Consider the following 69,607-nt stretch of genomic DNA (forward strand, 5'->3'; position numbering starts at 1 on the left):
CCAGCACTTGCCACCCTGGGGAAGGGCAGTGGCCTTCCAACCTCTCCAGGGCTCCCCCTGAGCTGGTGGCAAAGCCTGGGACACCTCGATGTCAGCCAAGGGAACACTTCCAGCTGTTCCATTTCCCTCCCTGTTACCGCCCCACATGGAACTGGGGGAGGCAGGGATGCTGGAGGAGACAAAATGTTATTCAGCAGGCTGAGAGAGGGGAGACAAAGAACTACAAGGCATCCAAAAGCTGCTTAAATGCCATGTGAAAATACATCTCCGCAGGCAGCACTTCCACCCAGCAAGCATGGGGACTGGCTTTCAGCACCCAGACCAAAATATCAAGGCAGGAAGATGGGAATGTTTTTCCTCTCTCACCACCCGGCGCTACTTTCGATACCCGATAACGCGTTCCCTTTCAACTTCCTTGCTGCCGGGATGAAGAAATGCTGGCTGAAAGCAGCAGGCAGACAAAACTAAAAGCACCTCGGTGAGGACAAGCCCTTCGAGGAATCGACTTTCTCTAGGAGCCTTCCCATCAGCAGCCCACGCCGCTCCCCAGCACTGAAAGGCCTTTTCAACACGAGATAAGGAGGGGCCCCCATCAGTTAAGCTGGCAAAACATCCACAAGGCAAAACACAAAGATATTTCACAGCCCGGGGGGGAAAAAAAATCACAACGTGAACGTCATTAGGAACGTCATTAAGAGCACGCAGATAATGTAAACCACCAGGAGCGGGCTAAATCCATCAGCCTGACCTCTCCAGGCAGCTCCTCATCCCCAATGTGTTCAACAAGGGCAGCGTACGGCCCTGCCAGCCCCTCAAAGCACAGGCACCTTTGATGAAGACAGAGCTTGGCTGTGCTCAGGAAGCTAACACCACAGCATCCACCTCCTATTATTAAAAATAAATAAATCCACATCAAAACGCCACCTCTGTAATCCTACCAGGTAGCAGCCCCTCCAGCTGCTCCACCAGTAAGAACAGCGTGCTTGTTCCACAGGCAGCTGCTTTTCCCAAAGCTGTCCTCGGCTTTGGGGACTTCAGAGAGTTCCTGCAGCCACTGCATCAATGAAGCAGCCGCGTGCTACTGACCTTCAGCCAGACCTGCCTGCGAGTCATTAATCACTTGTGAAATCCCCATCCATTACCAAGTTCCACAACACAACGGTGACAACGTGAAGTGTGCTGGCCGGTTTCTCCAACTTAGAAGCAAACTTTAAGCCACGCAGAGGCTTGTCAGAAGGAAAAAATAAAAAAGAAAAGCCACAAATGTATATTTTATAGGCAGCCTTTAATTTTTTGTCTGTGATTACTGCAATAAAGTGCATCTAATTGTCCGTGAAATGAGATAACATGGTTTTTAGTACAACCAACGTAATATCAAGATAAACCTCAGTGCAAAAACGCTTATCTGAAGACAACCAAAGCAGTTAAGACATTTACTGTGCAAACAGCCTTTTTCAATGCGTGTAGCTTCTGGCTGGGGGCCAGTAAATGAGTCAGCAAAACACAAAACAGCAGCAGGTTTGCTATTTCACTGCCGGTCCTGAAGCAGTACTCAGCTCGGCAGTCCCTTTTAAGACTCCGCAGCGATGCTTTGGGATCATCTCTGTAGGGACACCGGTGAGCTCCAACTCAGCCAACGTCTAGACTTCAGCAACTGGGGGATTATTACTCAGCTACAAAACAGATGGAAGCAAGTCCAGACAAAAGGGGGATGGGGGGAGAGAGGAGAAATGCCAGATTGTATACACAGACATTAAGCATGAAAACACAGAACTGGCTGAGCTGAGAACTACTTCAGGACTTTCTCCATTTATAGTAAGCTCATCAGCTGCGAACCTCTGAACTACAGTGTCTGCAGCAAGACCAAAATAGGACCTGCAGCCATTTTTTTGTGAAACAGTTGATGCATACACATTTTGCGCAGAGACGTTTAATTAGAAAACCACGTCTGGTTTTATTTTCCACGGGTCTATTAAATAGAAGTATGTATCAAAGTGGTTACTTTGTATGGGAAAAAAAAAAAAAAAAAAGCACAGCAGTTTCAATGTGTTCTGAACTGCAATACAAAAGAGGTGTCAATCTAGACCCCAACCCTTTCCTTCTTCAAAATATACAGGACTGCAAAGTCAACTTTACATGGTAAGAAAATATATACACGTTACATACAGGAAACATATTCTGTACTTTTTAAAACTTTATACAACATTAGAGAGAAAAAAATATAAACGTTAATAAAATCACATACAATATATTCAGCCTAGTAAGCAAATGCTACCAGAGGGAAGGCTGACACCACGAAAGACGAGCAGAGCAAAGGGTGGCACTGCCATACCACCACACCATTTTTTTTAGCCTGTAACAGTTCCATTGTCAAGGATACCCTTTGAGGTAGACTCATCCAATTCTTTAACAACACGGTGAGATTAAAAAAGGAATTTTTCTTCTCCCCTGAACAATGTCATACACGTAACTCTTGCTGTTAAGGTAAGTTGATTATTCTGTAAAGGGTACAGCTGCACAGACTCAGGCTAACTCGCTAACATTTGAAAGACAAAACACTGAATATGATTTGCAAATAAAATACCTTCCCTCTGAGTTGAGTCCAATCTAGAGCAGTTCTTTAACATGTAACATACATAAGTTTCATTTTTTTTTTGTTTGAATTTGATCCTTTTTTTTACATTTTTGTGAAGTCGTAGCAAGTCTATCATACAAGACAGGGTAATCTATAAAAATTGAAAAGGAAACAGTATTATAAAATGTACACATAGTTATTAAAAATTACAGTTAAGAGATTCCCACTCAGTGCTTTTACCCAATACATTAAATTTCTGTTCATATACACATACCCCCCCCCCCCCAAACACAACAGCGTAAGATTTAAATGATGGCATTTACACAAAGTACAAAAGGAGATTACCTCTTGGGCTGATTATTTCACAAAGTTTGGGGAGCTCTGAACACACGCTGTGTACGCTGCAAGACTTTGCACAAAGGAATTCAGACCTCATACAGCTCTCACAGTTATTTCTACTTGCATGGGCCAAAAGCTCATCTCCTCAAATTTCCACTGACTTGACATTTCAGAAATAGTTATTCTCTCTGTTTAGATAAAGCGCTGAAGCCAGATAACAAATATAAGTTTGTTTCTTAAAGAGGAATACAACAATACTACTTGAGTATTAAAGATCTCATTTACAATGTGGTCTTAGAGAATCACTTTCTGTGCAGTCACATACACTGCATACATAAATCGATGCCTGAGGACGTTAAAATGAACGCATCACTGTAATAACAAATTTGATTCTCTTATTTGATAAAAGACAACCACCGAGCAAAGAAGTGTCCACAAGTTGTTCGGGTACAGCCCCTCTTCAGCTGTCTCCACCCTCAAGCAAAGGAGATGGTCACTTGTTCACACGTGACTGCTGTATTTGTGTTATTTAGAGAAACCAGCTGGTCTTACCAAATCTTGCTTTGCAGATTAACACGTGCAGGTGACTCTGTTATTTGGCTCGTAGTGAAACTGAGCTTCCTCACCTGCCCACAACAGGGGAGGTATAATACTGTTTCTCAACTCACATTCCACATCACGGGACAGTTCTTTCCTAGACACCCTAAAGCAACGCTTACAGGTGTGTGCTGGCAAGAAAACTGATGCATACTGTTTTCGAAAACATCTTGTGATTAGCAATGGAAATGAGAAACTTCCCTCAGTTTTCAGTATGATAAAATACGCCTGGAAAATCAGACAGGGCTATAGAAATAGCTACTTTTGCAGTTTACCCACTTCATTTTTTTCTGAAGTACCGTATTTGTAAAAACAACGATCATCATATTGAATCATTGTGTTTTTAATGTTGGCCTGAATCAAGCCCAAGTTCTAATTCAGAGGATTGATTCCTTGTGTTCCAACCAAGTTGAAGCTCCGTTCATTCTGCATCTTCCTTGGTTTCAGTTTTTTCTGTTTTTTCCCTGAACTAGACAAGCTCTCACGAATCTGGCTCCCAGAAGTCATGCAGTTTTCCCTAAAAAGTAAGAACAAAATAGAAAACATCTCAAATTTGTAAGGACTCACAATCCAACGTGGTGACCTTAAGCTAAGCAGTTGCCTACTCTCTTCTTTATTTGTTTATTTTAATTTGGAAACACTTTCCAGTTTCCCCACATGTGAATCAAACCCAACTGCCTCTGAAAGAAACAACTCTGGAAGAGCAGCATCTTTAATAACTTTCATCATCTGCTAAGTACCTCTGTGACCATGTCTACCCTCTAATTCCCTTCCCTCCCTGTAACAGGAAACCTGAGACACTACAAATGATGTCTTTTTCATGAATTGCTTTGAGTCATTATTATTCTTTACAGACAAATGTTTGATTACACATTTTTAAACTGAAATCAATACTAAGCTTATGTGTAATTTAAACTTCCTGTAAGAAATGCAGTAGATTACTGGAAAGCTGAACAATTTTTGTATTTATTTTTGAACGTAACTTTATATTCCAAGAGAGGACCTCAGCACATTAAGAAACACAGGAACAGAGCTGAGCTCTGGATATTAGAAGTCATCCACCTATTTAGAAGTCATCCACCTATTCCACCAATGTCAGCCAAGGCAAGTATTAATGAAGGGCTGATCGTAAAATTTCTTGCTACTGCACACGTTCACAGAGCATGAGAGGGTTTTCCTCATCATTGCATGAAATTAGACACTTTCGAGGCAGAGGGCGGTGGGGGGCTGTTAATCAAGAGCTGTTAAACACATGTGCATAGAGCCTTGGATTCAAGTAGCCTCCAAGTGACAGAGTGCCAGACAATAGCAGGAAGTGCATCACGGCATTCCTGCCCCACTCAGTCCTTTCCAAAGCATCCACTAATGACTGTAATCAGAGACAAGCCCTGCGACCTGACTCAGTATTAGCATTTCAGGTTATTGCGTAAGCCATTTATGAGAACAGCACTTTTAAGGGTAAAGATGGAATCTTGGTTTTACCAAGGCCAGCAAAACAAGGGTTTTAACTAAAGACTATCCTAAGACACCTAAGCATAATCAACAGCCAAGCAATTTAAGGAAAAAAAAAATCTTTTAGAAATCAATATGCTATTTTCAAATGGTAAAGAATGAGTTTAATGCACCCTGCAATATGAAAAGAAATTAAAAAAAAGTTTTCATTACAATACCTGAGAAAGCCGAGTGGTTTGTATCATATCTTGCCATTTGCTGTATATCCTAGCAACCAAGTCTTTTACCTGCAAATTCAGGTTAGATTAGCCACTTGTATTAAAAAAAAAAAAAAGCCAAAAATCAAAACTACCACCACACCACAAAACAAAAACCCAACACCCAAGGGTTATTTGGAGGAAACAGTTTCACAACAGGCATACAGAACATCACCACCTCAACTCCAACAAGATCCCTGTAATCTGGGATTTTGAAACCAAAATTATCTACTCCACAAAAGCTCATTACAGGAAGACGATTTAAAATGTTAAGTGTTTGGCATCAACATGCAAGCCTCTGGCCTCCAAATACCCATCTCAGCCTTTGGGTAACTTAGCTTTGTTACACAAGTCTGATTGCTTGTGAGGAGAAAAAAGTGCCTGCCATGGCAATCATGAAAGCCAACTATGCAGCACTGTCTGAATTTGTATTCCTTGTATTTTTTTTCATAACCAATCACAAGCAGGTGTTAAATACAAGGTATTCAGAGTTGAAATTTGCTTCATATACTGTGTAAAATCATCACAGTGGTGCCTTCTGCAGTTACTGCAGTATCACAACAGAAGTAGTAGTGAAAGGGAAAAAGCAAGTAAGATTTTCATCTCCCAGTGCAAGTGCAATAGAAACAAAACAGACAGGGGTCTGATATTCAAAAATTCAAGTCAAGATTCTGTAACTTGTTAAAAGGATCCATGTTGTACTGATCCTGCTGAATAAAAAAAAGTCTTCGAGAGTTAAGAATGTACACAGGCAAAAGTGTTTGATTTAAGGCTGGCAAAGCCAAGGCTTTTCAAAGTTGAGGTGATCCCAGTTGGCTTGCTATGACCATGAAAGTCCCAGAATTAGGACTAACTATAGCAAGCTACGTACCACAAAGCAAATGAAAGGCAATTATCCAGGCTTGGTGCTACATCACATATAGTGTTGGCTTAAACCCACAACGTTTTTAAACAACTAATTTTAACTAAGTCATTATTTTGAAAATAAGAGACGTGCAAGATGGTCAGGCTAGTTTTTCCGTACTGTGTCCCACACTGCACATAGCCTCCGCTTTTAAAAGCAGAAGACTGCTTAAAAGCAGACGATTTCTTTTTCACGGCAGTCCTCGTTAATTGACAGGAAGCAAAGGAGCAACTCCATGGGTCTGAAAGTTGAGATAACTAGCTAAAAGATGACAAGCTCACATCTTAAGAGTTCTTAGTCCTGTAGTTAGCAAAAAGAGTGTTTCCAGTGCATTAAAACAAATGTGTATTTATGTATGAGTACAGATGTGATTCAGACAGAGAAACCAGGAAAAACAGATCCACGAGGAAAACTTAGAAATTCCAGGGTTGGTGTGAGGGAACAGCACACACAAAAAAAAAACAAACACAGAACTCAAACCAACCAACCAAAAAAAAAAAACCAAGACCACTTTGTCTTACCTTAGTTCGATAGAACAGCCTTGCATCTTCTCTAATATCACATTTTATGTGCTTATCTAAGGCACCACAGAGCTTCAGTAAGTGTTGCTAAATAAAGACAAAAATGAACAGCTATTTTAATAATCCACGTTGAAACTAAAAAAATGCTTCAAGTACTATTTCAGTGTAACAATTGTATTTTGGAGAAAACTTCAGATTGAAGCATATAAAGTAAGGAATGGGAAAAAAAAACAAAACCAAACAAGATCAGGAGATCCTTTATCAGCTGTTGTTGATATGCACCTCATGAGACAAGAGAAAAAAAAGTTCCAAAATTTTAATTAGAGCACGGCTATATATCAAAAATTTCAAAGTTCCTACTAGCTAATTTATAAGTCCTTTCTGTTCCCAAAGTAGTAAGAACAGTGCCACTCAGGTCTTTCACCAACAAAAAAAGTTCTGCAGCTTAAACAGCTAAAAATAACCTTTTCAGTAATAACTCAGGTAATTTCCTTTTGCAGTCTGCAGGAATTGGCTGAACAGGTAAAACACATGCAATGTACACGCACTGATCTCTAACCTTCTGATCGTCTTTTTTGCAGCTTCATAACCTCCTAATAACAGCTCCCAAGATCTTTGATATTCTGTGAATCTCATGATAAAATTCTCGTACTTAATCCCCCACTAACCTGCTGCAAAACAGCTCCACTCTGTAGGTGAAACATGCTGAAATTCTGCTTATAAGCATTTGCTGGTGTCTCAAGACCATGGCAATTCACCCCCATCCAACTGGAAGATGACTAGAACTGAAATAATAATACTGATTTTCTACCCAATCGAGCCTGCACAAGATTTATATACAGTGCCACCTCTTTTCCTACCAGGTCAGTGAATATTAGGCTCTTCTTCATCAAGAAATTCAGAGACCGTGTTGTGTGTGGGTTTGTTTTTTTAATCAAATTCCCCATACGTCTTCGGAAAGCAGTTGTAAAAGACATCTCAAAGAGATCATTGCAATATAACTATTTTCTTTTTTTTTTTTTTAACCAAAGATGTTTTTGCTTCACTTTTCAGTCTGTGATAATCTTTTTGCAATTGAGTAGGCAACTGAGACTCTTAAGCCCCAGGCTTTTTAGGAAGGATAGGCTGGGAAGATGACGAGGGTGTGTTGCCCTGTATGTGAGAAAGCTGCCTGAGTGCACGGAGCTCTGCCTGGGGATGGATGAGGAGCCCACTGACAGCTTATGGGGTTAGAATTAAATAGAAGACCCCTAAAGGCAACATTGTAGTGGGGGTCTGTTACAGACTTTGGCCTCTTCAAGGGTCTGCTTGGAAAAGTCCCACAGGATAAGGCCTTGGAAGGAAGTGGGGCCCAAGAACACTGATTAGTATTCTAGATCTAGAGGTTTCATCTGAACAGCAGGAAAACACTTCCTTACTGCAAAGGTGACTGAGTGCTCAAACATGTTGATCAGAGAGGCTGTGGAGTTCCCCTCATTGATACCCAAAAAGCTGTCTGGCCACGGTGCTGGGAAACCTGCTCTAAGTGGCCCTGTTTGAACCTCCAGAGGTCCCTTCCAACCTAAGCCATTCTATAATTCTGTGAAACAGAAGCAAATATTACTGCTTTACCTCCCTCTTCAAGGCTTCACATAACACATTTCTTAAAAGCCAGGAGTGGTTTTATAGAACAGATTTACACAAACATCTTGCAGCAAGCAACTCACAGCAAATGTTCACAGGAATCTCAATAAGATTACCAGGAGGCTAAACAGAAGGTATTACTTAACAGATGTTCACATCTCGCAGCACGAGGGAACTATGGCTATGGAGAACAGGAGAGATACAGTCCTAGCCTTCACTTGCTGATGGCTGCGCTCCAGCACAGAAAAACACAATGTGTTGAGCATATTTTACTGGATATTTTCAAAATGGTTTTCTTCTAGATTAAAGTTTCAGCTTTACTTAAGAAGTTCATAGCATCACCAGAGTTCTGAGGATCTGTGCTGAGTTAATTTCCAGTTACTCTGTGAAAGATAACGTCTGATGATCAACAAAATTGTGTTTTGACACAATTCCACCTGCAAAAATGCAGGAGAGGTTTCTTTCTCTGCAGTAACTGCAGGGAAGAGCTCTTCTGCATTTACTTTGCCTCAGACCAAGTTTCTTCCAGTGCTGTTATCCTCTGGTGATCTTCTATCACCTTACCACAATAGACCAGAAGTGCATAATAGTTAGCCATTTAAAATCTAAAGATCTAGCCACTGTAGTTACTTACCCTCTGATTGGAATTTACAGTGTCAAAGCAGCTAGCTTCACTGACTAGATGAAGGAGGATGTAGACTAGGTAGTACACCTGGAGAGAAACCAAGAGAGCTTCAGCAGTCAAAGCACAATCTTTAGCTACAGCATTATCTTTGCTTTAATGATTCAGTATTATGACTTCACTGGCATCCTCCGACAGCCTAATAAATGAATAGGTACGTCTACACATTTGCCTAAGTAAATAATATGAAACAATACATTCATATATTAGAATCATTTTAAAACAGTACTACGCTGTTTTAAGTTACCCAAGTGACCCACAAAGCTTTCTGTGGTTTCAATTACTGAAAATTAAACTCAGCAGTTGACTTTGTTTTCCCATTATCTACACCCAGATCAAAATACTTGCTAAGAGATTTCATGGTAGACTCATATAACCAAACCAATATTGAATTCTCAGATGAGTGCAAGTTTTTCTAGAACTTGTTTACAATAGAAGATTAGTTTTCAAAAGTGCAGAAGATACATAAAAAGACAAACAAAAAAAAATCCTATCAGCTATATACCTCCTGTTCTAGTTCTATATGAAGGTGGTCTTCACTGACATTCTGCTGCTCATCAGTTCTCATCTTCTCTAGTAGATTAGACGGTTTCATGTACACCAGATACTGATGCAGAAGAGACATCTACAGACAGATGCATTAACAGATTGGACTGGTTCACTGGCAACGGACAATTTGAAACAGTGCCACTACCGTATCACATGACCATTAACACAAGAACTTCTATAAATGTGGCTCTTAATTAAAATTGATTATTTCGTGCTTTGGGTAATTCTTGACTATTTGCAAACTAAAGCATTTGTATGTTGCCTCATTAACCCCTTGTTTTCATAGTGATTCTACATAAATATAAAAAGAAGGCAGAGAGGCATAAACTTCTTTTCAATGACCAAAATTAATGTTTAGGCACTTAAGCAATATTATTGCGCTTACAAGCTACAGGTTACACATGTGTACAAATATACTTCTAACACTAAAATAAAAAAAAGCGATTATTTTTAATACCGTAAGCCTATTTTCATGTTAAAGAATGACCAAAGTACAAAAAGAAACACCTAAGTTTTCTAGACTTTTTAAAATTATACACACACAAAACATGCAGTACCTGCTTGTCGCTGTCATCAGGTATTCTTATATGCTTCTGATTAAGAAGCTTTGCTATTATCACCAGGCTAAGGCGTCGTCTTACTTCCCTGAAAAAAAGAAGTTTTTTTATTTCTTTCCCAGAGAAAGTCTCAAATCCACAGTTTCAACAATGTTGACTGAGGCTGTGCATGGCTTCCCGAGACATAGAGTTGCCCACAGCTATTAAATTGGATTTACTGAAGATAGGTGCTGTTAAACCAGAGGCTAGTAAGGTGCAAATATCCTTGTCTCATTACAGCTTTTCTTGTGGACAAGCAAACATTGCTAGAAGCTTGCCTCCAAGCCTGAAATCAAAGGCCAAAATCGTTCTCCTCTCTCTCAGATACATTTTTAAATTTATTTCAAAGATGCAGAACTCTTGACAGATTGACATAAAATCAGACATTAATCACCCAAAGGACATTTAATTTTTGATCATTCAGCCAAAGATTAGAGTAGGTGATGGATGTTGGAAGTTATGCCTTTATTTACTATAGGGTACCAGAAAGTGTATAGCCCAGAAAACTACAAATAAAATGTAAAATGACCCTTTCCAACCACAGAGGTGATTAAGAAACTATGTATGCACAATGACATGCACATACATCTGTAACATATGATAAAACCTAACTATTTGTGGTGGTTTGTTAAAGTATCTCCCTCCTCCCCCCCAGAAAAAAACAAAACACAAAAGAAAATACAAAAGCAATGTTACACCTATTGCATTTGTCAGGCTCTGGGCTTATACTAATAAATTAGCTGTTACAGTGTCATTACCGTCCGCGTATTATCCAGCTAGGGACCAGCTGAACCAGCCACAGAAGATTATGGTGCTGACTGGAGAGTTCACTCACTGCCAGACAGAGCTCAGGCATCTTTAAAAGAATAAAAACATGTTTTTGTTTTTTTTTTGTTTTGTTTTTTTTTAATCACCCAATTTACTAAGCAATGGGGACATTGGACATTTGTTTTATTTGCAAAGGAATACACATCTGCTACCAAGAAACATATCCACAGCATAGATATTAAAAGGAATTGGGCTAGTAAAAGATGATGTGCATGAAGATATTTCTGCACTGCAGCTGTGGCTATGTCTCCTAAATACTATTTTACAGTAGGGTAGCTGAGATCAGGTTGCCTTTCCTGACATTTCATCAGCTTAGTGCAATCATTTCATTTATTCTTTCAAATAGCCCTTTTAAACAATCTATAATTAACAAAATCGCTGCAAGTTCAATACAACAGTCCCCTTGCAGAAGGGGACAGGCAAGCATGTTTTTAGGCAGACAGTCTCTCAGTACACCCAGCCCCCTCCTAAATCTCAAAGACACAAAGTTCCCAATCTGTTCAATATTACATTTACAAGCAGTATTTTTCTGCTATGTAAAGGAAAAAATAAAACTTCAAAATAAATTTCTTGAAAATTAACCTGCAGTTTCATAAATCTAGCACTAGAAAATGAATTATGAAGTTACCTTTGTATCCCAGTCTTTTATACTTATCAGAAGCTTTATGAAAAGGCACTGAAAATCTGTCAAGGGAACTTGCTTTAGCTGTTTCTCCAAGCTTATTTTAAATAGTAATAGAAGCAGCAGCAATATTTCTTGGTCTGTATATCCACCTTTGACTACCGTTGTACAGAAATCTAGAAACTTTAAAAGAAATAAAAAGCATTAAAATCTGAAATTGGTTTAGCTTCTATTAAAGCGTGATGAGAACTTAAGTTTTCCACCCTCACTTTAAAATGCACTTTGAGTAACAAAGTTTTCCTGTTCTTATTGCAAGAACAATACTAGCTCCCCTAGTAAGTGTCTGCATTTTTTATTGTTATAAAAAAAAAAAACATCTGCTGGAGGCTCATCTTATAAACATTTAAAGAAATACTTTTGAACAATGACAATAATCCCTGGACATTAAAGTACAAAAGATCTTTCTACACTGCACCGTTAATCCTATTCTAACTAAACAGAAGACTGACAGACTTTCTAGCTATACAAGCAACACTGAAAACAATCAAGAGATTTTTCCCCACCCAATTATCATCAGATGGATTACTTACAGTATGGGATGTGTATTTAAAGGAAAGAAATGAATTGAGATATGTAAGTCTGTCTCTAAAGGAGGTGATCATTTACATGATCACTGCAAATCTCTAAAGAAGCATTGTCAGGAGGGTTCAAATACTTCCACAAGGAACTTGTAAACCAGTTATAGAGGCAGGATTTTCATGGAATGTTTAATCACAGAACAAGCCTGGGAAGTGTGACCAGCCCACGGTTTCACAGGACACAGCACGGATTCACAGCTCACTTCCATAAAAGAGGCAGTCTCAGCTCCACCTGCCCTCCGTGAGCTCCCACCTCATTCACCTTCTGCTGCACAGGGACTGACCATGTGCCTCTGTGAGCTGCGCTAACACAGAGGCAGCATAAAATACAACAGCCAATACCAGCTGCCGGTCCCACTGGAACACCCTGACACTTTTCTTTTATATGACGGAGCAAAGAAGCCTGACAGAGAGCCACACTGGAAAAGGGAGGCACCAGGAATTGAGAGAAGCCAATGGAAGTCAGGGAGAAAGGAAACTGAAGCTTGCAACAAGCCTGCAGCAATCTCTGCTGAATGTGGAGCTGAAACGCCAGCACAACACCTACTCAAAAAACAAGCCCAGAGCTAGATTAAGGTTCCTTTTTTTCCCTCAAAAAAAATAAACAAAAAAACTCTTGCATAGTAACTGGAGTTTTCTCACCTTGATTACATTCATTAGATTGTTTTCTGGTAGACTGGCGAAGGCTGGACTGGCAGAGGAAAGAGATTCTCTTGGTTGTTGTTTGTTCACTGTTCCTTGCATCTGACTCCTAATGAAAGAGATGCTAATCTGAGCAATCAACAATTTAAAAGCCCACAAAGGCTTATTTGCATCAAACCGAAGGAGAAACCAGCATGGTTTAAACACCTTCAAATCAGAACTATCCCCAGCTACAGAGCACGTCTTAAACTTATAACCAATTAGTTACAATGCTGCCCAGCTGTTTAGGCAACAATTCAAGTTAATACCCGTTAGACAGTTGTAGGACAAAGAACAATACTCTGATTTGCTGAATCCTTACCTGGCAGGAACTGTTTTAAACTCTGGCTTATTTATTCTATGAATACCTAAGTTTAGAATGTAAGGAGACAGAATAGGGGAAAATAAAGAAAAACCTTCTGATTCTACATTCTGAACACAAGACCTGCTTTCACAGGATCTAAGCAATAGGTGTCAAAATGAAAACACTTACAAAATATCACACTCATTAAAGTTGGGCTGCAGATGCTCCAATGGAAAGAGAGACGCAAATGTAACACCCATATTGACAAAAACAGTTGACACATCAGCTAGTGAAGGTATCCAGGGTTTAGACTGTTCATCGCTGATGGAAGCTACAAGTAAAAGATATGGAATGGATTAGTTGAAATTTAGTTCTTAACATTAGTTCCTTTTCAGGGAAGCAAATACATTCAGCTGTTTGCATCAATTCTACCAGCTCTAATCTCAGAAAAATTGCTGTTATTTTCAGAACTATAGTGTGAGGGGTAGTCTTGCGCAGTATTTTACACTTAAGAAACATCTTTCCTATGTAACAGGTAAATTACTTTAAGATTCCACCCATTTTCTCTCACAGCTGTCTCTCACCACATACAGTAGAACAAGCAAGAAGGCAAGATTTTACTTTTAAGAGAACAGATAAATTACTGTTCTGTGTAGGTAGAGGTAAGAGGGTGTTATAATGGGACTAAAATCTTATCTCCACTTTCAAGACAGGGAAGGTTTTCAGAACAGAAGTGCAAAATACAAGGAATTCACTGATTGAGGTAAGCAAAAATGCTCATTGCAAAAAGCTGATCTGTATCACGACTCACATCTGAACAGCTGCAAACTGTACACAGGATTCTGTATAGGATACAAACTAGCAAGGTGACAAACTCGATGCAGTGTTTTCCAAACAATGACAGAAGTCACTAGAATTTTGAATTGGGTCAATCCTCTCTCAGGGTTAATTCTTTAAGAACAAAAAAGGCAAATATAATAAAACAGTATCACTCAAGACACTGCAAGTTCAGATCTCAACGTTCAATTCAAGTGTTCCTCATTTTCTTTTGGTGTTTTGTTTGTTTTATTGATGTTTCTTTTTTTCCCTTTTTTTTTTTTTTTAATAAAGCATCCTTAGTTAAGCACCAGAACAGAACATCTCAGAACAGTTGGGAGACTCCACAGTTTGCAATTTTGTAGTTAGACAAACTTTTCAGGAGCAACTGTAGCCTATTTGATCCTGCTTAAGGTAGATACATAAGTCAGAGATGGGCTAAGATCTCTCCTAGTCTTAATTCTTTGAATGCTCACTGATCAGCTTGAATTGTTCATTCTGAAACGAGCTTAAAGTCAACAAAGCAAAAAATAAAGGAGGCTACATTTCCTCTTATATCAGCTCACAGTCCTGTTTCAAACAAGATTCAGAATAAGTAGACCAATTTCAATAGAACTGCCCAAGAATGTCAAATGATCTTGATTACTTTAATGATGTTAACTGTTAATTTAAAGAGTGACTGATGGATCTGAACAAAGACACTGAGAACACATAAAGCAACTGGTACTGAAGCAGCTCAGAGTACAGATGAAGGAAGGCAAAACGCACAGGAAACAAGCAACAGCGTAGGCTGAACCAGACCCTTGTAAATATTTACATGGAAGTGTATAGCTCCTCTCACTTTTGCCATTTATTTGGAAAGTAAACCACGCACTGCTACATACTGAGTATGACTATGTGAAAACCACCTTGTAGTTCTTAATTTATGAAATGAATGTCTGCATCTTCTGAAGAGAAAGATGGGAAGGAGAGTGAACTTGAGCAGACCGGGCTCCTCCTTAGATCAGTTCCATTTGTGAAAGAACAGAAGCGTGTTTAAAAGGTTCTGTACTGGATGTACACATTTGCAAATATATGCCAGGACCACTCCCTGTGAGCAGCTTGCACAAACTCAGTGAAGACCAATTCCTGTTACTTACATAATGCACAAAGGCTAGAAGAACTTAAATTCACGCCAGAATTACAAGACAGAGCCTGTGCTTTTTCCTTCCTTCCCAACACCTTCCTATACTTCATGGAAGGGAAATACCTTTGTTTAGATGGTCAGTCTTCCATCCCTCAAATACTCACCATTTTTTACTGTTATTTCCATCAAACTGTTTAAAATCTGCAAGGAAACACAATAGCCAGGATGAACAGACATCATCTGTGGAGGGAAAAAAAAAAAAGCTATGAGTCAAACATCAAGTTGCCAGATAACATTTTTCTTTAAAAAAAAAAAAAAAAAACAACTCTTCGTTAAAATTAAAAGAAAAAAACAGAAAATAAATACCAAATTCTCTAATGCATAGTACATCAGAGAGAACGGACTATTATGATTTCCAGCAGTATTTCAAGCAGTATACACATTCTGTGAATGCTTTTAAAGTAATTATTCACAGTATCAGAAAAACTGCAACCCTGTGTTGAAAGTCTGTTCTTAAGAATGTACTGAGGATTAGAGGAATGAATTATTAGCTGTCCTTTTGGAACCTGTTGTATCCGTGATCAAACTGAACTCCATCATCAGAAGTGAGGGCAACTGAGCATTGAACTCAACTTTTTTCAGTTGCAGGTAAGTAGAACACGGGCAAGACTACACCAAAACGATTAATTATTAACTACAAGAATATGATGAAATACACGTCACACTCCCTGACATTTCACCAGGCCAGCAAAACCTCCTCTTCTTCTCCCCCAAGTGCTGGACAGTTTTGTGCTCTGTGGGCAAACCGAACTGGCTCACCCTTCCACCTTATCAGAAGAACGCCAGAGCTCACGTAAGAAAGGAAGGCAGTACTTTCCTAGCGGGAGAGAAAGAGATGGAAAACAAAAACGTTTTCCTTTTGGCAAAAGCAGAAAGGGAGTCATCAGACCCAGGCTGCAATTTTGCAGGCAGTCCATCTTTACTATTCATTTCAGGCACAGTCAGAAAGCGGTAAGTAATAAGGGAGTGAAGATAGGAAATGGGCATTTTGTGAGTAACAGAACAATGCACATTCCCTGGGGACTTGGGTACCAGCACAGGCATCTAGAAAGAAGACAGCCACAATATTTCCTTTGACAGCATCTCTACTTTTTTTTTCCTGAGCCATAATGCACATTGACTGTTTCAGAATAAAAATTCTGATAATGCTCGTATTTAGATATATAAGGTACATACTACAGCATGTACTTTTTTTTGTGTGTGGGGAAGGAAACAGATACATATTTGCTTCTGATGTGGCCCACATTATGAGCATCCCAAAATATCCTCTCACCTAGCACGTGCTGAGCTTTTTTCAGATGAAATACCACACAAAGATGGACAGGAAGCTTTACAGCCACTCTAAGTGTGGAGAAAAGCATGGAAAAAGCCTTTTATCACTAGTGACAGTCAAGGTAGTCTGCAGAACAAACCAGAACCCAAAAAAGAAGGCATTTTGATCAAAAAATTGCTCAAAAAATGCAACAGATTCACAAACTTCTGTTGATTACTTCCACAACAGCTGGCTTCTAGGAAGAATATTCTACCTGACAGAGTGTAACTGCAGAACAGTGTGGTCTTACCTGGAAAAGCCACTTCAGAATTGGTGCAGGACACAAGCTACAGCTGTAAGCAGAACTTAGAAAACCATGAAGAGCTAGAAAAAGCTGCTGTGTTACATCAGAACTGTAAGACAAAGATGGGGTGGGAGAAAAAGGAGAAAAATCCATTATTGGTTGAATCAACAGTTTCACAATTAAAATGGCTTCAAACAAACATGGATTTACGCTATTGTATTATGAATCATTATTCCTGTCTACACAGATGGGCTCTGTCAGATTAGCGAATAAGATACCAAATTTTTATTTTATTTGCTTTTTTACTGACAATGACCTTTACAAACTCTTACAGGAAAAGAGAAAAAACATTTCAAATTTCTTGAATTCTCTTTTTTTTTGAAGAATCTTTCAAATAATCTAGAGGCAAAATGAAGCAAATAAAACCAAATGGTCTCATCTTGCTAGGCAAATTTGCGAGGTGCAGAACTCTGTATGATTTAGTAGTAAGTTCTTTTAGTTGAAATCTTCCTTAGCAAGTAGTGTGTGCCATAAGCAGCTGAATTAGATACCCAATTTACCATGTACCCCTGTTTAGGCTCCTCTGTTCTCAGTATCTACTAGAACAGGTAGCTCTGTTGTGAGACCTGCCTCCTCGCTTCTCCATATCCCATCCATCTACCCGCCTGACCAACGAAGCAGCTAGGAAGACATCCATGTGTCAGCTGGGCAGCCAGTATGTGCCAGCTGGATGGTTTCAGAACACCAAAGCAATTAAATCATAACTGCATTTTGCAAGGGACAATTCATTTAATTCTCATTCCTCCAGTCACTGATTTACAAGATATTTCTTAGAGCTTGCATCCCTGTGACCTTCACATATTAATAAAGAGGCCTGAAGCCAGAGGAGTTTATCACAAGCCCGACTTCCTCAGGAGACAAGGAGAAACCACCCCCCTCCTTACAGCCACAACAAAATATACAAATGTTTACAGCTCCCTCAGTTTCACTGATGCAAGTTCAGAGTAAAATACCAACTGAAATCAGTGGAATTACTTTTAGGATTTGCACTTGTGGATTAGAAAAATCGTCCATCTATCTGTAGTCTGACAGCCTCATAAAATGGACCACAAATCTCCACCAGTTATATAACAGTTGTGTCTGTGCATATATAAACACTTAGCTCGCTGACTGAATCTAACAGATGCCGTAAACTGTAACTTCCTGCAATCCCGATTATGTGGAATCTTAAGTCCCAGGGTCATTCAACACAGAAGGTTTTCAGCAGACATAACATTAGAAAGAGGACCATTGTGACCATCCATCTGAGATATTTAAGCTTTTGTTCATCCTAATATTTCAGTTCTGCACTCATCTTCCACAAATCTGTCAGATTACCAGCGATAGCCCAACGCAACAAAAATATGGAAGAGGTCAGGACACTTTTTTCCTCCCCCCTTCCCCTGATGCCTCAATTAATATGTTTTTTCAAAAATTTGAGGAGTAAAGAAAGAAGGTTCAAGTAACTATTCACTGTTCTATGAAGCTAATCTGGAAAGCAGAATTACAGGAAAAAAGAGTCAGTCTTGCCTACTTTGTAAGAATGAGTTCATTTGTATGCAAAGATACTATTTGATCTTAAAAACTTTTAGCATTTATGAAAATCTTACAAGTAAACACAACAGAATGAAGAGGATGTTCTTACCTAAGGAGGAGTTTTTCTATAGGATTTTGAGGGATGAAATAAAAATTCCTCAAGTCAAGGTCATGTTGATTGAAGATTTTCCCAGAGACTGTTAAATCAAATATGTCTTCTCCGGGGTGGTAGTCAGGTATGGCACGAGCTGTTAATGAAAATCTCTTTATAAACGCCCTACAAAATTAAAAAAATACTTTTATGAATTTCAAGGAGAGGCCATGTGCTGTTTGAGAGTCATTTTAAGATGACGAACACATCAACTGCATATGAAGGTAGAGTTAGATTATAATACAGTAACATCTAAGAAAATCCACACAACCCTAAAAGATAAATCGGTTCAAACTAGACACATTAGCAACAACTGATGGAATGAGAGAGAGATTAGGAAAAAAAGGCAAGGAAAACAAAGTGAAGAACTAGGTTTAATTGGTTTATGAATAGGAAGGACCTGTGTTCTTCTGAGAGGTCTTCATCTGTGACATTCTCATCTTCTCTATCTGAAGAATCAGTTTCCTTTTCTTGTATGTTTTCTTGTAACAATTTTTCTAGTTCATCTAATCTGAAATAACAATAACAGCAAAACATATCATCACCATGTAGTATCTACAACAGAAGGAAACAAGAATCAAGCTCCCAAACCCAGGGGCCAGTAGCTCACTAAGCAGGGCAAAAGCATACAAGACATTGTATCTGTGTAACAGAACAAGCATATTGCTAGTCCAAGATACAAAGTTCATGTTTCCCAATGCCTAATGAATTTCCAACCACACTCAGTCAGTAGTTTGTGAGAGACAAAGGCACTCAGACCAGCTGCTGACATTTTTTTTTTTCTGCAACTGCAAAAAACTTTGTATCTCCTAGATTTTTATTTTGTAAAGCTTAATGCTAGCATATTATTCGTTAAATAGTGTCAGTTATAGAAGCAGCCGCTATGTTGCTAGTCGGTTCACTGTTAACTAGGGACAGATTCTTTACAAAAAAAAAGAATATACTCACTGCTGATTGCCATTAGTACACATACCACATTCCTTTTTACCTGAAAGATCTCTTCCAAGAGCATGTATTAGTTCTGAATTCTGTAACTACTTGGATACTGTCAGTCTACACAACTCTGGAAACCAAAACTAAGCTACGAATGATTTTGAAGGAACTAGCATAATCAGTCTACAGAAATACTCTGATTTCATGCCTGACTAGCAGCTGTTAGCTGGCTCAGTGACCTGCAACAACAGCATTAGTAAATTTAGTCCACCTCTTGTGGGGTAGACAGATTAATCACAAACCACTCATTACTGCTTGCAAGGAGCCTGTCACTCAGCTTTCAGAGCTAAGCCACACTGGTAGGTTCCATCAGACATATGTTAGTGGTACCAGCAGGCAAAGCTTAGCGTGCTGCTACCCAAACCCCACCGCTTTGGGGAGACGAGGTAAATCTAAGCATCCACAACTTCGTACCAAATTTTTAAGGCAGCTTTAAGAAACAAACCTTTTAGATTCTTCTTTCTCCTTCAAGAGATGTTCCAAGCTGTTCACATATGACACCTGGCTAACAACAGGAGTCTTAGAAAGCTGTAAATGAAGTAATAAGATATTTATGAAATGCCACAAACTACCAATTGATTCACTATTAGGCAACAAATATGGTCAAAATATGAATCTCTTCATATTTTAAGATATTTTAGCTGAAGGTAAAAAATAATAATTAAAAAATGAAAATCAAAGGAGACCCAGTAAAGCTGGACAACTAACGGGGTTTCTCAATTCCTCGATAGTTTTCCATTAATTACTAAATCTCTCTCTGTGATTAATTTAGAAATAATTATGCTTCACAATGGATCTGAACGGCAAAGCAAGTCTTCTTCTCTCCCTGGGGCCAACCTCCAGCTAACCTTCATGAACAGCATTAGCACCAGAAGCCTGGTGCTTCATAGCTTTATCACTATCCACCGAGACGCTGGGAATCCCCTTTCTTGTGCATGAGACAAACTCCTAAAATGATTCAGCACATCTTTGTCACTTTCACCCTTGCCTAGAGATATCTTTCAAACGTAACAATCAGAATATCTTTGTGGGGAAATTTTGTGGGTAGGTTGAAGCCCTCTTACCTTACTTTATATCTGTTTATTCCTTAGTTGTTTGGTTGGGGCGTGTTAAAGATTGCATCCAGTTTTACATATGCCCCCTCTTACAAAAAAGGATAAGAACGCTAGTACATGCAAAAACCATGCTCGTGGAATTTTTGGGACAGTTCAATTGTTTTGTGCCTGTTGGTCATGAATTAGTACAAACAGGATAAGCCAAACACTGTGGTCATACATGTTCCACAAAAAGTTGATCTAGACTGCATCTGTTTATCATTCTTAACCATTAATTACACAGACCTGTTGGTTAAGGCTGGGTATGTATGTAACCACAAAAACCTGATCTATAATGTGCATAATTAATGGTAAGGGCAGATAAAATAATTGTGACTGTTCAACACTTGCCTATGGAAATACTTTTTAAAAGAAATTCAATCAGCAAAATAAACCATTTCAGAGATTTATAAATGGGAGAAGGGGACAAGGAGCTGTATTTATACGGGCATTCTGCTAACAACAGGTTTGTTTGCTGAAACTAGTGGGCTGATCCCAGCCAGCAGCTCAGCACCACAAAGCCTGCTCACTCCTCCCTCCCAGTGGTACCAGGGAGAAAACAGAAAGAACAAAAGCAAGAAAATCATGGAGCTGGATAATGACAGTTTAGTAAGTGAAAAGAGAGGGAAGAAAACAAAACTGACACAAATGGCACTCGCTCACCACCTCCCCCAAGCAGACTGATAGCCGGCTCGTCTCCAAGCAGTGGCTTCGTGGCTACCTGCCAGAAGCTCCCCGCCACCTTTTGGTTTATTGCTGAACATGACACGATGCAGCACTGGAAATATCCCTTTGGTCAGCTGTGCAAGCACTATTTAGCAGTAGCCAAAACCTAGTGTCTTATCAACACTGTTTTAGCCACAAATACAAAGCACCAAAACACAGGCTGCTCTGCAAAAAATTTAACTCCATCCCCACCAGATCCACTTAAGTACAGCCATTTCCAACCCGTATCTGCTTTGTAAGGAACGCTACGCTAAGTCCTAGTATAGGACTTTCCTAACTAAACTATTCTTTTACAATAAACCTGCAAAACCAACAACTTTTGACATGCTGTAATTGACCGAATAGGTTAACTTTTAAAAATAAATCAATTCATCACCATAATATCCTGTAAACTGGTAGTTAAATACTCCTTCATCCATCCCCTATGAGCAGATTCAGCTTTCTGAAATCCTTTCTAAAAGTACTTCCAATTTCCATGAAATTCAACCTCAAGGAAAATACCTCACACAGACCAAGAACTTACACACAGCTTCCTGACAGATCACAAACTGTGACAAGGATATATTGTTGCAGTCTAGCACAGATCTCTCAATGGACAGATCAATTTCCTCTCCTTAACTTCAACTCATAAGTACCTTGCCCCATCAGAAAGTTGAAAACATTAGACCCCACACATCTTCTAAGTGTAACCTCTCCCCTTTTTCTTTAGGGGAAAAATGCAAAGCCAGAACTCCTGAAAAAACGCTGATGGCAATCCAGCTCACGCAATCCAGCTGCACAAACCATCTTTCAGCCATGCCAACGGCAAAAACAATAAAAAGCACCCTCTAACTGACAAAATTCCACCGTTGCAGCATAGGACCCTCAAGTAAGCTCAGCCACCAGTTTCACAGGCAAATATTCTTAATGCATGAAAACTCAGTTAAAGGAAAAGAGTCGTACCAAAACGGGCAACGTAACCTGATACAATGGTTCTTTGTTTGCTTGTTTCAGCCACTTACATGAAGTTTCAGCAATGGAGCCACAGTGTCCTGAGAAAAACTGTCTGAACAGTCTCCTTCCGAAGCTTCTGTCTGTGGCTTGGGAGTTGCAGACAAGATTTCTTGCAGTGTCACGAATGGTTCTTCATCATCATCATCATCTAGAGCACATCCCAAACTCTCATCTTCACTATCAAAGCTGATTTTTGATTTTCCGTTCACCTTGAACATCTCTGAACAGGTGCTTTCAACTTTTAACTCTTGTGAGAGTTGTGAAGAGGCATGGTTGCTGTCCTCGGACTCTTCTTCAAAAGGCAACAAACAGGGAAGTCCTTCGTCAGTCTCTTCTGAGCCTGAAAGTTTCCCTGAACCTTTCACCAAACAAAAATCGGAAGCATTTTCTGAACTATTTTCTTCTGGTTTTGAAAAAACGTTGCTGGGTTCTACATCATCAGCTCTATTGAGTCTTTCTGGTCTTTTCCCATCTTGCTCCATCTTAGCGTCTAACACCCAAGGTAAGCCAGCCATGTGGCATTGAGGCTTCACGGCTTTTGTGAATACAGCTTCTCTTTGTGCTATGTGGTGTAGGGAAGGCAACACAGTACTTTTCTCCTGAGAAGGAAGGGACTTTTCCAAGAAAGAGTGAGAGTTGGCCACCTGCAATTGATTCTCTTTGGTATCCACAAGAGAAACTTGGTTATTTTCATTAGGACTCTGTGCAGAAAATGATGACAAATCTACCGAGGAGTAATTATTTTTCTCATTTTCATTCCTTGAGACATCCTCTGGGTATTCCTCTGAATAAGCAGAATGAGGTCCAGGTAGAGCAGTAACCTCCGTTAGCTGCAGAACACCACTAGAAAGAGACTTTAAGCCAACGTTTTTAACAAAAGCAGACTTCCTACTTTTGCTTTTTTGAGGTGACCAGTTGAAAGCAGGGTCGCTCAAACCTGTTACTTCAGAACCGTTTGCATCCACGCTCATCACAGAATGTTTTCTTTTCCCAGGACAGCCGATTTGTTTGGATGGCCCAGAAGACGAATTAGATTGAAGATAGGCTGATGGAACAGACTGGCTTTCCCACGTACTGGCAGCTTTCTTGGATGAGGTATCATCTCCAAATTCACTGAGAGTATCATGTGTTTGAAACTGCTTCAGTTGGGTTGGGTCATCTACGAAAAACGTTTAAGAAAAAGTAAACCACCGTTCTAAAAAACAGTCAAAATTGTAACAGTCTACCCTTTAAAAACAAGTAACTTACATTTTTAAACTGTGCTATGTCTGAAATTACTGACCAGGAAAAACATTTCAATTCTGCTTGAACACTGAAGACTGCAGTTAAGATTCACTCTACACTGTACTCTTAGATTGTCACCTTTATGAACTTGAAAATGAAATTAAGTCCTTTTATTTTAAAAGCAGCTCAGCACCTACAGTAGAACACTACAGTAGTTCTACTTATCATAGAGAAAATTATATGGTTAAAAAGGGCAAAGAAAACAACAATACTGCCTGAATTTTACCATTCTGTTCAATAAGAATAATGTTGTGGTTGGATTTTTTTGTTACTGTTATTTAATCTGAATTTCAAATTTTGTTAGTCACCACAGTGAAGATAGATGTTCCAAAATGCAAGATATACTATAAAAAAAAAAATATCAGGGATTAAGACAAAAAGAGATCACTTTTAATTAAGTGATTAACAATCTGTTTTTCACTAAATGGTCCCAATTTACTCATCAAGCTTGCCATGTATTAGAAATAACCTTGACTATATAGCAGTAATAATTTTTGACAGGGAAATTTAAGTAGATTTACTCCTTATAGCAAACTCACAACACTTCTGAAAAGTATCTTAAATCTGCTTCCTTTATCTAGTTACAAACCACTTCTAACCACTGTCACTACTGTTCAAACCTATGAAATTGTACAAGAACTGTCCCAGTCACCTGAATCACACTACCAAAATAACCCTCTTTATCAAGTAACCTTCACCTTCATATTTCTTGCACTGAACTGTCAGAATACCTATCAAAAGCTGAAGAATATGTTTTAACTACATACATGTAAAATAAACATAACTTTAAAAAGCACTTTAAAAAGACATTAAGTGATGGACTTGATTGCTCAATTATAATTAAATATTATCAGCACTACCTGAGGCAGCCTCCCCTGAACCAGAATGTGTTATGTTTCTTAACTGATATCCATTTTCCTAAAAACAAAATCAGAGAAGATAAAAAGTTAATTGCATACTTTTAAAAATAGGATGTTGATGTCCTGAGCCAAGCATCAAGTCCAGCACAGGCTCAGTTCCACACACCCTCAGAAATATGAGAATATACTTCATTTCCAGACAAACTTAAAACACTGCTGCAAAGATCTTGACAAGAGGACTCCTCCCCCAAACCCTAATTTTAGGGCTTTTTATTCAGACTGGCTTCTCTTTCTGTATCTCCCCACTTTCAGTAATAATGAGTGCCATTAGCCACTTGCCTCCCTGGGCTATTTGGTAACAGGCTAGCTAGCCTTTCCCAAAACAATCCATTAGGAACTTTAATAACAAAGCAATAGTAAGTACTGACAAGCAAATACAGGAGGAGTGCTAATGAGAAAAAGGAAACAAGCTTAATAATTTCTTTTATTAATTCATAACATATTATGGAGGCACACAATGATCATCCTTTCAAGTAATTACCTACCCTCTAAAGGGCTATCCTGATTGGTAAAAGAAAAAAATAATTAAATGTGTAATGAAATATCACATACTTAACAGGATCACTCCCACCTCTACCCAAGTACTGTGGCTTAAGTGCATAAATCTGAACGGCTACTCACTGCAACTCCTAACTAGTAGATAATTGCCCATCTGTTCCCTACACTACACTGTAGTGAAAAAGGAAAGATCATTTTTAGTAAGACATTTTTTCTACAAAATAATTACCGTTTAAATTGCATTGCATCTTCATGCTCGCATCTAAACCAGCCCATCTCCCTTGCTCTTCAGCCAGCGAATTTCTCATTTATTGAAAAATAGTTATGAAACAGCTTACCCAAGCATGAGCACACTTTTAAAGAACAGCAAAAGAGCATGGATTTTGTTACAACTCAAAGAGGCAGTGCCCAGAATTTCACTCGACGTTAAAAAAAAGAAAGACAGACAAAGAAGGCATGCACAATGGTCACTGCTGTCAAGCCTTAACAATGTTTTTAAACACACCTGATGTGACACACTTGTTCCTGAGATCAGCATTACAGGCTGCGCCTTAGATCGTTTGACTCTACGTTTCTTACACTTTCTTTCTCTGTGCAGAGTTCCCAGTGCTAACCTCAATGTGGAGTCAGGTGAAGTGCATGGCAAGTTCGTGGGAAGCCCCAAGTTCTGACACAATAACGTGTTGTCATTATTTTGAGCACAGGCTTTCTGAGCATCAGCTTGTGGCAATGAAATCCATTTGTTAGAGTCTGAACTGGTCTCTTCTAGATCCATAAAATCAGTTTCCTGTTCCCAACAATTTCCGCAAGACAATGGTGTTCTTGTTACACCCAGATACTTCTCATTTTTTCCCTGGTCTGTCTTGATAGCTTTATCATTTTTGGTCAAGAGACATTTGGGAGAACCTGAGTTAACAAGGAGTTTTCGAACCACAACTCTTGGGTATACAGAACCCAGTGACTTGCACGCTCCGTTGTTCTCCAGCATGTCCATGTTGCCTCTTTTCTCCTTAATTCCTCTCCGAAAGGCATCTAACACAGGACTCGTGTTTGGCGTTTGGTCTGGCATCTTTTTTCGTTTAACCTTCTTTGCAGAAGATATTTTCTTCTCAAAACGTTCAGCACTTAAAACCGGCAGTCCATTTCCTGCATCTTTTAGATATGTCACGTCTGAGGAGCACAACACACTTCTGTCCTTATGGCTAAGGTCTAAAAGAGCAAAGAAAACATCATTGTATCACAGAATCATTTAGGTTGGAAAATGCCATGGCTGCAGTTGCTATTAACAATTTAGCTGAAGCATGAGAGAATAACTAACCAATAATTACACCACTATTTAGATGTATTCATTTAAATATTTAGTTTTTCAATTATGTTAGAAAAAATTAAACATGCTCATTTTGACATGCATGGTAAGCTATAGCCATTACATCACTTCACCAGTTTGGAATAAGAGTAGACTATACTTTTGCACACTTTTTTTAAAAAAATAGGAGATATTATAATTACCTTGTTTTAAAACTGGTTTGAAGAATTCTTTAATAGACTGGTTTCTGAAAAGAAAACAAATATTACTTTTTAAGAAGAACAATATCTAAATGCCCACACAGTAAACAGCAATAAAATTAGAACGCTGTGATTTATTTTTAGGTCTTTTACTTTTTTTAAAAGCCAGTAGCTGTTAGTTCAATCTGGAGTTCAGCTTTCTGACAGATCACAGCAAGCACCACAATCATTGCCTTCAAGCCTTTATTCTGCTCGGCTACCAAAGCCAAGTTGCCAGCGCCCTCTCAGACACCACTTCTTTCACCAACCCTGTAAGTCTCACCTACCCACCAGCTTAAACTAAGAGCTATTCAACTCGGTATCCCCTAGAAACGTCACCTTCTGTCAGATCAAGGCATTGAATTTGTTCAGGAAGAGGCCAGAGCCAACACAATGAAAGGTGAGCAGGAAGGTGGACAGAACAGGATTCTCCTCTTTCAGCACCCGCAACCTAGCGGATCAGCTCTCCATAGCTTCTGAATCCAGTCTCAGACCCCTTAACACAGCCACCTCTTATGTACCAGACTACACACATGTGTAGTGTAAACTGTCTATAACCACCTACGCTACTGATTTCTAGTAAGCCTACAGAAAGCAGAATTATCAACTGAGAGACTTTTTCCTCTACAGCCTTATGAGGATCAAGCAGAAGTAGTTTCCATGAAATAACATGGCACAGGTTACATGGCAAAATCACCCATTTAAGATCAAGCTCTCACTCCATTGCACACAAAAATTCTAAAAAGCAGCACAAAGCTACACGATTTTCATAAAAATTGTACTCAAATTTCAGCCTGAGACAGCCTCTGGCATGAAAAGCAACTTTACAAGCAGCATAAAGCTACAGATGACTGAGGAGAGGATGTTAGAGCATTAGACGGATGGCCTGCTCAACAGCAAACCCCATCAATGCATTATTAATTGCAATCAAGAACTGCACAGTCCTATCTGCAAGTTGTTAAATTCAATGAGCTCCATAACTTTCTTTCTTGTCCAAAACGCACCATGCTTGGTGCTTTTCTCACCCACTGGTGCCAGGCTGGGCTGCAAATTCCTTGCATCCAGCACGCATTAAGGGCATCCTCTGGCTTCCAACAGAAACAGCCACCTACAGCCATCTTATTTGCACATATGCACAACAAGGTAAGTAACAGCTTTGTATCAGAGATATTTTTTCCTTGCAAAAACATGTGGGACTTGAAAGCAAGCAGGCATTTCCCGTGAGAGAATGTTCACTTCTAGATGTGACCAGCTTGTCTGAGTAACGTGCAGTTTGAGTATTAAAATACTGGCCTGCACGCAAAAACTACAAACTTGCTGTCTCTTCCTTCTTCCACATAGCATGGAAACTTACGATTTAAGGCTACACGTACCTCTGCTTTGGACCTTGCTCTGAGTTCCAAACAAGAGGCACTGGTGTGAGAAAACATGCAAAATACCTGTTTAGGATGTTCTTCTATATTTTATAAGCTTGCTGTGCCTTCCAAAACACTCAAAGCCATCCTGCTGTCTAACAGTGACGACAGAGGATGAAAACATTTGTTCCAGACTCACGTTTCCAGGCATCCCTACGCTTCTGTGCTTCCACAGACTCGGTAACTGTTTCTGAAGTTGGAGCCAGAAGAACCTGCTGCTCACTTGTTCAAAGGAAACCTTCAGATACAGCCCAGATTCCTTCCCTCCATGAGAAAACAACCCAAAACCAAGCCCAAGCCCTCCTGTATCCTCTCCATCCTTTACCCTGCCGCAGTCCCTATCTCAGCTGTGTCCTTTCAGCTGTCCTTCACTGAAAACAAAAGAACCTTGTAACAACGACTGTATTTGTACCAGTTACACAGAGCTTTGCATAACATCGCTGAAAACAGAGGCAACATTGAATAAACAAAAGGAGGGAGGTGTTAAAAGTTTGAGTAGAGTAGAGTGATTTGCCTTAGACCACCCTTTTTTAAGCGTTCACCTCTCAACATTTTCTACTTTCCATTTGTCATTCTGCATTTTCAAAGCACAAGGGATGGGGACTGCCCAGCTAAACCACAACAATAATTTCCTCAAGTGCCCCTCTGCGGCACCGCAGTCAAGGAAGCGCACTGGGAACTTAAACACCACAGGGCTGGGAGGGCAAGCGAGCACGTGCTGCAGCACAGGGAGGATCATGAGAAAGCATCGGGCCTTCCAACCTGCTTTTCATATCTGTAAAACATGAAAAGAGCACGTGACTTCCTACACGAGCAGGACCATAACGGGAGGATTTCCGCTATCGTTTTAATAGGTCTAGTAATTTTTTTTAATGAAGCATCTTGAGAAGTACTAGAGGTGACAGAATTAAAACGAACAGGAGAGTTACACACAAAACCTCCCAATTTTTCTTTCAGTTTCTTTCTTTCTTAGGACAACTGAAATATAACAGACTGCATTTTTTTTTTCCTCAGAGAAAAACCATTTTAAAATATTCATGAGCAGCAAAACCACAACTCATGCAGTAGTTTCACTTTCACAGGCAAATACCAGCACAGACAAGAAGAGAACTTTTACTTCCTCCAGAGGTCACGGCTACCAAAAAAAGAGGCTCAGCAGAAACACAATAAAGTGCTGCTAATGGCATAAGAAAATTATGACTTGCCTTATAGGAAAGGAGCAAAACATATTTAATTCGGCAGCCTGTGAAAAACCTTTCCAGGTCTATGGCAGAATGAGGATTTCTAGTAGATGGACAGGTTCATCACGTCTCAAAACTCTCCCTGCTCACCACTGCATTCTCTGGAATTCTGCAGCATTCCAAGCTACAATGCCGCTAACGGTACCTCTCCAAAGGGACATCTCACAAGCAGAAGGGGCAGGGGAATTGTATCAGTGACAACCAAAGTCCTTTCTTTACAGCCAAACCTCTGAAGCCTACAGCCAGGCTTGTCAACGCACAGTGAGAAGCAGGATGGGTACAGAAACAGGTACGTGTGGGAGCACGCGTGTGTTTGAACAATGAGCTGAAGATGCCGGTCAGAACACAACCAGAAGCCTTCGGTGTCTTTGCTCACAGCGCCAGGCCACCTGCCTGCAGCACGGCTGAGGCTGGGAGGGAGCAAAGGAGGTCACCTATAGCCCAAAACCCCACTCACACCTGATGTTCCCAAAGGAGGGAGACCCCAGGGAGCAACCTGCTCAAGCCCTCGCTCCCCCTCACAGCAAAGCCGCCTCACACAACACCCCAAAATTTGGAAAGAGCCCAAATTAAGACCCACCGAACCCACCTCCTCCACACAGACCCACCCAAAACCCACACCCTGAGCATCCCCCAAACACTCCCTGAGCACAACACCACACCCACTGCCCTAGGGGGGCTGTCCCATCGCCTTGACACCCACAGCCTGCCCCCAGCACCCCCTGCCTCAGCCCCCAGCGCCTCAGCAGCCCCCCCCCTCCCCCTGCGGCCCCACCAGGCCTCGCTGCTCCCCCCCCCCTCACCCCCGGCCCTACCTGCAGTCCCGGGCCGCCTCCCTGCCCGCCGCCGCCAGCCTAAAATGGCGCCGGGCCCTGTTGGCGGCGGGCGGGCTCGGTGATGGCGGCGCCAGGCCCAGCGGCCGGGTCATGGCGGGGGGGGCCCGGCCCGGCCCAGCGCAGCCCTGGGGCCGCCGCCGCCCTCACAGGCCCCGCGCCTCAGGCGGCCCTCACGGAGAGGGTGTAAACTCGGTCGCTGATTGGCTGAGTGTGTGAAGGGATCGCGGCTCTCATTGGTTCTCAGCCTCCGGGGGCGGGACTATGTGCGGCTCCACGCTCGCTCATTGGAGGGCGCGCAGCACCCGGCGCGAGGCGTTCCCGCCTCAGGGCCAGGAGGGAGGAGGGGGGGCGGCTGTGAGGGGCCGCCCGCGCTCAGGTCCGCGCGCGGCCATTAAATTAACCTCGTAATTAGCCGTGAAAATTAGCTGTAGTTCCAAAACGTGCCCACAGCAGTAGCTGTAACGGTTAAAGCAAGCACCACACAGATACCACCTAGCTCCCGCCCTTTGCTTTGCAGAAATAATGGGTTGTGCCTGTCCCAGTACCCTGAAGGCTGGTTTGGGGCAGTTTTAGGTGAAAGTGGTCGGGAATTGTGGTGTTTTGTCCCAGAGTGCAGGTGACCACAGCCTCTGGCTAGCTCCACTTGAAGGGAAATGTCTCTGCACCCTTCAGGCAGGTCTGCAAAACACGAGGCACAGCAGCAAAACAAGTCAAAACAAGTGGAAATAGGAAACAGCTGCGGGAGCATCTCAAGTGCCTCAGTGTCTGCTGAGTGCTCCAGCTCCTCTCATCCCACCCCATCACTCATTGCCCCTCCGTTTTCCGAGAGCTTTCAGTCATCTCATCCATCACGTCTTCAACCTAACCTCAGAAGAGTACAACAAAAGCTTCCTGCCATTGCATAATGAGCGCTGCTGTCTCCGTGCTTTGCCTGCCCTGCACACGCTCTAACAACAAATGGAGAACGATTGGGTTTGCAGTCACATCGTTTCTTGAAAATACTGCTGTACATATTTGAATTACTGTCTAATAAAGTGCCAAAGCAAAATTTCATGCCCAGTGCTACCGACAAAGAATTCCAGAAATATTTTTCATGTCACAGTGAGGAAGCACAAATTAACCGTTTTCTTTAGCTTTCAGTTTAATACTTTAACCTTGCAATTTGTTACTGACCTGGAGACAGTCCCAAAAGACACCCAAAAAGTCAGACGTGGAATGTATTTATGAGTTTACAGGAACCAGAGACGCTGAGCAGCTTCTACAGAAAGACCGCTTCCAGCACTACTGATATCAAGGTGAAGCTGGTTCTCATCAGCCACCCACAACAAAGACACAAGGAACAGCATTAAATAATAACATCGCTTCTATTAACTTGTTTAGGGCAACTACCTGAAATGCAGTAACTGCGGAAGGCAGGATATGATGGCACTGAGGACAGTAGGGGAAATAAGAATAAAGGTGCAACAGCTGTAGTGGTTTCAGTTCGACATCCCCCCAGTGGGAAACTTGCACACACATACGCACTTTTTAGGATAATACATGCCCTTCAGCAGGCCTTAACTTCAAATAAATAGGCAACAGCACTTCTTATGCACAGAAGCATAGGTACAAGAAAGTAATCATAATAAACTACTTTTTAAATTTACCTCCCTGACAGTTTGTGAGCACCTCACCGCTAACAATTCCCTCTGCCAAATTAAGCGAAAGTTAGAAACTTACCTCATAGCCTTGCTTCAAATGAATTGGAAATGAATTTGCCTCATGTCCATTCCTTCTACTGATGCTCATTTCTATTAGTTCTTCCCATAACACAGTCTGAATACCCACAAACGTAGATCAGCAGAAACTTTGAAAAGCTACAAATCCGAAAAAGTTGGCCAACTTTTACAAGCAGATTTGGAACCAGAGCGGGGGCATTGCGTAAGTCAGCCTTTGCTATCAGTTTCGTTTCATCTCTTTTTTAATTGCCTTCCAGCATGACTCATGCCTTTTCTTAAGCAAAACCAGGAAGCATCGCAGAACGCTGCGTTCCCAGCAGGGAAATGGCTTGCCCATGGAGTGGCTACACAACCACCATCAACACTGAGCTGGCCCCGGGCCATCAACATCTGAAACATATCACTCACCCATGTGATCTTTATTATAATATTTTGAGGCAGACTCTCTAAATAGAGTTAAAAGCCCTGAACCCAAAAGGGCACATCTGCTTTTGTCTAAGAGATAAAAAAGAGGAAATAATCAAAGCAGCATTTCTAGTCCGTGAACAATAATTACGTTTAGACTCCAGAAAGCATAGCTGAACTTCATAATTGGTTAATGTTCATTTAAATATATCAGTATATTTCTCCTGTGTCAAATCTTCTAGAAAGTCATCAATCACTGCAAACTTATAGCACTTTAACACAAGGAACACCAAATATTTCTGAAGTCTTGCAATGGTAGCTGAAACCATCCTGTAAAAATTCTCCATTTCCTGAAGAGTTTCAGCCTGCATTTTGATTTCAGAAGCCACAGAGATAGTTTATGCCTCATAGTTATTTTGTAGAAAAAGAACATTTTTCCTTTCTCCTTGCAGATCCACTGTGGCTTTCTGTGATGGAGGGGCAGGAGAGACCTCCTTCAGACGTGCACTCCAGCGGATGCCAGTAGCTGGTTAATTTTGTTTTGTTAACTTGGCTTCATGTGAAAAGATGTAAAATATCATAGAATCATAGAATATCCTGAGTTGGAAGGGACCCTTAAGGATCATCAAGTCCAACTCTTGACACCGCACAGGTCTACCCAAGTTCAGACCATGTGACTAAGTGCACAGTCCAATCTCTTCTTAAATTCAGTCAGGCTCGGTGCAGTGACCACTTCCCTGGGGAGCCTGTTCCAGTGTGCAACCACCCTCTCTGTGAAGAACCCCTTCCTGATGTCAAGCCTAAACTTCCCCTGCCTCAGCTTAACTCCATTCCCGCGGGTCCTATCGCTGGTGTTAATGGAGAAAAGGTCTCCTGCCTCTCGACACCCCCTTACGAGGAAGTTGTAGACTGCGATGAGGTCTCCCCTTAGCCTCCTCTTCTCCAGGCTGAACAGGCCCAGTGCCCTCAGCCGTTCCTCGTACGTCTTCCCCTCCAGGCCTTTCACCATCTTCGTAGCCCTCCTCTGGACACTCTCCAACAGTTTCATGTCCTTTTTATACTGTGGTGCCCAGAACTGCACACAGTACTCGAGGTGAGGCCGCACCAGCGCAGAGTAGAGCGGGACAATCACCTCCCTCGACCTACTAGCGATGCCGTGCTTGATGCACCCCAGGACACGGTTGGCCCTCCTGGCTGCCAGGGCACACTGCTGGCTCATATTCAACTTGCTGTCTACCACGACCCCCAGATCCCTCTCTTCTAGGCTGCTCTCCAGCGTCTCATCGCCCAGTCTGTACGTGCAGCCAGGGTTTCCCCGTCCCAGGTGCAGGACGCGGCACTTGCTCTTATTGAACTTCATGCGGTTGGCGATCGCCCAGCTCTCCAACCTATCCAGATCCCTCTGCAAGGCCTTTCCACCCTCATTCGAGTCCACAACTCCTCCAAGTTTGGTGTCATCAGCAAACTTGCTCAAAATGCCTTCTATTCCTACATCCAGATCGTTTATAAAAATATTGAAAAGTACCGGCCCTAAAATGGAGCCTTGAGGGACCCCACTGGTGACCGCCCGCCAGCCTGACGCAGCCCCATTCACCATAACCCTTTGGGCCCTGCCCGTTAGCCAATTGCTCACCCATCGTATGATGTTTTTATTTAGCTGTATGCTGGACATTTTGTCCAGTAGGATCCTATGGGAAACCGTGTCAAAAGCCTTGCTGAAGTCCAAAAAAATCACATCAGCTGGTTTCCCTTGGTCTACCATACGGGTGATCTTATCATAAAAGGAAATCAGGTTAGTTAGGCAGGACCTACCCTTCACAAACCCATGCTGGCTGGGACCAATGACTGCTTTGTCCCCCAGGTGCGCCTCAATACGTTCGAGAACCATCTTCTCCATGATTTTACCAGGCACTGACGTGAGACTGACAGGCCTGTAATTGCTAGGGTATATGTACTTCAAGGCAAGGGCACAGATGACCCAGGCCTTGAAGGATGAAACTAAGAAACTATTTCATCAAGAGGACCATTTTGTAAGGAAAAATGCAGCACACATGCCCTTGAGTTTGTTAATAATTAAATTGTTCCAAAAAATTGGCTGAAAACCAATGAGGAGTGTTGTAACATGAACTATCCACAAACTATCCTCATTATAATATTAAAAATCATGCCCCTAGGTTGAGAGATCCCAGCCCAACAAGAGACCCATCCCCTCCAAGGATGCTTATTGGGCTGGCTTATTGCACAGCAGGTAACAAACCCAAACCTTTCATTGGACAACTTTTATTGGGCAACACAACCACCAGCACTCCCAACAAGTGCAGGTTCTGCCTGTGTCGGGTTCACGAGAGGCTATAACGTGTTCAACCATTAACTCCAACTTCCTCTTCAAGCAGCTTGTGTCAGGATTTGTGTCACTGCACGTGGATGGCCTTCTTGGGCCTTGGGTCTGCACCTGCTTTACAATATTACTGTTCCAAAGCTGCACGGGAACAGGTGACATTTATCCTGATCACGCTGTCTGACATTCTGGGGACCTTCTGTCCCATTAACAAGTCTGTTCATTCCTACCTTGCTTTAGCACACCTGACCTCACCAAAGGCACAGCAAAGGGTAACTCATTTATAATCGCCGTGTGCTACCTCAAGGGAATCGGGGTGAGAAGTTTTCCTGAAGCAGCAGAGGACCATGAAATTCTCCTAGAACATTACGTACCAGAACAGAGGCAGGCAGCAGCAAAGAACACGAGCAGTGAGGCTGCAAAAGACTTCCCTGAGCAATTACACAGAGTGATGGGCAATGGCAAAGGCAGGCATCTTCAGAAGCCTTCCCTCTTAGAGTTTAAGTGCTGTGTATCAGGGAAAAGGCAATTTACAATCAAGCCTATGGAGAAGCAGATCGATCAGTACCTGTTAGCATACCTTTTATTAAGCTGCTGTAATAAATTAATAATAGGTAACTACTCAGACAGTAAATTATATATTTTTTTAATTATTCACACATGCAGTCACTCATTTTTATCCAGAGGAAAGCTGACCACGGGGGTTCTCTCAGATATCGTGGGTCGTACCGAATTACCAGTGGCTTCTGGGTCAATGTTCAGCTCCATCTCAGCATCCCTTTATACATCACGTGGCACACATGAGGAAAACTGGGAAGTAACAAAAAAGAGGTGACAGACTTGAATGTGTATATGGCGAGGAATGGATAGAGAGGCAGGAGGTGTTTAGAAGATTCTCCTCGTGTTCAGACTGGCATTCCCAGTTTTCCCAATTCTTCCATCTTTCTGGAGGATCTCTCCCCTTCCCACAAAATCTCAGAATCTGATTCCAGGAAGCAGCTTACACCTGCTTTACCAAACAGACGCTTACCCTGACACAGAGCTCTCTGGCCAGAAGACTGCATTTTAATTATAGTGACCATCTGGAGAGAACATTTATGGTACCACAGTTTCAATAATAGGAAAATTCCCCACTGATTAAACTATCTTCACATTGTTAAGTATTGACTCGTCTTTTACAGCCTATTTCACCCAGGGAAAAGTTAAAGTTTCACCTATTTTGCTTCTCCAATACCCTAACTTCTAATTACCAGTGTCCTGTGCCAGGACAGTTATCAGTATCAGGACTCACACTTCATAGGTCAGAGCCATATAACTACCTACACTAAATTCCCTTGTCATGAGCACTAGAAATAGCCTGGTTCACAGCTTAAGCAAATTAAAGTAAAAATGGAAAGCAATTTCACCCGCAGCTTCTCCAGCAGACATCTATCATGGTAACATTCGCCAAAGACAGTTCCTGTCCTTGCAGGCACCTTTCCATGGAGGTTCTCAAAGAAAAGCCGTGCTATGTTCTTGGTAAACATCCTACCTGCTGCTGCTGTTTTCTGTGAAAAAATTAATCATTCTTGACACAAAGTTCAAATGATGCCAGAAATAGTGATGAGTGGCAACGCACTGCTAGCAGTCAAGGAGAAGGGGGGGTCTCCTTCAGCAGCTTAGTGGTTTTTTTCTACAATGCTTTCAGCATAACATGCAACAGAAATTAGTCAGATGATTCAGTTAGCTCATCAGAGTTGCCAGGCCTCATTCCTTTCTTCGACTCACACATTATGCTGCCCCTAACCTCTTAGAAGTGTTTTGTAGAGGTTGAGGAAGAGCCCTGCATCAGCTTCTAGTGTTATTTGTCTTTTGCCATGAGAGATCTAATGAAGTTGATGCTGCTCATCCCCTGAAAAAAAAAATAATAATTAGAAAGTGCTTGCTGGGAAAGGAGAATAAGAATCACATCCTCCATCAGAAGTAAGTTGATACAGGGCATTTGATGTCCAGTTAAAATGAATGACACGAGTATATTTCAGAAACAAGACGTGCAACCAGGCAGTAAAACCCCTCAGTCCGCCTCACCGCTATTTTCATGAGCTCCCCATGTCTGAATTGAGAAACGGCAGGCTGATATGCAGAAATACACCTGGAATACCAGCTGGCTTTCGGAAAATAAACATGATTGTTGTGGTGGAATGATTCAGTAAGCAGGCAAAGCCAAAATTCTGCTTGTACTCACGGCTTGCTTTTGTATTAATCTGCAGACTCTCAGCTTTGTCACTGATACCAACGTGTCAACAAGGTTTGTGGAACAGCCTGTGAAGGGGCTGCTTCCTCCCACAGAGGCCCTGAGCCCCCTCACGCCTACAAAAAGCCATGGATCAGGACACACCTCATCCATCTGCCTGTCCCAGGAAGGCTGGTGCTCAGATAGCAATGCGGAGCAAAAAACGCTGGAGGTGTTATGCAGGGGAATACCAGCAGAAACCATTAACGGAGCAAGGGCTAGAAGAGCAGCCAAGAACATAACCGAAACAAGGTGAAACCTCGATAGGGGAGGTGTTTACAGCGTGAAGCCTGTGCTCTGATAAGGCCACAGCATGAACAAATCATCGATAGGGCTGTGCTCCAATAACAGCGGGACAGTAACAAGGTTGTGTCATCCTGTATGTGCCCGTGCTCTTCTTGCTGTCCCGGGGGGACAGACAGCTGTGGCCACGAGGATACTGAAAGTGAGACAAAAAAAAATGGGCAAGCTTGTCTGTGACTGATGGAGAAAGCAGCAAGATTCTTAGTAGGATTTAAAAAATAAATAAAAATAAAAATCACTGCAGGAAATATTAGACCTGTCCAAAAAACTGGTTCAAATCTGATCAAAAGCCAGGCTTAGGCTGATCAAGAGGAACCCAAAAGCAGCAGCAGCAAGGATTTGACAGCCAACATCTCATCATACCCTTCCTAAGGATTAAGATTATATTGTTATACAAATTTCTTACAGGCACAGGGCAGCAAGTGCAGCACACTCACCTTCCTTGTGTTATGTCTCTATCCATTCTGTAGGGTTATATTGTGTTGATTTCTGAACTTTGAAAGTGGTTTGAGGCACACGTGCTAGCTGGAGGCTCATTCAGTGGAAGTTACGTGTAAATATGAAGACCAACGTGTGTAAATGTGAAGACCTCTTGGCAATCAGGCAGCTACATGCAGCACAGCACATCAGGCCCTGAGCTGAGGCGAGCTGGCGTAACACAAAATAAACCTTGGGAAGGGCGTGTGTGACCCTCTGTAACCCTGCGTTGACATTTGAATCCTTAGAAGCTCCGTCTCTAGGTACAAGGTTGGTATTCCCAGCAGACCAGTTGAGTTTGGTTATTGGAGGGTCTTCGGTCATGAAACTGTTTGGAACTCAGCAAGGCATCGGGTGATAGTCCCGGTTTACAATTATCTTGTTTAATTATTAACGTAGCTCTTCTATGACAAGAGAATTAAGTCATAGAGGATTTTACTCAAAAATTTCATTTTCACATAACAGCTTTGAGTAAGTTTTTTTATTATGTGAGGAATGACACTGCGCGAACTCACCTGGAAAGCATTTCCTGTGTTAAAACAGAAAATATTGGGGTTGAGTCATACAACGCATGACATTCAGCCCCATTAAATGGCCCACGAAGGGTAAGAAATGGTTCTTTTATATTATTCTCACACTCAGCTCAGCTGGGCCAAATGACTTCCCTTTAATTCCTTCTCATGGCGAGGAGTAGCTCATAAAGATAAGGCTGCAATCAGCCCCGTCGGTGCCACTGGCTGGCTTTGTTTCCTTGCCTCCAAAGAGCCACAGCAGCCGTGGCCCTTTGGAGGCAAGGAAACAAAGCCAGGCAAGCAGTGGCCTTTTGCTTTTCTCTTGGCCTGAGGCTTCGGTGGCAGCGTGATGGCACAGGTGGCACTGCTGTGACATCCCACCCAGCCCTAGCCATGCTAGGATCTGCACCAAACCACACGGCCCTACAGCAAGCGGACTGCAAGCTGGAAGTAACCCAGAGGCTGCAAAAACTTTCAACAGGGTCAGGTCCCTGACCTGCCGCGCTACAGGGCTGCAGGAACATGAGCTGGAGAGGGAAGGCAAAAAAATGCTGCTGGAAAAGGGCTGAAATCTGCAGGAATGGCTTTTTTCCCAGCAGCAAAAGCACCAAATCCCAGCTTTTTCAGGAGAAAAAAAAATCTGAAATAATTAATTACCGTACCCCACATCCTGAAAAGAAAAATTGTGCTATACCAGAGAGCATTTTAATTCCTCCTGATATCCATAACAGGAACTAATGTTTAGGATTTCAGCCAGACAAAAAAAAAAAAAAAAAAAAAAAAAGGGGGGGGGGGAAAGCAGTGCCAGTGGTTAACTGATAAAACAAACTATCTGGAAAAATGTTGCTCATTTCCTGATGTCTTCGGATCTGTCTTGTTGAAAATACGTTCTCGAGCATAAATCATGGTTAATTTCAAGAGAAGCATGAAGAAAATGCACGGCCTGTGAGTGGGCCAGGGGTCCCACTTAGACCATCACACCCAGCAATAAGAGGTCATTTTTGACAGAAAAGGAATAACTTTGCCTCTCCTTTCCTGCTCAGTGACACCCTGCCACCAACATTCACCCTTTGGGACCACGGCGGTCTCTCAAAGAGCCTTAGCAAAATCCTTTTATCACAGGAGGATCCTCGCCTTGCTGGTGCAGGCCAACAGCATTTGTAGATGTGCTCAAAGGCAGGAGAAGGGATCCCAAAAAGGAGGCTTTCAAAAGGCACAACTTGGTTTTCATCTTTCTTGTCCCAAATTTACCTGCAGTGACCCAACACAACCAGGTATTGATTGGGTTTTCTTTCCAGAAAAGTTTAACACTGCTGAGAGAAAGCAATTCAGCTCCAGAGTGTCTTTGCAAAGGTAGCAGCTCTCGGGATTTATTTCCATGCCACGAGACGCAGAGATGCTAATCCTGAGGGTTCGGCGTGCAAGAAGCAGCCTGGGAAGCGCCTGACCTCCTGTTCCCAATTAGAGTCTCCTGCAACGTAGATCAGAGGACAACTTCTTAATCTGGGCTGAAATTGAAAGCTTGGGTTTTCCGAGGGAAATAAACGTGATTATCCTGCCTGATCTGATATAAAGCAAATCAGATTTCGGGTTCCTTCTGAACTCCTCCACGAGCCGGTGCTGATGGAGCAGTGAAGCTGAAGGGCCCCTCCTGCTGCGGGAGCGCAGCCTCCCGAGCTGCCTTTTCCTTCCCTTGCCTTTGCTTTATCAGCACGCCAAGCAATACCTGCACAATATCTCTTATCCTAACGAGTTCACGCCGTTTTCCCCACACCCAGTGCACACCAGGTGCTTGTCCCAGCGCTGAGGGCAGGGGCAGGCTCCACGGGGAGCGTTTCCATCCCCTGCTGTCAGCAGGGCAGGGCAGGGAGATGACTCAAACACCCCACACACCTCGAGGTACGGGAAGGAAAATGGAAATGCCAAACATCCACGGCCAGGGACAGCGCCTGGTGGGGCACCGGGCTGCCCCAAAAACACGCTCAGGATGAATCAAGCTCAAGCTTGCGAATACGGGCTCGTATGTGGGATCTGGAGATGTGTCTCAGCGTGCTCAGACTTTAGAGGGGTGGAAGGAGAATCACGGCTGGTCCTACAGTGAAAGGGACGCCCATTTCTCAGCAGCCTTCCTGGGGCAAGTGCTGTGCCACTGCAGCCCCCGAGGGCTCAGGGAACAGGGCACAGCCCAAATTTGCCTCTTTCTGCTGTGCAAATTTGCTCAGGCAGCAGCAGAGCTTGGGAAAAACATAATTAAAGTGATAAAAAAAAATAAAATATTGGTCATGCAGAGGGTAAATGCCAATTCTGCAAAGTTCCCAGCTCTCTCCAGGTAACCCAGCCCCTGCCAGACCCATCAGCATCCCCAGCTGCTTGGTTGGAGTCTGACAGCAAGAGCAGGAGCATGCAGCCCTCTAGTGCCTGCTCCCAGCCACGCTTCTCGTGTCCCCACAGAGCCACCACTGCTCCACGTCCCCCATATCCTCCCTTCCATCCTATCCTGCTGCTCCTGGAGGGTTTCTGAAGGTTTCTGAAGGCCCCATGGCACGGCACGGGGAGGGAAGCAGCAGGGTGGTGCAGGGGGGCTGCCTGCAGTGTCCTTTATCTGCTGGCAGCGGGTGCCTGCAACGTGCCCTTCCCATCACTGCCAGATCCTAAAGAGCCCAGACCCCATCCCTGATGCCATGGGGCTGCCCCAGAGCACTGCTGCTGGCTGGGATGGGCTTGGCCACCCCACGGGCTGCTCCCCCCGTGCCCCCTCCTGCAGCAGACCTGCCCGGGGAGCTCTGGAGGCCCACGCTCGGAGCATTTTCCTTCCCCACATGGGTGATTCAGCTCGCTTTCCTCTCCAAACAGTGGGTGGACCCCGGCTGGATTTCCGGGAGCGACGCCGTGCCGATTCCCAGCCTGGGGATTTGCAGCCCTGCACCTCGCAGCACCTGCACGATGCAGTCCCCGCACCCCTGCACGATGCTGACAGGGGTACAGAGGGCGACGAGCCCCCTGCGAGCCCCGATTCGGGTGGCAGGGTGTGGGTATGATGCTGTGCTCCCCAGTGTAGGGACACCCGCTGCCCACCCTACACTTGGCAGAAGCCTCCTGGCACGTGTAACGTGGTCCCAAATCCAACTGGGGGCCAAAAGTGGGGGTGATTGGGGTGAGGGATCCCCTTGTGCCCCCTGTCCCAGAGGCAAAACCCTCTCGGATTTGCCGCTAGAGGGGGGTGCAGGAGCTTGGAGCTGCTGCATGGGGCGAGTCCCCACATCTGGACCCATCCCAGGCCCCATCCTGCTCCAGCCATGCACACGAGGCTGGCAGGAGCACGGCTTTGACCATCGGGGGGTTTACATTTCGGGGAAACACCAGCCCTGGGCGCAGAGCGTGGGGAAGCAGCAGCACGATGGCGCAATCCTTCCCAGCACCAGCCGGGCTTTTTGGGGGCCGCAGCAAGGGGGCTGGAGGTGGGGGTTCACCAAGCTCACCCTGCTCCCCAAGACATTTCTGGGGGCGAGCCCACCTCGCAGGCTGCCACCCCGAGTCCTATCATTAACCCTAAGCCACCCCTGGGCCGGGAGGCTCCTTTTGGGGCGCATCCCCCTGGGGTTCCAGGGTCCCCCCTTGGTGCCGTTTCCTCTCCAAGCAGCGCCTTCCCCCAGCTCTCCGCACGCCTTCGCTCTCGCTTCTGCTTCTTTGGCCACCAGGAAACCTTCCTGCCGTGCGATGGACACCCGCCAGGGATGCTGGCAGACGATGCTGAGCGTGACCGTCCCCGGGGAGGGCTCGGGGGGACCTTGCCCGGACACGGAGCTCTCCGAGGAGTGACTCAGCCCTGCGGTTTTCCCCCAGTTCATCCCCAATTGTTCCTTTTTTTTCCCTTTTCCTCCCCGCTGCAAGGGGCACGGGGAGGGCTGCCAGTATGTGTGGAGCGGGGCTGGAGGGGAAACAGGAACCTTGAGGGGAAAAACAACCCGAGAAACTCCCTTCCCCCCGCCCTGCCCTGCTTCCTCCGCTGCTGCAGGCATGCGGGGACGGCTCCATGGCTCCAAAGTCCCCTCTGTGTCCCCTGTTTGTCTCCGTTTCTCCCCACTCCTGGGGATTCAGGAAACGTCACCCAGCTTTTATCCGTGTGGCCGAGGGGAAAAAGGTCCCAAAGGAAATCTGTCACGGGGTAAAACAGCTCGCCAGGCAGCGGGCTGTGAGCAGCAGGCTGCAAATCAGGCACCTGCTGAGTCCAAACTGCCCCTGGCTCACTGCATCCCTCGCCCCAAAGGGCAGGATGAAAGATGTTTTCGCCTCTGTGGGATTCTCTGGTGTCTGCTTTGGGGCTGAGCTCCATCCCACCAGGGGTTTTGGCTGGCCTCAGGAGGAGGGAGCAGGTCTTGGGTCTTGTCCCCCTGCACAACGCCCGCCTCGACCTGCTGGAGGTTGCCTTTGCTCGGAAAATGGGAGAAATCGAGGTTCACAAAGTTCCCATCCAGCCTTATCCCCGCTGTGAAGGAGGCATGGGGCTGAGACCACGCAGAGCCGGGGCTCGGAGACCACATTGGGTCCCCAAATCATTGCTGCTGGCCGCTTTGGGCACCGCACGATAAACCCGTGGGCTGCAGCCCGAGTGCTCATCACGCGCTCGGGGCGCAGATAAACCAGCTCGGTAATCTCATCCCCGCAGCCTTCCGGGCGCTTCCTGCCCCCCAAAAACACCCGACAGCCCCCAGAAGATGAAAACACCGGGCAAATATTGCCTAAACACCCGTGTGGCTCCGCGGGGAGCAGCAGGACATGCCCCTCATGCCCCCCAGCCTCTCCTTTCCAACCCGCGGGTGGAGAGGAGCCCCGGGGGACCTGACGTCAGTTCTGAGCAGAACAATGCTCGGGCATGGGGCGGCCAGAGGGGGACAGGACAGGAACAGGACGCCGGGCAACGTGACCGGGTGGAAAAGCCACCCCACCAGGCCCGTGCGCTCGCCCTGCCTGGGCATCTGCCTGGCCGCGGTGCTTTACGCGTCCCGGAGAGGTGCTGAGGGGATGCTGCAGGGTTAAAAGCGCAGGGACCCGCAGGCTGAGGACGGACACCGCTCATCACAGTTGTGGGTGATGTGGATATCAGCCCCAGCACCATGCAGCAAGCTCCTGGAGGCTCCTGGGGGCCCCCATCCCGGGACCCCCTTCCCGGGGGGGGGGGGTGCGAGCTCCCGGAGGCTGCGTCCCTGGCACGGGGATGCCGGTCGCTCCCTCCCACGGCTTCCCCTTTTCTCAGAAAGCCTGGAAACCAAAGGTGAAAGAAGTGGGTGGAAACCCTGCACGCCGCCGTCCAGGAAGAGAAGTGAGTAAGTCGGCGGCGATATTTAGAGTGCCTCCGCTCGCAGGCGGCACAGACGGAGCCGGGGCAGGAGCTGAGGGTGAGTGCGGGGGTCCCTGCCGGGGCCGGGGAGTGGGGGGTGCCAGTGTGGCCGGGTGAGGGGGGGTGTCCCTGCTGCTGCTGTCCCCAGGGAGCCAAAGCATGGATGTGCTGAGGTTTCACCCCCGGGCACAGCCCCATGGGTGCGAGCATCTCCAGCCCAGCCTCGGTTTTATCGGTATTTTTTTGGGTGAGCTGCGAAAGCGGACCCGTCCTGCTGATATTTTCACTTGGGATGGGGGCTGTGTGTAACTATTTCTGCAGGCTTCCTGGGAAGACAAAGCCAGGCAGGCTGGATGAACGCCCACGAGACACCGCTGCCCGGCCCTGGGCACGTCCTGTCTAATCAGTAGCTCCCGTGCTAATTAGCTGGCAGTGCCAAAACCGGGGCGTTGCTTCTTCCTTAACCCCCGCAGAGCAATAAACCTTGCAAGCGAGGGGAAACAGCCGAAGCCTGGAGTTTGCACCTCAGCCCCTGCAGGCTTCCCATTTCGCCCAGGTCAGACTGACCCGGGACCTTCGGGAGATGGGCACCCAAGGGCAGGACCCCAAAAAGAGCTTTCCTGGAGCTGGCCCTGCTCCATCCGGGCGTGCAGGGGGACAGGGCACAGCAGGGCACGTGCCAGGCTGCCCCTGCGCTGTCCCGCACGGCCCCTGCACCCGTCACCTCCCTGGGGCCACGCAGCAAGGGAAGGGGACACCGCCCCGGGCACCACGGGGGCATTGGGGTTAAGCCCTCTGCTTGAGGCTCTTCCCCTTTCTGAGAAGAGCAGGATGTGGAGGAAGGCTGGGGAAGGCTTTTCCTTTTGGTTCCTGGAAGCTGAGCTGCTTGGGGCGGCCAAGGGCTGAGGGCGGGTGGCCGGCACTTTGGGGAGCAGCATCCTGCAGCCCTTTGGGGGAAACACATCGGAGAGGAGTTTTACAGCATGGGAATGAAAGCAGAAAGGATTTCAACATATTTAAACAGCCAGAAGGTGGCCGAGGAGCCCCTGGACACACCCCAAAGCCCCCAGTCTCTACCTGGGGCTGAATACCAGCGCCCCGCAGCCGGACCCCAACAGCCTGCTGCAGCCGTAGCATCCCCGGGGGAAGGAAGGGGGGAAATCACCCCACATTTCTCAGCTTGGGGGGGTCTCAGGGCTATCAAAACCTCTCTACCAAGCCACAGCAGCCTGAAAAATAGCACAGCAGGGTCCCCGAGCCCACCTCTCCCTCCGCAGCTTGGTGAGCTCAGTGGGAGCAGGGGAGGCTCAGCGGGTTCGCGCTGCCCCGGCTGAACCCGGCTCCCTGTGGACAGACAAAAATAGAGCCCCACGCTGGCTGTTGAGCAACCGTGGAGCTGGCTCCCGGCGCAGACATTTGCTGGGTATTTCCCCCACCAAAATCTTTGTCGGGGCTCCAAAGCGCGCCTGTCATTTCCCGGCCCTCTGCTGATCCTCCAGAGCCAGGGGCTCGTCTCCGGCACGCAGCCCCCTGCCAGCTGCGCTCCCTCTCCAGCCACCCCGCGCTGCTGCTGCCGTCACAGCCCTGGCAAAGCACTTCTGAGCCAAAAAAACTCCTCTCTGTGCCTGTCAGCTGCCAGCCCAGCCTCCTGGTTTGGTTGAAAATGAGCAGCTCACGGGGGTCCCCACCTGCCCCACGCTTTCCCCTTTGCTCCCAAAGCAGGTGTGGGGCTGGCAGGGAGCAAAGGGCGCACGCGTAGCTGCTGGGTGCACCAGGATGTCCCAGCCCAGCCCCAACCCTTCCCATCTGCTGCATCTGAGCTGGCTGGAAGGCACCTGGCTGCCTGGAAAATGCCTTTCACTGCTTCATTTCCAGCTGCGGAGTTGCCCTGGGGGCTCTCGCAGCCCCAGGCGGGCACAACACGTCTCCATCCAGCAGCCCGTGCATCCCAGCTCAAGGGGGATCAGCAAGCACTGGTTTGGGGACGAGAGCACCGAGCAGTCCCCCCAGTGCTGCCCCTGCCCTGCTGTGCCTTTTGAGAGAGGGGCAAGCAGAGGAAGAGCAGCTTACACCGAGGATGCGCTGCATTACCACCCGTGCGCAATGCAGGCGGGACTCCTCAGGCACCTGCAAATAACCACCACAGCTGGAAGAAGCAGCATTTCCCTCCCAGCTCCAGCAGGTTACAGAGCTCAGGGCCGGCACGAAACTCCGCAGCAGCTCCAAGTGACAGGGTGACACGTGGAAGCGTTGGGAAAAAAAAAAATAATCCAGCAGGCAGCTTGAGCAGCGCTTCCAAATAAAGCCACAGCTGCGTGCGCTGCATCTGGGGCAGAGCAGGAGGTGCCAGAGCCCTCTCCTCGCTCTCCCAGCTGCAAAATGTGTGTCAGCTCGCTGCCTGCTCTGTGTCATCATCACCACCACCACCACCGTGAGCTCTTTTCTATTTTTTCCTCCCCGCAGATGGAGACGCAGCCGGGCGGGCCGACGGGAAGGCAGCGCGCGCTGGCTGCTTGGCTCTGAGAACTGAATTCCATAGGCGTTAGAGCACCCCCAAATGCCCTATGGATTCAGTTCTGCAGCTGGGCAGCACATAAGCCTCAAACCTCCAAGAAGAGAGCAGCCGAGGGCTGTGCCTGCAGGGAACGTGCGAGTTTTTGCTCCTACATGGGGATCTGAGTAGGGATGGAGGTGAGTTACGGCCACCTGGGCATGATTTACATGGTGGGTGCTTCCCCCAAAGGCAAAAAGAGCCCAACCACAAAGCATTTCTCCCATCTGGGAGCAGAATGGCCCTTTGGAAAATACATCGCTGCCTCCTGATGATCATAAACCCATGCTAAAAATACCCGTTGGTTGTCAGAACAAGGGCCTGGGTGTGCCCGGCAATCTCCTGTACAGAGTCCGGGCAGCAAAACCAAACACGACTCGGGAGAAGATAAACAGAAGGGGCTGGGTAAAGCCTCGGGCTGTGCCTGCTCCCTCCAACCAGCCCCAGAGGTGTCCCCAGCAGGACAGGACAGGCTGGGGGAGCTGGGGCAGGGAGGGCTGCTGGCAGGCACCTGGGGAACCCGGCAGAGTTATGTCAGGGAAAGCTTTGTGGGGATAACTGGCTCTTCCCACCCATCCCTCATATGCCTCTGAGAGATTTTGGCTGCCCACACCAACTTTCAGGGATGTTTTTCATTACAACAGGGTGCAAAACTGGCATGTCTGGAATAGTGACGTTTAGGATGAATTACACGGGTCCTGGCAATTTATGCAGCATCCGATCATCATCAGAAAGCAAACCCCACGTTCTCCTTTATCAGCCCTACCTGCACCAGCTACAGGGATGTGAAAAAAAAAATAAATCCACAAATGGGAGAAAATCCACCCGAGCGCTGCATCACCCACAAGGATCTAACACAAACCTTGCCCCTAGGAGCTGCTGGTGGAGGGACAGCAGACATCCCACCACCATCGCTCCGTCTGCATGTAAAGGATGCTCTGGGGATGCTCAAGGGAGAGCAAAGAGCTAAGAATAATTGCTCTTTTTCTACTCTGGTGATCAGGGCAGGCCTGACCAGCTGTCAGTCACTGAGCAGAGCCCAGCCAGGCAGTAGCAGCTCGGTCTGAGGTTTCTGCAGCACTTTTTTTTCTGGTTCAGGGCTCTCACTGCTTTATCTAGCAGCAGAGCTCACCCATTTCGAATAAACCGATTGGGGAAGGGGAAATCCAGATAGCTGCTGAGCTGTTCTGGCAGTTGCTTCAGCAAGCAGAGCTGGTGCATTACACAAAGGCACCCGCTTGCTTTCCCCTTGCAGCAGCTCAGAGCCACCGAGGGTCCCCCAGGCTCCCTCCTTTGCCATGCTGATGGGGAGGAAAAGCCGAATCTCAGAGCAGCCTGGACAGCACATCAAACACAGCAATTAAGTTGTGAGGATGGATGAGTCGGGGGCTACATTTCCATGGCATCCCACTGGGGATGGGGGCTCAGTTACAAGCCAGAAAAATTTGGAGCCAGCTGAAGGGATGAGCTGCAGGGGTCTGTGAAGTCAGGAGCTCGAAAGTTGCCAGGACGGGCTGCAGGTTGTTAAAAAGCAGAAATTTAACTATTTGCATTTTTTTTTATTGTTTATTTACAATCATCTAAAAGGTACAGGAGTTCACAAGGAGGTCAGACTCGGCCCCAGCCCCTCACACCCCTCGGGGTTTCCAGCACAGCTCAGGCCTCCTCCCAGGGGGCCCATCCGTGGAGGTGCTGCAGCTCCGGGAGCCTCACCAGCAATTTCAGCAAGGATGCAGGGCCAGGAGACACAAGCAGCAGGTCACCAAGTGTAAGGGGATGGGGACACCCAGATCTTCTGCCAGCGTGTAGGGAAGTGTCACACCACAGGCACAGTGGCGTGGCCATAAATCAGTGATGAGATGTGCAGAGGATTGCTTTTCACAGCGCCTAAGAGCTGCTCTCTCTCCCCTCCAAACCCACTCTGCCTCCATCTGGGAGGAAATCCAGATCCCATCTCCTCAGACGAGTGCCGGGAAGGGACCCGGCTTCCAGGAAGCTCCCCGGGACAGGGTGGGAAGAGGCCCAGCTTCTAGGCGAGGGCTGCTGCCTGGGAATCCCCTCAGCAGACCGTGACCACTCACCCAAACCAGTGGGAAGCGAATTCATATCAAAAATGGGACCGAAGAGCTGGCCCGACAGGGAGTCAAGTGCCAGGTGGTTTTTCCACAGGACGGGCATCGTGTGCCAGACGGGGTGAAGCTGCCACAAGCTCGTGGAGGACAAGAAGTCGGGAGCCAGTGGGGGCACCCATTGCTCGTGGTGCTTCCCAGCTGCTGCCAGCTGGCTCCTGGGGGGCTCCGGAGCATCTGTCCCTGTGCTGAGAGGTCACATCAGCGTCTAAGTTTCTTTTTCTTCTTCCGACCCTGGTCCTCGCCGCTGTCATCTGCCTCGCTGGTGGTCACAGCCCTCTGGACGACCCTTTTTTCCACCGTATATTCCTGTTCTCCTACCTTAGGGTCTCCCTTGACCAGGAACTCCCCTTTGCGGTAGGTTATGGAGATGCTGGTCCGCGGGTAGGTGCCGTAAACCCTCCGGAGATCATCCTTCACAAAGTCCGGCAGCTCCTTCCTCGGCCCAAACACCTTCGTCAGCTTCCCCCACTGGAGCTCCCCTCTCATGGTGAAGCCCTCCGGCCACGTCTCTCGATACGGATCCCCTCTCTGGTAGGGATTGTAGCCGGGGTAGGGGCTGCACAGAGGGACGGGGAGCACAGCGGGGAACTGCCAGGCGTAGTAGGGGGGGAAATAGGGGTGGGAGGCACCGTAGAGGTGATGAAACTCCACCTGGCCTCCTGCATAGTCAGGGTAGCTGCTCCTGTCCACCACGAAGGTGACGGGGCGGCTGTAGAAGTTGTGCATGGGGACGGCAGGGATCATTACGGAGCTCGCAGCCTCCTCTCTCCCCGTCCGTAGGGGCAGGTAGGTGTAGGGGGGCGGTGGGATGACGGGTGGGCAGAGCTCCCGTGGCACGAAGGGAGACTGGTACATGGTGCAGGAGCTGGGCCTCACAGCGGGGACATCCGTCTGGAGCAGCTGCTGAGTGTCAATAGCTGTGAGGACAGGAGGAAGAGAAATTATTTACACCTTTATGTGCTCCAGAAGCAGGCTGAATAAGTGGCAGCATGAGGCAGATAAACAGAATAAATTGTCTTTCCTTAGGATTTTCAGTGCATCTTTTGCTCCAGTTCAGCAAAACCACCAGGATCCCTCATTTCCATGGATCCTTTGTGTTTCAGGGCGAGTGATCCATCCCTGGGATGGTGTCCATGGTTCCTGGGGACCCTCAGCCTGCTCCCATTCCCAGAGGCTGGTTTTGGGAGACCGCAGCCAGAGCAGAGCCCTGCTAGACTGCACAGGGCTGAGCTAGGGTGCCAAAAAACCTGTGTGGGCACCAAGTTTTTTTGTCCACCCCACACAGCAAAATTAGCCGAGTTCTTGGGCCCGGCTGGCACATCAAGCAGGTTATTGCAGACTCCTACCTGGCCTTCTTCATGCCTTGTCCTCCCCACCCCACAAAGAACTAAAAAACAACAAAAAACCCAAACCCACAGATCTGTTGCAACTTCTCCGTAGCAATCCCCAAGGGTACAGGGATGCGAGCAGCATTTTCCCTGAACCAGGAGGGATGAAGTCACGGGCTGTTTCCAGTTAATCCCCACATTTTTGAGCAGACTCTGCAGAACCGCTGCCATCTGGCAACGCTTTGGCAAAGGCCTCCCTTGGAAAACAGCACAGAGCGAGAAAAGCTTCAAGGGTTTCTCTGGAAGGGAAACGTTATGACCAAAGCTACTCCTTCACGTCACGGTGCCAGCACATCGGGCTAAGGTCTGCCCTCCACAGCCAGTCCCACAAGCTTATCCAGCAACCCTATAGCTGGAAATTGTGCGTGGGAGAGGATTGCAGCAAAAACTTTCTTGTCGTTTCCTTCCCCCTACTGACAACATCAGATCTTGCTCTAGTCAAGGTCTCTGGAAGAGAAAAAAAATAAACCCTCACCCAGGAGAGGCCTCCCAAGGGCTTCTTTTGGGAAGGAGCAGGGGGAGAGGAGGGGAAGGGGCACAGAAAGCACCCAGCACAGCACCAGGCTCTGCTCCCCCACCACCAGGGCTGATTTCAGGCACGGGCTCCTGGCTGCCTGCCTGGAGGGGATGCTGTCGCTCGGCCAGAGGTGCCTGGCAGCATGCAGGGATGTGAGGAAAGCACAGCAGCTCCTTACACAGCCACAAGCTGGGCTCTTCCAGACCTTCACTTTTATCCAGGGGCACGGATTCCCACACTTGCCTCATCCTGCAAGCAATCAGTTTCCTGCAAAGCCACGGTGCATGCAGCAGCAATCAGCTTCCTGCAGGCAGCCAGTACACGCCAGTGCCTCCCGATGCTGATTGTCGTTTGATATTTCTGGACAGAAAGCCTGGCGAGGCAGGAGAACCCAGCCTGCACTCCTCAGAGGAGGGGTGAGGCTGTCTGACACACTCCTCCTGCTGCTAGATAACACAGCGGGGCCAGGACAGCAATAAACACCCCACTTTTCTCCTTCCGTGGCATATCCTCCTTCCCCCAGGGCACATTTTTCTTGGCACACCATAACATTCACAGGCCCAAGGATCCTCTCCGTGTTCCAGCACAGCCTGCACCCCGTCCACCCCCAGAAATTCATCTGATATCCACCTCCTCCATCCACACTCCTCTTCTTCAAACAGATCTCACTATCAGCTGCTCAGGCTTCCCAGCTGGGAGACCCTGGATGAGCCCCTCTCTGTACTCCAGATTGCAGCCTGGGGACACCTGACAGAAGAGACCGACCACTACAGATTAATCACACCAATAACTCACCTGGAGAATCGATAACCTCATTAACACACCGCTCGTAACTCATGTTATTTACATCATTCTGCACACAACCATAAAGCTCCTAATCGAGCTTTCTGACCCACACGGCACTGCCGGTGCATTATAGATGCCTCCCTTCCCTCCCGCAGCACCCAGTGCGAGGGTGCTGGTCTGACCCCCCCACACCAAATATTTCCAGCCTAGACCTGACAGAGTCCAGCAGCCCCGCAGGCTCAGCTACCACCTGTAGGTGTCTGCACTCCTGCAGTCCCACCTTCCTTTGTTCTTCCATCTCATTTAATACCTCCTTTTTTTACTTCTTTCATTTCTGTACCCACTTTTTTGCCATGCGGATGCCTCCCTTCCTCCGGCCGGTCTCCTCCCAAGTAATCATCCCACCCCTAACTACTTCTTCCTCATTGGTCTCAGTTTTGCTACATCCACAACCAAGTCCGGCACTTCTGATACCGTTCCCTAGGCGATCTCAGCCTTCCATGGCATTACTGATAGGGTCCGGGCAGCCTTGCACTGTTCTGCCCTGCGAGAGCTGCTTCAGCCTCCCCTGCCATTATCTGGTTAAACGCTGTTGACTTTACACCCTCCAAAACAAACCTTTCTGCTGCAGCCTTGGTTCCCCCGCCTAGCTCCGGTTACCTACCAGCACCTCCTTATCAAACAGACAGTTTGCACAGCAGAACAGCACGTTTCGCACGCTGTTTTCGTGCTTTTGCACCATCCTGCTCCCTCGGCTGCTTGATTACAAGCCTTGTGCCCTTGAAGACTTCTTGGGAGAACCTCCTGCCTTCCTCTAAAGGCCTGAGCTGCTGACACAGCCTGGTCCTTCAGAGGGATTTCATGCTCACAGACGGTCGCCTCCAACTGTTGTCACACACTGCTGACTAATATCACAACAAGACATTTGCACTTGAGTTACGTGTCTTAAAAATACCAGAGAATATGCACCCTACACTGAGGACACGTTGTTAAAAAGCAAGGAAAGCACAGCTCGTTTGCACTGGATCCTCCATGGGACCAACAGCCAGATAGAGCAGCAAACAGATTACCCAGAGTTTGGGCTTGTATTACATATCATGCCTTCAGTGTATAAAACTAGCTTCTGTTACACCACCACCACATTTTTGAACACCCACACTGTGTTTCTAGTTTAAGCTCAAGCTTCTGAGCTAAAAATAGCCATGGGAATACTGCTTTTATTGCACCCCTAAGGAAAACAGCCACAGCTTCTGCTGATCTAGGGCTCTATATCACGGGCTCCCCCCCCTTCCAGCTACTTTCTGTTATGGCCTTGCAACAGCACAGAGCATAGCTTAGAAGCAACTTTATTGATTTAAAAAAAAAAAAAAAAAAAAAAGGGATTGAAAATGCAACCCTGTGTTTCCACAAACGCAATCGTTCAGAGAAATGTCATTTTTCTAAAACCAAAGTGCTCAAAGCCTAGCACCACACAACAATAACAATTTACATTATCTTTCACAATCAGGAGATGTTAGGAAAGTCACTGGCTGGAGCACTCGCATGAATCTCTGCTCCGACCCAGCTGGGCTACTGCAGAGGAGCAGAGGATGTGCAGGGGTGAGCGAGGCATTGCCTCCAGGGGTTTCAAGCCAAACAAAAGTTAGAAACCCTCACTTACATGCTCATACTGCAAGTATTTAAGCTAGCAGCAGTATCATTTTGCCATCACAGCTTTTAAAGTATTGCAACACAAGTCTTTAGTCACGATCAGACAGTCGTCTGGTGTGCTTGTACTCACTTCCTGAGGAAAAACAGCCAAGGCGGTGCCTTTGCTTGGATCGGGAGCCGCAGGATAACCCAACCTCGCAAAGGCAGCTTTCTTCCTGCAGCCTCCTCTCACCAGCACACCCTGACAGGACACCAGGAGCAAACACACACGGGTGCAGTGACACACCTTGCAGAAGCTCGCTGCTGGTAGCCAGGGCTACAAAACCTGCCCTCCTGCAGAGCTGCACACTCGGGGGGGGGCTGAGAAAACTTACCTGTCTGCTCAACCTAATACAAGGTGCATGTTTTAGTGAGGGAAAAGCCCCAAAGAGAAAAAAATAGAATACAAGCACTTGGCATAGAGAGGGATTGAGCTCGTATTTGTACCCCTGCTCCTTCAGTGGGCTCACTGCCAGCACCTGTGCTGCCACAGGCCTTTAGGGCTGCAGCAGGGTCAGTGTGGGGTGGGCCAACACCTTCCCCTCGCTAATTGCATAGCCTGTAATTGCATGGCTGTCGTTAACTGCCTGGCTATAAATACGCCTTGTTTAGGGCATTGCTGTTAGTTCTATAATAGGGTGCAATTGAAAGAAAGAGTATTAAACACAAAGTATGTAGCATTGTAAGACGAAGGGATTGCTGAAATGGCTAAATTGTGCTTTTTAAGAAATATAACAACTAGGACTTTGTTTCCCCAGGTGAGATGTGTGGGATCAGCGCAATTGCTGCAGCGAGAGGTGGGAGGCGATGTGCAGATCCTCTTTCAGGAGAAAGCATTGAACCAACGGACAACCAACCACAGTCTCTATTTTTTTATTATTTTGGACAACATAACGTCAAACGGATCTTGGGTGATGATTGTGAGTGATGGGGACCAGAGGCAAGCCGCGTGTTTTACAGGCTGTTGGCAACGCTGAGCACCCTCTGAGAGCCACACTCGGGGTCTCGGCACCCTTCTGCTGAGCAGCCCGACCCTTTCGGGGCCCCCTGACGGGGCTCGGCCGTTCAGCCCCGGGAGCCGGGCCCGGTGTAGGCCCAGGCCTAGGCCTAGGCCAGGCCTCGCGGCCGTCACCGTTTCCATGGCAACCGGAGGGGGCGCGTCCCGGCGAGCTGCCCTCAAACAAGATGGCGGCGCGAGGGGCGGCTTCACCCGCCAGGACGCAAAATGGCCGCGGGGTGGGGTCGGAGAGGGGGGACTCTAGGCGCGCATGCGCAGACGCCGGTTGGGCAGCGGAGCGGCGGGGCAGCGCCGGCACCGGACGCAGGTAGGAGGCGGCGCCCCCCCCCCCGAGCACAGTGGTAGCGCCCGGCCGCCCACCTGCCCCCGCTCCCCCGGGCGCTCCCACGCGGGGCCGGCGGGGGGGTTCCCCCCCCATGGGATACCCCCTGGTAGCGCCCTCCTGAAGGGGCTGAGGGGGCCGTGAGGGAGCGGGCTGGGGGGGGTGATGGGCGCCATGGGCACTGGTGCTGCTGGGGGGGCTTTAACCGGGAAAGGGGGCTGCGAGCAGCACTGGCAGCCCCACCAGATGTGGAAATTGTGTGAAATAAAGGCTAATCTACGAGATCTTTTCTTTAGGAGCGTGTGTTATAAGTTCAGTGTGAATAAACGCCAGCCGTTCCCTCTCACAGCGCCTTTTCCCCCTATTTTTTAAAGCCTCGTTTTGACAAACCCGTGACTAACGCTCTGTCTGTCCCAAGGAGGAGGTTATGAAAATACCACCGTGGCCAGCACGCTGGATGCAGGAGCGAAATCCGCTTTTTATGGGCCACTATAACTTGCTTCTGTTCATCTGCATGCTCACAGATGAGGGAGATTATTTAAAAAAAAAAAGCTGTGGCAGCGAAGGGTGAGATCAGTCTGAAACGTCAGCTGGGGATGTGTCTGGTGTCCAACTACCTGGAGGCTTTTTAATGTGTTTGTCAGCCACCTCTTAGCCCTGTCCTTCTGCAGGAATAACCCAGGAGCTAAATAATCCTCACAGAGCCCAAGTAGAAGGGGTGCCTGTGTGCATCCCGTTCGTGAGGGTGCCCCAAAAAGTGCCCCAAAAGCCCAACGTGCCCTCGAGCTGCTCCCCTGTAGGAAGCTCTGGTGAGAGGCACAGAGCTGTGCCGGCTCAGCTCTGTGCTCCTCAACCTTCATCTCCACACACCACAAATTCCTGCCTCCTTTTCGGGGCATAACCCTACAAAATGCCATTTCTCTTCGAGGCTTGTCAGCGTGTCTGCCTTTAATTACACCTACAAACGCTTGTTGTCTGGCTGAACTCCCCGTGGAGCGCTGCCACCCTTTTATCTGCCCGTGGGTTTTGGCTCAGCAGCTGGATCTGAAGTGGGGTCTGGCGCTTTGGCCGGGAGCGGGGCCGATGTGCAGCTTCAGCCCGGCGACGTAAGTGCTGGGAACAAACGCTGCGTGCTCCTGCTGAGCTCATTGCGAGGAATTCCTCGGGCTGGGCAGAGCAGACAGTTATTTTTTGCTTCTCTGATATTGCCCAGAAGCGGTCAGACTGACGGCTTCCTCCTGGGTCGCTGCAGGTGGAAGCTGCTCTTTCCACTGGTTCAGTTTCCCTGTATACTGCTGCCCAGCTAAAGCATCTTTATTGCAGTCCAGCTGTGAGGTGGCTTTTGGGAGCCTTTGTGGCGTGATGGCACTGTGTCTGCTGCACGCCGTCGCGCTCTGGTCGTGTCTCTTCATGCCACAAAGCAGCAGCAGCACCGCTCGCCGTAAATAACTGGTGTCTGAGCGAGCCCAGGTGCAGCCAGCTGCGACTGCCTGGGGAAAGCAGCCTGTGAGAGATGACATCAGGGCTGTTGTCACTTTTATTTGGCTGAAAATTAACATCAGTACCTAAAAATGTCAGTGACTGGGGCTGTTTCCTTAGGGCTGCTTTGCTGTTTTCAGCTTCCTCGCTGGATTCCTCCTCTGACCTTGCTGTAAGAGGTGGAAAGAGCTAATCAGCTGGCTGACAAAGACCATCGAGGTACAAAGGATGGGGCAGCTGCACCCCTGAGCCCACCCCTGGCCTCCCCTTAATGAAGTGGCTTCAGTGCAGCAGGCAGCTTCTGGCCTAAACCCCATCCAACCACTTCCTCAAAGCAACACTAATTCCGATCTTCACTGGCAAAGATTTATCGATTAATTAGATTCAATTTTTGTTCGTTTAAGAAATTGACTTATTTTTTTCTCCCTCCTGCAGGAACAGCCATGGATTGGCCCCAAGAAAGACCCAGCAGGTGCTGGGGGAAGACATCCCACCTGAAATGGAGGTGATGCGGGGAGCTGAGCGCCGCCCGCACCGACATGGGGTTGCGACTGTTGGCTTGTCTCTTCCGATTGCCCACCGCAGTGATCTACGGGTCCTTGTCACTGTTCGTTTCCATTTTGCACAACGTGTTTCTCCTCTACTACGTGGACACCTTCGTCTCTGTTTACAAGATCGATAAACTATCCTTTTGGATAGGGGAGGTTAGTCTTTGCCGTGGATTTTTTTGCCCTTGGAAAAATGAAATTTTGAGACTGGTCCTTGCTAAAGGTGTACGGGGCGTTAGCTGTATTCCCCTTTGTGAAAGGAGCCTTCTGAGTGCTAGTTTGTTGTTTTTTTTTTTTTTTAGCTTTTTTTTCTTCACACAAACAGAAAAGGAGATGAAATAGAAAACCCAGAGACTTTGTTCTTAAGACAGGCTTTTCCCTGGGGATGTGGGGGCATTTCACAAGCCTGGAAACCAGTGGCCTCACTGCGTTCGTGCCAGTTGCCCCAGACAGGGGAACTGCCCTGTGGTGGTGGTGCAGGGAGGGTACGCTGGGGGTTCCTGCTGTGGTTTGTGTCACCATCCTGTTTTCTTTCCCAGACAGTGTTCCTGATCTGGAACAGCCTCAATGACCCTCTGTTTGGCTGGCTGAGCGACAGGGTGTTCCTGAGCACGCAGCAGTAAGTAAAGTTCTGCTTCCAGCAGAGGTTGGGAAGTTGCTGAGTCTCCGGGGGTAGATGTGAAAGTGGGAGCTTTAAAACTGTGGCACGGGAATGGTTACTGGAGAATGAAACTTTAAATACCTCCTTTTCCTGCTGTCTTAGAAGTTCAGAGCTCTTTGCACCTTGTTTCAGTACCTGGCTGTGTAGAAGGGGTCATATATGTACCAAGTAGATGTGACCATAACTCTTAACATTCACAAGTGGTACAGAACCTAAAATATCTAAAAATAATCTAAAATCCCAAGCCCTTTACTGGGGTGTTGGAAAGTGTCTGTGTGTAGTCTGGGGGAAAGGACTATCTTTTTCCTCCTGCAATACATCAAACCAGTTGTTCCTAAAATTGTTGAATCACAGACCACAGATGGTCATTAGCATTTCTTGTGTTATTTGCTTCAAGTTTCTAATGAAAAGCACGGTGTGGCTTCCTGCACCTCGTGGAAACTTCTTAAGTGTTGTTTGAAGTAACTTACATTATGCGAAGCAGACAGTGCAGCGCTATCAGGGAGCCCCTTGCTCAGGAGAAAAAGGATCCCTTTGTGCTTTTCAGCCTTAAACTTGTGTTTTCTGTGGATTCATACATTAGATGAGAATTTATTGTATGTGGGTGTTTGTTACATGAGTAAAAGCTGCATTGTCGTCTGGGCCACTTACACAACTTCCTTGGAAAGCAGCAATACGTAGTCATGCAGGATTTTGTCCAAGTCTCTAAAACTTTTATCTTCTGTTGCAGGCCAGGAGCAGAGATTTCCTCCCCAGAAGTAGTTCTGAAGAGGCTCAGAGCACTGAGCCACAATGGCCCTCTCTTTGCCATCTCTTTCCTGGCTTTCTGGGTCGCCTGGGCTCATCCTGGTGTGCAGTTCCTTCTCTGCCTTTGCATGTACGACAGCTTTCTCACCATGGTCGACCTCCATCACAACGCCTTGCTCGCAGACCTGGCTGTTTCGGCAAGAGACAGGACAAGCCTCAACTTCTACTGCTCTCTCTTCAGTGCCATAGGCTCGCTCTCTGTCTTCATGTCCTACACAGTGTGGAACAAGGAAGATTTCTTTTCCTTTCGCATATTTTGCGTCGTGCTGGCCCTCTGCTCCATCGTCGGTTTTACCCTGTCCACTCAGCTGCTCCGCCAGCGATTTGAGGCAGATGGGAAAGCGAAATGGGATCAGGAATCAACCCTAAAACAGTAAGTCTCACCCATTCTGCAGCAGGGACAGCTTGGCATAGATCTGTAGGGTCCTGTTACACACCACCGTGAGAAGATCCAGGACAAGGAAAACTTTTGTTAATCACCTGTGGTTCTTGTCTGTTGATACAGTTTTCAGAATCACCTCTGCCTGAGGTCACACTGGCTGCTAAGGCCCTGTGAAAATAGGACAAAACTATCTCGTGAAAGCCCAGGCCCATACTGGAGGCAGAGCCCTGACCTTCCCAGTGTTTGGAACGAGACACGAGTTAGTATCTAGAGCACCCACTGAGGCCTGTGAGTGGTGAAATGCCAGAAGCTGCTTGAGCATGAGACCACCTTGCTGCCCCTTCCCCGTGGAGCAGGACAAGCGAATCCCTCACCTTTTTGCTCGCTTTAGCTGCCTGATGGTGACTGGGCTGCGTGGGCCACGATGCAGCTGGTTACCCCACTCAGCTCCCTTGCTTCTCCTTGGGCTGCCTCACTTTTGTTACACTCACTTGTCTCTTGTTCCAAGCTGCCAGCTTTATGCTGTACTAACACAGCAGGTCCCGATGAGATCTGCCAGGTGAGCTAATCTGGACTGGGGGCGTATATGGAGTGTAATGGCTGATAGGAGAATGCTTTTCTGGACAGAAATCCGAACTGTGGGCTCAGGAAATAAATGTTCTTCGGGAGACCTGCAGCCTTTTGTCCTTGTAAATGTTGTTGAAGACTCTGCTCTTTTTGGTTTGGTCTCTAGAGAGAAGAAAGGTTGGAATGGGAGCTGAGGAGAGACAGCACATGGGCTCTGCCCTGCTTGTGAAGGAATCACAGTTGTTTTGTTTTTTGTTTGTCCTTCCTCCTCTCCCTTTAGGCTGTACATTGAGAAACATTCCGTCCCCCAGGAGAAGAGGATCACCCTGGCAGAATATCTCCAGCAGCTCAAGCGGCATCGCAACTTCCTCTGGTTTGTCTGCATGAACCTGGTCCAGGTAGGTGCACAGCGACTTCCTGAGCATCTGCGGGGTGCAGGCTGGATTACAGGGGCTGGCTGCCAACATCCATCTGGGGTGCAGAAGCACCAGGCCTGGTTTGTGGTGGGAAGGATTCATTCAGGAGTGCAGTTTGCTGGCTCGGCTGTCAGCGCCATCTCCTCCTTTCCTGAGCCTCATGTCACTGCTCTCACTGTCCAGCTGGATCCACCTCCCAGCTGGCTTTTGCCATTTCTGTTTTTAATTCCTCTTCAATTATTACAAAATGGCAGCAGCGTGCCCAACTTCCCTGAGCTTGGTGTGCTGCCGTCACAGCTCTGCCTCCCCTGGGGTCCATCGGGTCCCCTCAGGCAGGCTTTTAATGCCTGAATCCTTGTGTTTGAGCCTTGCTGCCTTCTTTTTGTTGCTGTCATCCTGACAGCTGCTTCCTCCCACCTGCTGTGCCACTGTTTCCTCCTTCAAATCCTTGTGGCCATGGCTGTGGACTCCTTGCCCTGCCCTGCCCTGCTGTGTGAGCTCACCAGTGAGGAATGCTTTGGCAGCTGGCACACAGTGCAATGCCACCTGCCTGCCTGAGGCCAGCAGCTTTGCAGTCTCAAAGCCTCCAGGGTTGCAAGCTCCACAGCCAAGCTCTTGCTGTGCTAAGGTGCTGGAGGCCCATCCTGCACGATCCCTCGGCACGGGACTCCTCAGACCAGAGTCCAGGGGGCTGTTAGCTTTTTCTCTTCCCTCTTCCTGCTGTTCCTGCTGACCGGCTTGTCTGCATGCTGCTTTCACAGGTTTTTCACTGCCACTTTAACAGCAACTTCTTCCCCCTGTTCCTGGAGCACCTGCTGTCAGACCAGATCTCTGTCTCTACCGGATCCTTCCTCCTCGGTGAGTGGCAGATGGGACCAAAGGGAGCAGCTGGGGCAGGGCCTGAGTCTGTGTTCTGCCTTCACAAACCCCAGCTGGGGAGAGGTGCTCACACACAGGGCTCTGGGCTGTAAGATTCACACATCCTTCCCTGGAACCTCCTTTCTGGGCACAGGAGGGGTAACTTGGAGCCTTTTCTAGAAGTTAAAAGCACCGAGTGCTGGACTCTGACTCCATGGCTCCGCCCAGGTGTTGCTGAGGATAACATCTGTATCTGTGGATATGGCTCTAGGATGCCACAGGGAGCACAGCTCTGAATTTATTCCCTCTGTGGGCATTAGTCCCGTAGGGCTAGAGTCACTCTGAGAGAATTCTGCCTGGGCCAGGTCTGCTCGTGCTGCCCAGTCTCTTTCCCTCCTGCTCCAGGGCTGAGTCCCAGCCCCTGTGGAACAAGGAGCAAGTCTTTTCTTCCTTCCTGCCCACCAGGCTGATGAAGTAGAGCACATGCTCTGCCCTCTGGAGGAAGAGTGTGTGCAGTCACAAACCCACTGAGTACATCTGCTGCAGCCACCCTCCCTTGTATGCATTTGGGGGCTGTTTTATATCTCCTCCCCTACCCTCCTCGTCCTCCCTCTTGGTATTGGTACTGGGGTGGTGCTGGGTACTAAAACTCGAGAGAATTATTTGTGATTCTTTCTCTGCTCAGGTGTTTCCTACATTGCCCCCCACCTCAACAATCTCTACTTCCTCTCCCTCTGCCGCCGCTGTGGGGTTTACGCTGTGGTCCGAGGACTCTTCTTCCTGAAGCTGGCTCTCAGCGTCGTCATGCTGCTGGCGGGACCCAACCAGGTCTATCTGCTCTGCATCTTCATAGCCAGGTACGCAAACACTCACATCCCCTGCTCTGTGCCAGCTGGGAAGGAAAACGACTTGTCCCTGTTTCCATCAGAGAAGAGAAGCCAAGTGGCTCCCAGCTCTGACAGCACCCAGCTTGGGGCAGGTCACTGCAGAATCCCCTGGCAGCAATGACTGGATCCCCCCCCAGTAGCCAGAGCTTCTGAAATTCTTTTTTTAAGCATCAGGGAACCCCTCTCATCTCTCTCTGCATTTTCTCTGACCTCTCACCCATTCCCATCGCTTCTCGGTGCCCCTACCCAGTGCTTTGCCTGTTGCCCTGCAGCAACCGCGTGTTCACGGAAGGGACCTGCAAGCTGCTCAACCTGGTGGTCACCGACCTGGTGGACGAGGACCTGGTCCTGAACCGCAGGAAGCAGGCAGCCTCGGCGCTGCTTTTTGGGATGGTCGCGCTGGTCACCAAGCCAGGGCAAACGTTCGCCCCTCTCATTGGCACCTGGCTGCTCTGCGCCTACACAGGTAAGTCCAAACAGCAGCGGGGTGGCAGAGGGTGGACTTCCATCCCTCCACAGCGTATGGATGCAGAGAGCTCTTCCAGAAAAAGCTGTCATTGCTCTCTGCATCATTGCTGTGTCTCACCACCTCTACTCGCCCCCAGGCTACGACATTTTCCAGCGCACCCCCTTGGGCAATGTGGTGAGCGCCCCGCCGAAGCTGGAGTCTGCCGCCGCCTTGGAGCCGACTCTCCGCCAGGGCTGCTTTTACCTCCTGGTCTTCGTGCCCATCGCCTGTGCGCTGCTGCAGCTCCTCACCTGGTCGCAGTTCAGCCTGCACGGGAAGCGCCTGCAGATGGTGAAGGCTCAGCGCCAAGGCCTGACGCAGGGGGAAGCGCCTGAAGTGAAAATGATTTAGGGGTGCCTGAGCCCCTCCTGGTTCCAGCCTGGGGCAAAACGAGGGGACTGCTAAGCAAGGAAACCCTGCATTTATGATTCGACTGTGAAATGCTGTAAGGCCGATGCTTGCTTATTCCAGGAGGGGCTGCTGGGGAACGCAGAGAAGCCTTGACACAGGAGCAAGAGCATTTTAACCTCGCTGGTCCCAGGGCAGGAGGAGCTGGGGTGCAACACGTGCTGCAGGTGTACACGTCCCTGGTGGGCAGAGCAGGGCAGGGAGCACACACAGAGCCTTTCCTTGCTCCTTTTCCAAACCCAGGGGATTGATGTGCCCCTCTCACGGGGCTGACCCTGGCACCTTCCCTTCTTGCGGGGGGGAGAGCGCAGCTCTTGCTTTTGTGCCTTCGATTCCACTTGGGAGCCCGTTTGACACAATGCTGGGTAGTCACAGGGGTAGGATTTTACCTCTGTGCAGAAGGACAGACACCACAGCTCCTCTCTGCTTGAAACAGCGCCCCAGGGATTGATTGTCCAGCCACGGATCCAAGGGGGAAGGACGGGGCAAGTGGTCACCAGAAGTCCCCAGGGTGAGGGAGTCTCCTCCAACTCCCTCGGGTGAGCGTGGTGCCAAAGCAGGCTGGGTGGGGGCCAGCAGTGCTCTGCCCTGTGCCCTCCCGCAGGAGGTGTGCTCACTCACATTCGTGCTGTTCTTCACTTAGCTGCCTCCCCAGCCTCAGCACCAGGCTCCTCCTGGGGTTGCAGCCCACAGCTCTGCCATTTTGCCTCAGGACACAGCTGCCTCCTGTCTCGGACCAAGATGTTTCTGCCACGGGGCTTCTGTCGTTCTCAATAGTTCAATCATAACTTATTTGTGCAGATTTTAACCAAGTTTGATTCTTCATTTCATAAATTAAAGACCTTTTCTGTATGGCTGTGGTCCCGTTTGAATTATTTGCCACCCATCTGGCCCTGCGTGGGCTCACCTAACCCTGTGAGGTGCCGGGTGCTGCTTCCCTTGATGAGGTGGGCAAGAAGCAGGAGCTTGAGCTGCAATGAGGGTGTTTTGGAATGCTGCCTGCCCCACTTACAGCTGGTAGAGGCTGAGAAAGGGACCATTAATGAAACATGAAGTCCCAGGGGTGAACCACGTTCCCCCACACTTCCCTGGGAGGGAGGCTTGCCTGCTGCTTCTCAGCAAGCCCCTGGGCCGGCACCAGCTCCCCCTATGCCAGCAGCATCACCCCTCTCACCTGTGTGTCCTCCTCCTCACTCCCTCTTACAGCTTCTCAGCCCCTCAGCTGCTCTGGGGGCAACGATTGTCGAGGAGAGCAATCCTCAACACCCTACCTCAGCACAAAGGCCTGCTCTGAAGGCAGTCTTGGACCGCTGGTGCTGTCTCCAGGCAGCGATTAGCCAACAAGTTCTGCACAGGCAAGAGAAGAACACAAGTTACCTCCTGAGAAATGCAAGTGTGGGAAGAGGAGGCTGGGAGGCTCGAGGTTTGTATATGAATGACTTTATTTAAGTATGCTGGGCACCACCAGGCAACATGGTTTGGACAGTGTGCGAGGGAACAGTCAGGCAGATCAAACAAATGCTAGATTGGAGACGGCACCTTTCTGTCCGGTCACTGCAGTTTACAAAATGGAGCACTGCTGCTTCTGCGAGGCCAGCAGAGGGGCTGGGAAGGGGAGGAAGAGATCACTGGCACTGCCTGGGGCACGTGGTAGGCGAGCAGAGGGGTTTGCTTCTTCCCCTCCGCACGTTAACAACAAACCAGCAAGAACACAACTTATTTTCTGGCAGGAGGAGGCTGAGCAGTGAGAGCTCGTCCCTACCTGATGGGTTCTTGCTTAAAAACCATGATCTGTTCTGGTAGGGGTAGGAGAACAAGCAACACGGCCTCAGCTGGGAGCAGAGCACCCAACCTGCCTACCTGCAGCCTCTCGGATCCCGGAGAACCCCCTTTGTGCTAGGGCAGCGTGCTGCTTGCTTACATTCACGCCAGCTCCCGCCGAGCCTCCGCAGCAGGGCTGCTGCAACCCTCCAGCTCCTGCCCCTTCTCAGCTCTGGCGAGGGAGTGACCCAAAGGTGATGGGTGGAAACGAACAGAAAGGAGGGGAACAGGGAGGAACTGCCACCGAACAACTCCAGGCCCACTGCGAATGCCGGGTAATACAGAAAAATCAGTGGTGAAGGAAATGAAGAGCACCAACAGAAGCAAGGGGAACAGTGCCACACCTCCACGCGAGCTGCGGGAGGGATGAGGATGTTCTAGAGAACAGCCAGCAGCTGAGCAGAAAGGCCTAAGCAGCACGAGAGGACAGCAGAACGCAGCCCCTGCGCCAGCTTGCTGCTCCCACCACCGTGTTGAGGTGATTTCTTGTCCTCTCCTTTAGTGTATTCCCAGAGAACAGCGAGGCTCCCTACAGAACGGTTACCGAGCGGCGATGCAGGGCTGGCCAGTTATTTTGCAAAGCGTGTGTGTGCTGTAAACAGTGTTAACATCAAACAACAGACAACTGGGGAGCAGGCGTTCAAGGAAGACCCGAAGCAAAATTCCCAGGTGCTGCGGTCAGTATTGGAGATATACGCAGACATTTCAATAAATAAAACAATTCTTACATTACGACGCACCTTTCCAACTAGTACTTAGCCCCCGAGTGGATATAGTACACGAGTTATGCCTGGCTGAAAACGCGTGCTCCCTTCGCCCTGACGTGGCGAGGAGGAGGCAAACAGCCTCAGCTCTTACAGAGCAAGAAGGTGAGAGCTCAGTACTGTGACTCTTGGCAGGTTGAGGGGGAACACACAAGTGCCTTCACCCCCACTCCGGGGCACTTGCTTCCAGAGGAGAAAAGTTATTTAAAACAAGGAATGAGAGAGTAACCGTCTAGCATAATGAAAGCTGATTAGAGATTGCTTTGTTCTACTCCATGCAATATGAACTAAGTCCTATCACCGACTTCTCCGGCTGCGGCACCGACCCACACATCAGTCTGAGAAGTTCCACCCCGCCACACTCACACACACCCACACACACACACCAAAAACAGTGGGGGCAAACGGGCTGAACTGTTGAGAATGTGCTTCCTCTTAATTAAAAAAATATATTAAAAACAACTTCCAAAACCTACTGATGCCAAAGACGCTGCAGACTAAGAAAGTAGCTACGGGGCCTCCGGTGTGTATTTCCAGACAACCCAGGCATTGCAGCCAGGCCGACTAAAGCCTGCGTGAGGGGTTTGCAGTGGTTGGCTCCCTTCTGGCTTGCTAGGCAGATTCTAAGCTGTTCCCTTTTGTTTTTGCTTGCTCGTTTTACAGTGGCAAATGTGACCGTAACACAGAAACTAAGGGACTGAAATGAAAAAGGAATGGGCCATTCTGGAGAAATTCAGACTGGGGGTTTCTCCTTTCCATTAAAAAAAAAAAAAAAAAAACATCAAAAAATAAAAAAATATGAAGTTAGTATGAATACAACCCTCCTGCTGCTGTCGTCTTTGCTCAGTGACATCGGGGCATGCTGGCGCACACACACACATACAGGCAGCTCTCAGACACTCGGACTCAGAAAAGCGAGTTTAGAACTGAAGTGAGTCTTCGGAGGAGACTGAGGACAGGTCCCAGGGCTAGAAGGTTTTTCGGTGGATGGCACGAGCTCCGTCTTCTTCATATTCCTTTTTCGAAACCCACATTTTCTTAAAGGTGTCCAGTGAGGCCAGAATAGAGCCACTGGGGAGAGACAGACATGTTACATATTACAGGCAAACAGGGGCACTCCCACTGCCTCTCTGCAGAGAGGAGCTGTTTCTACTGCTTGAGCAAGGTGCCAAGGCTCCTTGTTTCCTACAACAGAAACGCTCTCTGAACGGTCGCCTCCTCTCCCGTTAGCCTCAAATGCGCTGGCACCACAGAGCCTGGCACCAGGCACCTCCCAAACAATGTGCTGACACTGCTGCACACACCAGCCCTCTTCATGTGGGGTCTGGTCTCACTGCTTAGGATTGTGGAGCTGAGTTTAGTTCCCCCGATCGTTGAGGGAAAATGCACCTAGAGCCTCTGCCCTAGGGTAATTCCTACCAACAAGCTTGTTCTACTTTGAACTGGACTGTTTAGGACAACAAGGAGAATTAACAAGACTTGCAGGAGCCTTAAAGATGCAAAGGGTAAGGGGCTGGCAGCATGGAGACAGGCTCAGGAACCAGGCTGAGCATCACGTGGCTGAGCAGTGACACAGCAGCAGGAGGGACAGGGCTCTGAGAGCCAGCAGACGGCGATTCCCCCGCCCTCATCCCACAGAGCGACCCAGCATCATGCAGTACGTACCCGATCCACGTGGAATACAATCTCTCCTGAGGAGCTGATATCTAGGAGAAGCAGAGAGTCAGTCAGTACTTTTCCAAGCTCCAGCCTGCTCCTCCTGGCACACTTCCCCTCCTACAGCTGACAAACACAGGGACGACCTCTCCCACCATAAAGGCACCCAGCGGATCCCCCACAGAACCACCCCCAGGATCCTAGACAGGTATGCTGCCAGAAGAGCTGCCTTCTCTGATGAAACCACACAGGTTTTCATCACGACAGCAGATATTGTTGGGCTGTCTCCAGGAAAGCTGCTACTGGTTTGAACCACGTGGCAGCAACATTTTTAGCACAGTTCTCTCAAGAAGACACACAGAGCATGTGACAAACACCCAAGAGAATGCTCCTACCCTTATTTTGACGTCCTTCGGAGCTAGTTTCTTCACTTCGCTCAAGAGCCTATCACCAAAGCCTGCACAAGACAAAAACAAAGTAGTCTGAATCTCTCCGCAAAATTCCAAGTTCCATCTACTAACAATGTGGCCAGATCCTACACAGTCCTATTCAAATATCCCACTCCTGATCTCACAAAGAAACCACGTTGAAGGAGCACAGAACACAGCCAGAGAAGTACCAGGATTTTGTCTCACTCAGACCTCAAACACTACCACAACAGACTGCGTCCCTCAGTAGCAACTTGAGACAAGCAACCAAGATTCCTAACTAGGATCACAAATGTACCAGTTCCCTCCCTCTCCCCTTGGCCTTCCTCCTGTATCCAGCCCCTTTTGTAGGGCAGAACAGGGTTTGATTTGAACGGGAAAAATGGGATCTATCTGGAGACATCCACCTGTGGATAAAGGGCGGACGAGTTCTGGCAGAGGATATCTATAAATTAATAGGGGCCAGATGCACCCTGGTTCTGACTAGGACTCAAAAAATTAGTGAGAATCAGTGTTCTGCTTCTCACAGTAACTCCCCAAAGAGAACAGAGTTCCTACAGCCCTCATCCCACAGGACAAGCTGGGTGATCTGAGTTATCTTCCCTGTTTCACATGAGAAGGAAAAGAAAAAGGGATCATGTATAGCACAGCCCACTGAAAGAGAAGCAGGAACCTTTGAAAAGCGTGGAGCCTCCAGACAGCACAATGTTGGAGAACAGCGTTCGCCTCAGGTCCATGTCTGATTTTTGAATGGCAAAAACGAGCACCTCATGGAGTCCTTCACATTCCTCCCCTATCAGGTCTGGCCGGAACAAGAGCTCCGGGGCTCGAAAACGGGCAGGGCCGATCTGCAAGAGGAGAAGGTAGGACAGAGTGAGAGAGCAGTGCGGCCCAGTTCACTGTCTCAAGTTTGGGTCTTTCTCTCCTATGCAAAACTTCAGAGAAAGTTTCTTGGACACTTGTGCTGCATCATCAGCTCCCAAGCAACCACCAGATTGACCTACTACTCCTGGCAAAGGTGCAGTTTCCATTTTGCAGATGAAAGATAAAGAAACCCACTGGTACAAATCTTTAAGTTGCTATTTCAATTGTAGTAAATTCTGCTGAATTGGCTCATGAGTAAGTGCTGTTAGGCAGCACACAATCCAATCTAGTGATTTGCCATAAAAGTATCAATAAGTCCTATATTGCTGCTAAATCAAAGTTCTGCACAAATTAATTCACAACACTCGCTCAGCTTCATTCAGCAGGTCAATGGTGGACAAGGGAGCAGATCCACCCCCGGTGCTGGAGGTAAGACCTGTATTTCTTCTTATTCAAGGCTCAATCTTTTGAGGAGTATTCTCAAAACACTCTTCAAACCAACTGTTTCTGCACCTCCAGGCAGAACAAAAACCATGTACAAAACCCCAGTGGAATTTACAGCAAGCTGGTACCAACCCACACTTCATACCTGATCCACATAAAGATTTGCTAGATCAGAGCCTGCACTCAAAGAGCTCTCAGTCCCCCTGGCCATGCTTTGTCCTTACCCAGGACTCCCAGTAGAATCAGTGAGGTTTCTAATAATGTTTTCTTCCCCTAAGAACTCCAGTGCCCCAGCCAGCAGCCTGGGATGAGTTCTGCTCTTTTTAAATTACCCTCTCCTACTCAACATTTCATTAAGTTTCCCATCAGGAGGTAGAAGGCTATTCTGGAAACCCAGTGCATCACAGGAGGAATTGTCTGACAGCAGTCCTCACAAACCTCAATCGTGCTCCCATCTGGCAGGTAGTACTGAGCCTTCTCGGTCTCCAGAGTCTCATCCTTCTGGGGGTTTATTGACAGGTAGCAGGCACGCTGGGAGGAAGCAGAGTCAGGGAGAAGAAGATAAGGGTAAATGCAAATACCTCTCATAAACATGTTTCTGACTACAAGAAGTAAGTTCCTTTACTATCAAAATCCAAGCATCCCTCTGGGGAGACCAATTTCAACATTATTTTGTATTGGGGAAAAGACCTTTTGGGTTCTCATCAGGAAAAATACCTTATCTGTTCTTCATGCTTCGGCTCCATGTAATAAGAGATGTTCAGGCTGCTCACAATTGCTCTAGCTGCTGCTCACCTTTTGTTTTCACCCCTCTCTTACTGCTTAAGAAGCTATCTCCATCTGCTGCAGATGGGATAATTATCCTGAGAGCACTTCCAAACTACTGTACTGCAAAGCAAAACAGGCACCTGGAACACCTTCAGTGACATTAACTGTATACAAATGTGGCTTTAGGTAACTTGGCAACAGATTAGGAGCATGAACAAAATGTATTATTACATTTCAGAGGAAATAACTAATAGCCAATAGCAAAATTTCTGACTCAACATGGTCTATGTGGCTTGCTGCCCGTTGACCACCTACATACTAAGTTGTAGGAAACAAAATATTTTGACTCTTCAAACTGCTCCAGCAGCCTTATTTTTTCTTCCACAGTTAAGCTTTGCTTTTCTATGTTGTTATCATTTGGAGATTAAAAAACAAACAAACATCTAAACAGAATCACAGAACAGTTGAGGTCGGAAGAGACCTCTTGAGATCATCCAGTCCTCAATGCATACAGCCCCTCGGTAGGGACTGGACACAATCTGGACTAGAAATCTCAGACCACACGATGGCTGAGGTTGGAAGGGACCTCAGGAGGTCATCTTGTTTTTAATGTGTCACTCTCACATTAAAAAAAAAAAAATAAAATACTAAAAATCCCTTTACATTCAGATGAAGCCTCCTTTGCTTCAGTTTGTGCTTTCTGTTCTGTCACTGAACATCACTGAAATGAGTCTGGAGTCTGGCTCTGTCTTCTCTGCCCCCTCCCTTCAGATATTTATACACATTGACGAAACCCTCCCAGCTGTCTCTTGCCCAGGCTCGATAACCCCATTCCTCTCAGTGCTTCCTCACATGAGGGTTGCTCCAGTCCCTTAATCATCTTAGAGGCTCTGCTCTCCCTCAGGCAGAAAAAGAAATGAGGTTCAGAGCTAGGTAGGCTGGCACTTCCCAATATATTTTGGAGAGTCAACAACTTCCCTGGGGCAGAAAGCCCTCCCTGGATAACCACAGGAGCAGACAGTACATCACCTCCTTGATGGTCTTGACAATCTCAAACTCTGAGGTTGTGTGGAAGTCGTAGCCTTCCTTCCGCAGATAGAGGCGCAGGAAGCGGGACACATCGCGGCCAGCGATGTCAATCCGCATGATGGAGTGAGGCATGGCAAAGCCTTCATAAATGGGAACCGCATGGGTAACGCCATCCCCCGAGTCCAGCACCACCCCCGTGGTCCTCCCAGTAGCATACCTGGTGAAGGGACAAACCATCAAGCCAAAAAGAGCCATTAAAGGTGAGCCCCAAGCATGCAGCACAACCAGACCCAACCCAAGGAGCAGAGATTTCACACAAACAGGCTATAAAAAAATCCCCACAGCCATTTCTCATCAAATTCCTATAAACTCTATTACAGAAACTGAAATTTAAGTTCAGTTTCTGCTTGAAACAGGAGGTAAGTCAGACATTTGTGTGGTCTTCCCTGTTTTGTTTGGTTTTGGGAACAAAAAAAATAGATTTCAAGAAACATTTCACAACAAATCAAAGATGAGAGGTACTTACAGGCTGAGCACAGCTTGCATGGA

At 47.1% G+C, this 69,607-nt stretch overlaps 4 protein-coding genes across 7 annotated transcripts in view; 1 reads left to right on the top strand and 3 right to left on the bottom strand.

The window, feature by feature from the left end:
- Positions 1-1,266: 1,266 nt before the first annotated feature.
- SLF2 (SMC5-SMC6 complex localization factor 2) lies at positions 1,267-31,950 on the bottom strand. Of its 3 annotated transcripts, XR_011810095.1 has the most exons (21): positions 29,977-30,204; positions 26,470-26,513; positions 25,466-26,169; positions 24,403-24,460; positions 22,267-23,417; positions 19,891-19,973; positions 18,853-18,963; positions 18,411-18,578; positions 16,733-16,835; positions 15,275-15,350; positions 13,358-13,499; positions 12,826-12,934; positions 11,552-11,728; positions 10,854-10,951; positions 10,057-10,144; positions 9,456-9,575; positions 8,903-8,980; positions 6,646-6,732; positions 5,182-5,250; positions 2,921-4,028; positions 1,267-2,726 (listed from the first exon to the last, which is right to left on the bottom strand). XR_011810095.1 is itself a non-coding variant. In XM_072039730.1 (20 exons), the coding sequence occupies exons 1-20, from the start codon at positions 31,719-31,721 to the stop codon at positions 3,993-3,995; spliced, it is 3,507 nt and encodes a 1,168-aa protein (XP_071895831.1). In that variant the 5' UTR covers positions 31,722-31,950; the 3' UTR covers positions 1,267-3,992. The 3 variants fall into 3 exon arrangements, 2 of the variants coding, with proteins under 2 accessions (XP_071895831.1, XP_027315874.3); XM_072039730.1 differs by lacking the exon at positions 29,977-30,204 and adding an exon at positions 31,717-31,950 and having other exon boundaries at positions 1,267-4,028; XM_027460073.3 differs by having other exon boundaries at positions 1,267-4,028.
- Positions 31,951-47,449: 15,499 nt separating this feature from the next.
- Positions 47,450-51,009, bottom strand: C6H10orf95 (chromosome 6 C10orf95 homolog). The gene is made up of 2 exons (XM_027459991.3): positions 50,985-51,009; positions 47,450-48,960 (listed from the first exon to the last, which is right to left on the bottom strand). Exon 2 carries the CDS (start codon positions 48,896-48,898, stop codon positions 48,242-48,244), a length of 657 nt encoding a protein of 218 aa, XP_027315792.2. The 5' UTR covers positions 48,899-48,960; positions 50,985-51,009; the 3' UTR covers positions 47,450-48,241.
- Positions 51,010-53,594: 2,585 nt separating this feature from the next.
- MFSD13A (major facilitator superfamily domain containing 13A) lies at positions 53,595-62,136 on the top strand. 2 transcript variants are annotated; one of them, XM_072039738.1, is made up of 9 exons: positions 53,595-53,748; positions 55,678-55,946; positions 56,330-56,409; positions 57,182-57,631; positions 58,488-58,605; positions 59,385-59,481; positions 60,167-60,338; positions 60,619-60,834; positions 60,974-62,136. In XM_072039738.1, the coding sequence occupies exons 2-9, from the start codon at positions 55,782-55,784 to the stop codon at positions 61,209-61,211; spliced, it is 1,536 nt and encodes a 511-aa protein (XP_071895839.1). In that variant the 5' UTR covers positions 53,595-53,748; positions 55,678-55,781; the 3' UTR covers positions 61,212-62,136. The 2 variants fall into 2 exon arrangements, with proteins under 2 accessions (XP_071895839.1, XP_027315790.1); XM_027459989.3 differs by having other exon boundaries at positions 60,641-60,834.
- A 571-nt stretch (positions 62,137-62,707) lies between these two features.
- Positions 62,708-69,607, bottom strand: part of ACTR1A (actin related protein 1A) — a 14,139-nt gene continuing 7,239 nt past the window's right edge. The window contains exons 5-11 of the mRNA XM_027459990.3: positions 69,585-69,607; positions 69,059-69,275; positions 67,700-67,792; positions 66,627-66,801; positions 65,921-65,982; positions 65,535-65,575; positions 62,708-64,940 (exon numbers count right to left, since the gene is read on the bottom strand). The exon at positions 69,585-69,607 is cut by the window's right edge and continues 102 nt beyond it. Coding sequence (XP_027315791.1) covers positions 64,838-64,940; positions 65,535-65,575; positions 65,921-65,982; positions 66,627-66,801; positions 67,700-67,792; positions 69,059-69,275; positions 69,585-69,607 — 714 coding nt within the window. The 3' untranslated portion in view covers positions 62,708-64,837. The remainder of the gene's footprint in view (positions 64,941-65,534; positions 65,576-65,920; positions 65,983-66,626; positions 66,802-67,699; positions 67,793-69,058; positions 69,276-69,584) is intronic.

This window comes from Anas platyrhynchos, chromosome 6 (assembly GCF_047663525.1).
Source record: "Anas platyrhynchos isolate ZD024472 breed Pekin duck chromosome 6, IASCAAS_PekinDuck_T2T, whole genome shotgun sequence".
Taxonomy (NCBI): domain Eukaryota; kingdom Metazoa; phylum Chordata; class Aves; order Anseriformes; family Anatidae; genus Anas; species Anas platyrhynchos.

What these genes read in the sequence shown, in the direction of transcription:
- SLF2 (XM_027460073.3), bottom strand. Translation starts at nt 30,089, where the DNA reads ATGACCCGGCCGCTGGGCCTGGCGCCGCCATCACCGAGCCCGCCCGCC. An exon ending in GAGAAAGAAGAATCTAAAAG is followed by an intron (nt 18,964 to 19,890) that starts GTTTGTTTCTTA and finishes TTGTTATTTCAG; the next exon opens with ATTAGATGAACTAGAAAAAT. An exon ending in GACCTCTCAGAAGAACACAG is followed by an intron (nt 18,579 to 18,852) that starts GTCCTTCCTATT and finishes TTAATTTTGTAG; the next exon opens with GGCGTTTATAAAGAGATTTT.
- C6H10orf95 (XM_027459991.3), bottom strand. Translation starts at nt 48,898, where the DNA reads ATGTACCAGTCTCCCTTCGTGCCACGGGAGCTCTGCCCACCCGTCATC.
- MFSD13A (XM_072039738.1), top strand. Translation starts at nt 55,782, where the DNA reads ATGGGGTTGCGACTGTTGGCTTGTCTCTTCCGATTGCCCACCGCAGTG. An exon ending in TATCCTTTTGGATAGGGGAG is followed by an intron (nt 55,947 to 56,329) that starts GTTAGTCTTTGC and finishes TTTCTTTCCCAG; the next exon opens with ACAGTGTTCCTGATCTGGAA. An exon ending in CTCTGCATCTTCATAGCCAG is followed by an intron (nt 60,339 to 60,618) that starts GTACGCAAACAC and finishes GCCCCTACCCAG; the next exon opens with TGCTTTGCCTGTTGCCCTGC.